Here is a 72,089-nt window from a genome sequence, read left to right as displayed (position 1 = left end):
ATGATGTAACAAGGAATAAAAACACTGATGTCTCACTGACCACACTCTTTCTGTTCAATTGTCTCATTGTATCTGGCCTGAAGCTGATCAAACTGGGTCTGAAGCTGATCTTTCTGTTCAGTTGTTTGATCAAACTTGGTCTGAAGCTGATGGTAACTGGACTCCAAGTCACCATAGCGTTCAGTCATGTTGGCCAGGTCGTCTTTCACCAATTCATAGTCTGTAAGAAGGAGAAGCAATCATAAACCATCCAGCATTTTGAAGTGTTTCCATAAAAAGATTATTGCAAATAAGCCTTAAATGCGCTTTAAGAGGCTTTATGGAAACGCCACTTATAACTCTATATCTACATATAACACATTATAGACTCTATAACTCTATATCTACATATAACACATTATAGACTCTATAACTCTATATCTACATATAACACATTATAGACTCTATAACTCTATATCAACATATAACACATTATAGACTCTATAACTCTATATCTACATATAACACATTATAGACTCTATAACTCTATATCTACATATAACACATTATAGACTCTATAACTCTATATCTACATATAACACATTATAGACTCTATAACTCTATATCTACATATAACACATTATAGACTCTATAACTCTATATCTACATATAACACATTATAGACTCTATAACTCTATATCTACATATAACACATTATATACTCTATATCTACACTAGTAAGACACCTGAGGGTGGAATGCGACCTCAGGGTGACATGCGACCTCGCCCTAAAGGGCGAGGTCGCGCCAATTCTTGACTATCTGGCCAACCACAGCGTTTCTCTGACGATTCTAGTTGTTATCATTCTGGGGGGAGTTTGTTCATGTTTTTGTGAGGGTATCAACCCTAGGAGACACGGGGAGAACATGCAAACTCCACACAGAAAGGCCCTATCGCCAACCCCACCTAGGGTGTGAGCGATAGGGCCTAAACATGGAGATGTGGAGAACACTATATATGGAGATAGTCCAGTCCATCATGTCATATGGGACTACCGTCATAGACAGTAGCCATTGTTAGGCCGGAGTCAATGGCTGTCTGTCTGACTGTCTGTACAGGAAGTGATGTCACATGACATACTTTTTATGCCCATATATGAGTCATTCTGTACCACATCTCCATGTTTAGGCCAAACAGGTTCGCTCCATTTCTCCATGTATAGGTCCAAATGACCAACGTCGAGCTTGACAAGGAGGATACCGCACATTGTACCTCATCCACCCTTTCTTCTCTCTCCTTTTGGTATCTTTATCCTCCTCCTCCTTTTTTTCTTTTTTATTCTTCTCTTTTTTTCACAGCCGCCCCCATATTTACTTTAGAAAATATATATTAAATTCTAAGAACGTTTCGAGTACCAGTTTGATACAAGAGCGTATAAGCGCTACGCTTCTGGAATCCTGTGCGTCGACTTAAAGTCGGATCCAGGCCTAATAACTTTATCTAGCCGCCCCCGTTGCCACCTCCTTTTCTTTTCTGAGACACATTGTACCTCATCCACCCTTCTCTCTCCTTTTGGTATCTTTATCCTCCTCATCCTTTTTTTGTCTTTCTTAGTCTTGTGTATCCTTCTCTTTTGGCTACTATGACGGTAGTCCCATATGACATGATGGACTGGACTATCTCCATATATAGTGTTATACGATACATGACCGATATTGGTTCATTCATGGCGACACGATACGATTCGATTCAATGATTTAAAATCGATATAGTAACTATTTATCAAAGAAATTAAATCTGTGTGAAAGGTGTGGATAGTGCAGGTTTTTAAGGTAAACATGTATTATTATGGACATACCCAGAGATTACACACATTTATCAATAGACCAGTGTAGCTATATGGAAAGGAAAAGTAATTAAACCCCTCCTTTTTATTTTTTCTTCTTAAAAATGCTAAATACAATGCACAAAAAGGTAGTATCGATACAATCGATTCTTTGCACTGCCGATTCGATACGATACAAAATAAAACGATACGATTCGATTTTAGCTGTTTTCATTTCGATATACTTCGGTTTTTTAAGTTGAAAACGATATTTCGATACAGTTACTATATCGTTACACCCCTAGGTATAACCCAAGCCCTGTTTGAGCTACAGCCATGAAAACACAATACACATATGCATATCCTCATGCTGAACAACTTTAGTTTTTTTTACTTTTGACCTCAGACCTATAGATCTCCCACTATTTTGAATTATATGAAAAACAGCTGCAATGACGTACAGCTTGTAAGCATCAGGCATTCGGGGAAAGAGCAACACTAATGCTATCCTCCAGGATGACAAGGCTCGCCCCCACAGAGCCAGGATCATCAGAGAGAACCTCCAGAATGTGGGAGTGGAGAGGATGGAATGGCCTGCCGTGAGTCCAGACCTCAACCCAATTGAACACTTGTGGGATCAGCTTGGGCAAACTGTACGTGCAGTGACCAACAGAACCACGTTGGCTGACTTGTGACAAATCCTGTTTGAGGAATGGGATGCCATCCCACAGCAAAATGTGGCTAGGTTAGTGACCAGCATGAGGAGGAGTGCCAAGCTGTTGGGACCCTGACACTTGAGTGTAGAATTTATTAAGTACATGGCCAATACTGTATGTGTTGTTTTTATTTTCCTTATTACTGTGGGAGAGTGCAATGTTCAATGCTCCAAGCAACAAAGGTGAATACAGTATTACAGGCCATTTCGGCAAATTTTGGGTCGGTGCTATACCCACACGTTTGGCTGTATTGCTCATTCCACGAATGCCCGATGCTTACAAGCTGTACCTTGTTGCAAAGGTGACTAGTCAACGTCAACGATAACAATGATATAAAACACAATACCGATTGGTATTATTAAAGAAGAGATATAATGGACCGAAGTCAAGTTTCCTTGCTTCTTGTGCACGGTTTTATGTGTATCTGAGGAATGTCAGTCTTGACAGCATCAGTTCAGACTTTCTTTTTTTTGTTCCTCAATACCTTTGTGTTTCTGCAGCCTCTCAAAAACTTCTCCCATCTTGGCTTCAATAACTTCTCCCATCTTGGCTTCAATAACTTCTCCCATCTTGGCTTCACTCGCAGACAATTTGGAAGACATATCTGAAAAAGAAAAAAGTTTTCTTGTACATCTTTAAGTGATAGTTCACCTATTTTTGACATAAAGCTGTGTGAAATACTTGCCATTAAAACAGTGGTTAAAAATGTATTAATTGATTACCAGAGTCCCGTGGTCAGAGTTCTGGTCCGTTTCAAATGAATATTAAGTAGTTCCAATGGGGTGGGGGCCATTTGGCGTGGCCCAATCATTGAAAATAGATTAATCCACAAAACTAGCGTCATTTGTGTTGTTGGCCTATTTCTACCATATAGAGCGAGGTTTCGTTCTGATCTGTGGCCTGCAAAGCACCTTGTTTTGGGGAAATACGTTGCAGCGGCGTAGTGATACTGGACACAAAAAATAGTACCATGTGACAGTGGGGTCAAAGTTGAACGAAAGTTGGTCTATTTGGTAGAAATAGGTCAACAATACAAATGAAGCTAGTTTTGTGGATTCATCTATTTTTAATGATTGGGCCATGAGCCCCTGCCAAATCACCGGAACTACTTTATATTCATCTAAAACTGACCAGACCACGGGACTCTGGTAATGGATTAATACATTTGTAACCACTATTTTAAAGGCAAGTATTTCACACAGCTTCATGTCAAAAATAGGTGAACTATCACTTTAAATTAGTAGAGAAGTAATACTGTGGAGGATATATTGTCAACACGACTGACTGTGTACTGTATATTGCCAAAGATCAAAGTTGTCTCCGGACAACATCAACGCTGATTGGCTGAGAGAGAGAGAGAGAGAGAGAGAGAGAGAGAGAGAGAGAGAGAGAGAGAGAGAGAGAGCATGTCCCCCTCTCTCCTGCTAAACTGACTGCAGATAACATAGAATCAATGTAAGACAGTGATAAACTAAATAATGATTGATTATTTCATTCTTAGTTTTTCGTTTCTCAAAAATGTATAGAAAATCCACTCACTGGATTGGAGAGCATCCAGCTGCTTCTGGGAGGCACACCTGGCAGCCATTACTGAGGAGAGAGAATGAATGGATGAATGAATGAATGAATGAATGAATGAATGAATGGATGGATGGATGGATGGATGGATGGATGGATGGATGGATGGATGGATGGATGAATGAATGAATGAATGGATGGATGGATGGATGGATGGATGGATGGATGGATGAATGAATGAATGAATGAATGAATGGATGGATGGATGGATGGATGTATGGATGTATGGATGGATGGATGGATGAATGGATGAATGGATGGATGGATGGATGGATGGATGGATGTATGGATGTATGGATGTATGGATGAATGGATGAATGGATGAATGGATGCATGAATGGATGAATGGATGAATGAATGAATGGATGAATGAATGAATGAATGAATGAATGGATGAATGGATGGATGGATGGATGGATGGATGAATGAATGCATGAATGCATGAATGGATGAATGAATGCATGAATGGATGAATGAATGGATGGATGGATGGATGGATGAATGGATGAATGAATGAATGGATGGATGGATGGACGGACGGACGGACGGACGGACGGACGGACGGACGGACGGACGGACGGACGTGTGAGTGAATGAGTGAATCTCCCAGAGAAACAGCATTGAACCAACCTGCGTTGTCCCCCCTCAGGTCCGCCACCATGCCTCTCAGCACCTTGACCTCCTTCATCACATCGCTCAGGGAGGGGGGGCTGTCCTGAGCCCCCCCCACCCCCACCTCACACACACACAACAGCAGCAGCACAAGCAGCGCTGGAGCAGCCGTCATTCTGGAAACATCTGGAGCAGCCGTCATTCTGGAAACATCTGGACTGTTAGGTGTCGTTCAGCTCAATTTATTCGTTGTTGCTGCTAGGCTGTCTAGTTCTGATTGGACGCTGGTGTAAGGCGGTGTGTTTACGGCTGACATGGATTGGTCTCTCGCCCCCTCAGGTCTGCATGGTGATGCCAACCTCCGGGAATTCACCCATGAAGCAAACAAACACACCAGCGGTGCCAACAGCACCCATGAACCCTCTGGACCTCACATCACCTCACCTCACATCACCTCACCTCACCTCACCTCACATCACCTCACCTCAGAGCCCCCACCCTTGCCATGTTCTAAAACCTCCCTCTATGCCAATCAGACAAATTGAACACCTGTGTTGGTCCTCAACATGGCCGGGTTAGGACTACAAATGCAACCCATCAATACGGTCATCCATCCAGATGTCGTGGAGATCCTGGTGGTGGAAATGTACTTGTGGCTTTATTCATGCATCTAATTCAAGGACTTGAACACAGAGGTTTCATTACAGGAGAATCAGTTCATAATCAGAGAATTGAACGCCTTTGGCGTGATGTATTTTTGCATGCGTTAACTCTCAAATACCTGGAACGCGCCCGAGTCGCGTTAGATTTGAACCACTTTAACCATTATTTTATGCTTTAACTATTGAAAAATAGCAGATATACAAGCTCACAGCGCGGCACCGAGTGCCGCGCTGCGAGCTTGTAGATCTGCTATTTTTGAAAAATCTTGAAAATGTGTGCAAGTGACCCGATCTTTGACCCGACTTCTAAATCCCTTCTTCTAAATCATGTTGTTCTCAAACTTTTTCATGTCAAGGACCCCCAAAATTACAGGTATTTGGCCGCGGACCCCCATCTCAAAATATGTTGTTCCAGGGACCACCCGGAAGCAAATATTTGAGTTACAAATGTTCGCTTTTAAATAGATATATTTCAAAGACTTTTTCAAAAAATAGCAGATCTACAAGCTCGCAGCGCGGCACTCGGTGCCGCGCTGTGAGCTTGTATATCTGCTATTTTTCAATAGCTAAAGCGGTCAATAATCCTAGGCCTAAATGGGTTAAAGCAATATTACTTTCTGTTCTACTCCTTTGAAGATTCACATGATCTAAACCCAGATAATGAAGATTCACATGATCTAAACCCAGATAATGAAGATTCACATGATCTAAACCCAGATAATGAAGATTCACATGATCTAAACCCAGATAATGAAGATTCACATGATCTAAACCCAGATAATGAAGATTCACATGTTCTAAACCCAGATAATGAAGATTCACATGTTCTAAACCCAGATAATGAAGATTCACGTGATCTAAACCCAGATAATGAAGATTCACGTGATCTAAACCCAGATAATGAAGATTCACATGATCTAAACCCAGATAATGAAGATTCACATGATCTAAACCCAGATAATGAAGATTCACATGATCTAAACCCAGATAATGAAGATTCACATGATCAAACCCAGATAATGAAGATTCACATGATCTAAACCCAGATAATGAAGATTCACATGATCTAAACCCAGATAATGAAGATTCACATGATCTAAACCCAGATAATGAAGATTCACATGATCTAAACCCAGATAATGAAGATTCACATGATCTAAACCCAGATAATGAAGATTCACATGATCTAAACCCAGATAATGAAGATTCACATGATCTAAACCCAGATAATGAAGATTCGCGTGATCTAAACCCAGATAATGAAGATTCGCGTGATCTAAACCCAGATAATGAAGATTCGCGTGATCTAAACCCAGATAATGAAGATTCACGTGATCTAAACCCAGATAATGAAGATTCACGTGATCTAAACCCAGATAATGAAGATTCACGTGATCTAAACCCAGATAATGAAGATTCACGTGATCTAAACCCAGATAATGAAGATTCACGTGATCTAAACCCAGATAATGAAGATTCACGTGATCTAAACCCAGATAATGAAGATTCACGTGATCTAAACCCAGATAATGAAGATTCACGTGATCTAAACCCAGATAATGAAGATTCACGTGATCTAAACCCAGATAATGAAGATTCACGTGATCTAAACCCAGATAATGAAGATTCACGTGATCTAAACCCAGATAATGAAGATTCACGTGATCTAAACCCAGATAATGAAGATTCACGTGATCTAAACCCAGATAATGAAGATTCACGTGATCTAAACCCAGATAATGAAGATTCACGTGATCTAAACCCAGATAATGAAGATTCACGTGATCTAAACCCAGATAATGAAGATTCACGTGATCTAAACCCAGATAATGAAGATTCACGTGATCTAAACCCAGATAATGAAGATTCACATGATCTAAACCCAGATAATGAAGATTCACATGATCTAAACCCAGATAATGAAGATTCACATGATCTAAACCCAGATAATGAAGATTCACATGATCTAAACCCAGATAATGAAGATTCACATGATCTAAACCCAGATAATGAAGATTCACATGATCTAAACCCAGATAATGAAGATTCACATGATCTAAACCCAGATAATGAAGATTCACATGATCTAAACCCAGATAATGAAGATTCACATGATCTAAACCCAGATAATGAAGATTCACATGATCTAAACCCAGATAATGAAGATTCACATGATCTAAACCCAGATAATGAAGATTCACATGATCTAAACCCAGATAATGAAGATTCACATGATCTAAACCCAGATAATGATGTCCACTGGCTTTCACTGCATATTGTTTTTCTTCCTGAGATTCACAACAGACTGGAGCAGTTTAGACAGGCCTGGAACCACCATGCGTTGCCAACAGTAAATAATCACACACCAACTCAACTTTGGACTGAGGGCATGCTCACAAATATTGAAACAGACAGCAAAGCAGTCAACAATATGTTTGGGGACCAGGGACGTGCTGGGCCCCTGATTCAGCCGGGGGAAAAAGAGTTGGAGAGGCCCTCATTTTTTTATTTTTTTAAATATTTCGTCGTTGTCGGGTGGAAACCTTATATGTCCAAAACCGTTTGTTTTGTATTTATCATTTTAAAAATGATTTAAACTAGTGAAAACAGCCGATCTACAAGCACACAACGCCTCGCACCGCGAGGCGTTGTGTGCTTGTAGATCTGCTGTTTTCACTACTTTTGTGCAACGGCCTTGTATGATGAAACAGGGCTTTGCTTTGCGAAAAAATGTATACATTTGAAACTTGGAGATACAATGTTTCTGCTCGACAGTGACGATTTACTTTGTTGGCCGCACAGCTCCCAAAATGGAACGAAGGCCGAAATTTTATTTATTTCTTTTTCCTAATGGCCAGCCTGGACCGGCCGGGAATGAACCGGCCGTTCGGGAGTTGTCCCGCTTTTCCCAATGGCCAGCACGTCCCTGTTGTGGACAATACCAATAGCAACGAAAACATTGATGACGAGCTATTCTAGTGCTGCCTATTATGGAGTGGCTCTCTGTCAACAGACTGCAGATCTCTTGCATCAAGTCGCGTCTCTTAAAAGACCTCCAAGACTCATGAGGTTTTAAAATGAATACTTTAATGCCCTGTTAATGCCTATACTCACTTGTTATCTGCTGTTCCCTGAATGTGCGATCACTGACCTCATTAACACAACACTCAAAAGTGGACACTTGGACACTACCCACTGCGCCAAACAAATGCTTGCAATCAAGGTTCAAGGTTCGTTTATTTAGTGTCCCCGAAGGGCAAATTGGGTTGCAACGGCATAGACATCAAACAATACAATAAAAACAGCAAAATACAGAACACATGTAGCGGACAGATACCTGAAAATAAAATGAAGTGCACATTGACCATAAAGTGCATGCATTAAAGTGCCATGCAACAAAGTGCACATTGTCCGTGAAAGTGCATCTCCTGGACCTACCCAGAGCAGCGTTCAGTAGAACAAATTCATATTTGTGCCTGTTTGTTGTGGCACAAGCGGCCCGCAAACGATGGCTAGATGGAAGGAGTTTGTATTCTCTAGTAGCCGGGGAGCCACTGTGCCAAAATGAGAGAAGACCTGTGATGTCATGACATACTCCAATTTTTAGTTTTTCCTATTAATTTGGTCAATAAGGTACACAGAATGAGAGGCCTGCTCTGCCGGAAACACTGCAAAAGAAAGTTTCCCATTGACTTCACTATTCTGGAAAAAACACACCAAAAAAAGTAGCATGTGAGGGGTCAAACTAAGGATTCTTCATGATTCTGAATCCATTGCAAGCATTTGTTTTGCATGAAAAACATTCCTTGGGCTAGATTTCAGCCTCTCAAACCTGTGAAAAGTGATGAGTCATCACTTTTCACCGTTATTTAGGTCCGTTTCTAGCCCAAGGAATGTTTTTCATGCAAAACAAATGCTTGCAATGGATTCAGAATCATCAAGAACCCCTAGTTTGACCCCTCACATGCTACTTAAAGCATATTTTTTTGGTTTGTTTCTTTCCTGTATATTGAAGGCGATGGAGTGAATATACAAATGGCCATAACTTTTTTTCGCAGAGTTTCCGGCAGAGCAGGCCTCTCATTCTGTGTACCTTAATGACCAAATGAATAGAAACTAGACCAGGTCAACCTGGTTGTGCCAGACCCCGGTTCTGCCAACCCCCTGTCTGTCATCATCATTTATGACATCATGCCTTTTGTAGGCATGTCATCATCATGTCATCATCATATATACCCTTTATATAGAAAAGGGACAGACCGACATTTGCTTATGTAGGCCTACCCATTTCATGGGTCTGGCAAAAACAAAAATAAAAGGTATGTCATGACGTCACAGGTAAAACCCTATTCTTTGAGCTTTTGGGCCTGTGGCTCCCCGGCTATAGTGGGTGAGCAGCATTGGAACGGATAGACAGAGCTTGCAATGGATTCAGAATCATGACAAACTCCTAGTTGGACCCCTCACATCCTACTTAAAGCAGCATCTTACTTTTTCTGGGTATTTCCCTCCTGTATCTAGAAAGTGGATGGGAGCCCAACTTGATTTGGCCGCTGTGCATGGCGACCCTGAAGGTCGCCGACTCGGATGCCCTAGCTAAATCATTAGAGCATGCCCTGGGCTACATCTGTGCACAATTTGCCGCTTTTAGACTGATTCGCACAACATGGGCATTTTCTCTCCTTAAAGGAGTAGTTCACCCCCAAAATGACTTTTTTTCTGTTGATTAGTCATGCCATGGAGAGTAGAGTTCAATAATATTTTTTGGTTTTGGTCACATTCTAAGACAAAAATTTGATTCGAGTAAATTTACCCCCATTGATTCCGGTTGGTGACCCGTTTCGAAACGGGTCACCATCCGGAACGAATGGGGGTAAATGTATTGTTATCACATTTTTGTCTTTAATGCGACAAAAACCCAAAAATATTATTGAACTCTAGTCTCCATGGCATGACTAATCAATAGAAAAAAAGTCATTTTGGGGGTGAATTACTCCTTTAAGGCCCCGCACTAAGTGCAGTCTACAAGCTTTTAGGCGTTGACGCTTAAACCAGAACAAAGACTGGACATCCTCTATGTTGATCAGGAGGGAGACATCTGTAAATGATGTCAGTGATCACACATTCAGGGAACAGCTTATGTAAATATTAATGGGTAAACTAATTAAAGTACCGGTATTCAAATCAAATCTTCATGGTAGCACTGGATACTCATTGATTTATTGGGTAAAAGCAAGTAATAGCTCTTTTTCGTCCTGTAATGTAATCTGAATGTACCTAATCCATGAGAGGCGCTGCTTAGCCTAACCCTGACCCTAACCCAGTGGACGGCAGTCGTTCATAATTTGAACCTTGAAGCAGGTACGGTCTTGCCCGCCAAAGGGAATGTGACGGCCTCCCAGTCCCTGCAGCTCCTAAGAAACACAGAATGCATGTCTTGTAAATGCAGTTCAGTTAAATGCGGTGCAGGATTACCAAATTATCCTTTATTGCAATCATAAGCATTTAGAGAAAGAGACTGCAAAAGCCTGCAACACTCCTACGTAAATAAAGTATTTTAAGTCACCAGCAGACAAGGAAATCATTTTCACATGTTTTATTCACCTCTCTGGACAGAGACAACATACTCTACGTGGTCTCTGTCCAGATAGGTGAATAAATCCTGTGAAAAGGATTTCCCTGTGTGGGGAAAATAAAAGTTACTTTTAAATATAAATCCATGAATGTCTCTTTGTCTATCTGTGCTGGTTATTATGTTGTTGAATTACAGTAAAATAGCTACAAATGATAAGCATTTACCTATATGTGATTGCATTTAGTTTGGCCATGCGAGTCTGCTCTGGAAATAGCAGATTACCTGATTGACCCACATATCATATCACAAACCCCCAGGAGTGGAGCTTAAAAACAATACCTTGAATGCATGAATTAAAGTGGCACATATCATATACATTTACATACACAATCCAGAATTGACAGAAAAGGGAACAGATGACTACTTAAACAGTCTCAGATATTGTAGGTATGAGAGGGCTTGAGTGAGTTAGCTTCCGTGAATGTGGAGATACTGAATTGGCTTGGCTTTTAAATATACAAGTTCAGCTTTCTTTTCTCATTTTCTTATTCCAAGTCATCAACTGGAGAAGGTTAATTAAACTCGTTCACAAATATCAAAATGTGTGCTAAATATGAAAAAGGTACTCCCGTGGGGTTATCAGATATTCATTTAATTATACCCTCTAAAAAATGTATAGGTATGGTTTTGCACACTCATTTAGTAATGAAATGAATGGCTATAAAGACTGCTGCCATGGTGATTATGTAAACAACTGCTGTAGGAGGAAGGAGGGCGGACATGATGTCACACACTTCCAGATGGCGCTGCCTTGCCAGCCTGCCACCTAGCGACCAGGTGTGACTGTGAATTCTCTCTACTGCCACCTAGCGACCAGGTGTGACTGTGCATTCTCTCTGCAGAGTTGTCAAGTAAATGTGGCCCAAGTCATCCTAATAATTGTAACCCCCGTTTAGGCTATAAACTTCTTCACAACAAATGCTGGTGCAAGTGTAGCCGGATAGTTTAAGTCGAGACCAGTTTAACTCGAGACGGCATCAGTTAAGTCGTCGTCCTAGTAACAGGCTGAGCCATCGCTGAAAAATATGGATTTACACATTCCGGAGAGCTTCCTGATATATATTACAATTGGAGCAAGAAGGGAGCGCCTTATATTGTGCATTTGTGCATGTTTAGAGCAGTAAGGGGATCCAACGGGCTCACCGACCAGCCATGGGCTATGTTGATAAATAAATAAATAAATACAACATGCACAAATGCAAAATATAATATATAGTGTAATCTATCCATCAGGAAGCTCTCCGGAATGTGTAAATCCATATTTTTCAGCGATGGCACGGTCTCCTCAGCCTGTTACTAGGACGACGACTGATGCCGTCTCGAGTTAAGCTGGTCTCGACTTAAACTATAACACCGGTCTGAGCCCACTTTCTAGCAGACCCTCGCTACTGCTCTGCCTTGTGTTGTGCTTAGATGATGATGAGGAAACTCAGTGCTTCACTTTAGCCAAAACTGTGGCATAATTTATTTCTGAACATAAATAAAAGTAATAATGTCTGCGTCTTGAGTTGAGCCCGTATACTTTATGGTCACCCTTTTGTCTTGAACTTGCAGCTTACAGGTAGCCTACTGTACATGGTGAAAGTTATGTAAAAACAGCATGTTATGTTATGTCATGAATCTTGCTACCTTTTTAAAAATATATTTTTTACTTTTCCATGTGTTTACATAACACCCCCCCCCCCCCACCCCATCCCACCCCTTTTTTTAACTAATACTTTCCCTCTACACTAGCAGTTATCAGCCACTATGTGGTGCTGTTTACCTGTAGAAAGAGCTGGTATTGCTATTTAACTGTTCATTTGATTGACTCCCAGCATCCCTATATTCTGGGGGGAACATTCACCAAAAATAGACGATCTACAAGCTCACAACGCACCACGTTTGTTACCCACGTTGTGACATCAGCGTAACATCCACTCTAAACTGGTCTATTCTTTGAGCGGTGCTAACTGCTCCTACGTCTGACTTTGTGTGTATGTATGAGCGTCCGTAAGAGCACGGAACTCTGTGTATGGAGATAACTGACGTCACAGACATATGAGTGGCCCTATGAGCATGAAACTCCATGTAGCCTAGGCCGGTGCCATGGCATTGGTCAGAAAGCTCATTAGTCAGAAAGCTCATTATTCAGAATCCGGTGAAGTTAAAACCTAACCCTAACTAAATTCTGACTAATGAGCTTTCTGACTTATGAGCTTTCTGACCAATGCCATGGCACCGGCCTAGGAGATTTGTGGAGATTTGATGTCACAGATAGAACGACCTATACACAGCGGCGTCAATTGGGTATGGCAGGGGTATGCAGCTGCCATACCTTGGGTCCAGGGGGGAAAATAAAAGTTACTTTTAAATATAAATCCATTAATGTCTCTTTGTCTATCTGTGCTGGTTATTATGTTGTTAAATTACAGTAAAAAATAACTACAAATGCAAAATTTTACAAAATGGTCACTTTAACAATTTGTATTCTCCACACTTGTATTCTCGCCATCTTGACAGAATGGTATATTACCAGGTTCAGCAGGTCAGCTGGACAGGTGCAATGCATTATGGTTAATTGTGGCATATTTACTAACACTCCAAGTTTAGCTGCACTTGAACAACTCTTCCAGGCTGCCATATCCAGCCCAAGAAACCGTAGAAACCTGTGTAAAAAACTGTCAAGACCTGTTTGTTTTTTCAGACATTGTGAAAATAGCTGATCTACATGCATGTAGATCAGCTATTTTCACCATAGAACCGTGTTATACAAAATGTAATGCCTCTTTGCCATACCCTAGGTTTTGCTGAACTGACGCCACTGATGGAAGAGTGGTGCTAGCTTGAGGATTGGTCAAGATTCACGTGACAATAATAAACAGGCAACCACACTTGCAATTTCCAATTGCATCTTTGTATTTAATTTTTTTTATCGTTATCATTATTGTTTCGCGCCCAGTGGGAAAGGGCCTTTAGTCCTAAATGGGCTAAATTAGGGGTCTTCAATGTTTTCAGGCCAAGGACCGCTTATTTGAGAGAGAGAGATGAAGCAGGGACCCCCACAACCTTTTCATAGATTCCATATGGTTTCATTGTTTGACAGCACAATCATCAGTCTATTTTGGATTCATGTCAATTTGTGTTTTCAGATAGCCTATTTAACCACTTGAGCCGTCATTACCTGATAAACTTGACCCTTTACTCTGTACTTAGTCTGCTCTTTTTCCCCTCTACACCAAACCTCTTTGCCAAAAATAGCCGATCTACAAGCTCACAACGCCTCGCTTGTAGATCGGCTATTTTTGGCTACAGTTCTCAGAATATGGACCCAATTTAGGGTTCAAGTTGTTAATATAAAAAGCATTGGAAGATTTGGAGGACCCCCTGTAGTAACTCTGAGGACCCCCTAGGGGTCCTGGACCCCCTGTTGAAGACCCCTGGGCTAAATAATTGACTGGAGGGAACAGGGTGTTTTTTAAGTCAGAGGGGACATCATGTTCCCGCTGTCCTCACAGAGATCATCACCCTTATTGACAGCAGAGATGATCAGAGGAACGATGTTTGTCCAACCATCATTGAAGATGAATCCAGGGCTGAAGAATGGATAGAGTTTCTCAGTGAAGGAGCAGCCAGTGTAAGAGTAGAGACGAACTCTGGCCTCCACATCATAAAAGGAGACCAGACCCTCCTCATAATCCACAAACACTCCCACTGTCTGGACCTTCTCTATGGCGGGGAGGGGGGCTGTAATGTCCGCATGAGCCCAGTACCTGATGTTGCAACACCTGTTTCCATTCCTCAAACCTATAGTCCAGTAACCGTTGATGGGTGCAAGTTCGATTTCCCCCTTCCTGTTGCTGGACTCTCTGACCACTCCCAGATCCCACACAGTCCCTTTAACCTGAACCTCATAGTAAAACCTTCCTGAGGAGAAACCTGGACATCCTAAGACAGCAGGATAATGGGAGAACCCCTCCGTATTGTTTGGGAGGTCCTTGGATACGATCCTCGCATACGTCTGGTGTTTCACTTGTTTTCCGTCCTCAGACAGGACGAGGTGGGGATGAGCCGTGTCAGGGTCCAGAGTCACATCCACCGCATGCTTCTGGATCCTCCTCAGCTCAACGTCCCACAGCTTCTTCTCAGCTTCATGTTTTTCACATTCTTCTTCCCACCTGAGACGCCTGAACTTACCAGCCATCTCAGAAAGCACATTATTGACTAAGACTTCTGGTCTGTGGCAGAATTCTGTTCTACACAATGGACACATACACTCATCATCATCATCATCATCATCATCATCATCATCATCATCATCATCATCATCATAAGTGTCCCAGCACTGTGTGATGCAGGTTCTGCAGTAGTTGTGTCCACATGGAGTGGTGATTGGGTCGGTGAACACGTCCAGACAGATAGGACAGCGTAAGTCCTCTTCAGACAGGAGACTGCTGGCAGATGACATTTCTACACACTGGGAACACAAGTGAAAGTGTTAAACACTAGAAATATGAAGCAATATATTTGTCTTTCCCTTGTCCCTGGTCCCAATCTCTCTTTCAATCCTTCAGGCTGTTGCTCTCTCTGGCTAATGCCCCTCCCACTTTGTGTAATCAGCCTTTTAAGCAGAGCGGACTCAAATATCTATCATCACTCTCTGACATCATTCATCACTCTATGCCCAAATATGGACTTTGCGCACGCTTCCAGACTGGCCTTCCAAAGTGAATATCGGGGTAACCACGGCAACATGATAGGAATTTTGCGAGGGTAGCTACCCTAGGAGACACAGGGAGAACATGCAAACAGAAAGGCCCTTTCGCCATCCACACATAGGTCCCCCCAGTGGGAATCGAACCCTGGACCTTCTAGCTGTGAGGCCTATTGGTTTATTTCTAAAGAACACAGCACAGACTGTTTTTCAACATAGTGGCGTAAGAACCAGGTTTCATTCAAGGTAAAAGTACACTTAGGGGCGTGCATGTTAAATAAATTATTACGTTAAATAAATATGGATAAATCCATAACCAAAATAAGACAGAGACGAGCCAAAGGACAATCAATAAATCGCTGTATTGAAGAGAGTCAGACAAAGAGACAAAACAGAGAGCGTACCATCCTAGTGGCAGCTGCTAATTCTCTCTTCCAAAGATGGTGGAAGACATACAGTATATAAAGAGTACAGTTTATGACAGTTAGATCGTGGGACTCATTGATTCGTTCCCATTATCATAACAAGAAGACAGAGATACAGTATAACCAAAACATGATCTCGTAGTCAGGGTAACCACAGTCACCATGACCTGTAATCCACTAGCCTGAACTCACAGTACAACCAAAACATGGTCTCCTATACTGTAAGTTCAGACAGTAGTTCACATAATATAACCTAATAAATGAATCATATAATTATGTATCATAATTCATATCTAACAATCAATATGAATTGATAAAAGGATGATATTAACCAAAACAAAATACCTAACAGTGCATCATAGACGAGAGAGAGTGTTCCAAGTAACCACTCCACTGATTGACTTCCAGCAGTGCTTTTAGCTTCGCTCAGAGAATAAATGGCTTTCCAGGGGTCTTTTGCAGAAGTGTCTTTTGCCTGTGTGTTGTGAACAGGGGTGTCACACCAAATTCTGGGCCCTGTGTACAAGGATTCACTGCGGGCCCCCCATGAATGTTCTTCATTCATGGGGGGCACTCGGGGCACTCATTCATGGCACTCGGTGCCGCGCTGTGAGCTTGTATATCTGCTATTTTTCTATAGTAAAAAAAAGTATAAAATAATTAAGGCCCCTCCACCTTGGGCCCTGGTAACTCAGTCCCACTACCCCCCCCCCCCCCCCCCTGTACTTCCCCTGGTTGTGACATATTTAAACATCCTGTCATCCTGTCTGTCATGAAGCCACAGCTTCTGTAAAACCTGTCTGCAGAAATGTGGTGGACGCATGAATAATTAAAGCAATGCCCGGTTCCCAGGAAAAGAAAAGGTCTTAAAGGACCACCTCACCTCTGGGACAACCACATCTTATTTTATTGTTGTTTGGGACACGATCAACACAATCCTGAGTAATCTTTGAAGCGGTGAAAGCCGCTTCCGATGAGTGGCTTTGTGTGTCCCATGTCCATATATGGTCATTTCAGTCCAGAATAAACAGGTTTTTTCAAAAACAAAATGTGTGTCCCATGTCCATGGTCATTTCAGTCCAGAATGAACAGGTTTTATCTGTCCCGTACAGGGGCGCTGGAAGTGGGGTGCTGAGGGAGCTGCAGCTCCCCTGGTGGTGGGGGGAAAAAAAAGTTTTTTTATTTTTTTATTTAAATAAGCCTATATATACACACACACACAGAGCTATAATAATGTATTTGACTTTGGGGAATAAAATATGTTGAAAAAAGGTATTTGATTATCACATGGTGACCTAATCACATGGTCACCTTGCCATTTCCGGTCAGAAGGGAAGTCAAATTTAAATCCCGCTTTGATGGCACACCAAAGTCTGTTTATTTGAGAACTAGAAACTGTCTATAGGCTCATTGTTGCAAACTAACACCGTTGTATATGGGGAATAAAAAACAGTAGAAAACTGTTACAAAAATAATACCCGATTTTGTAGTGTGTGCGTGAGTGACTGTGTGTGTGCATGCGTGCTGTGTGTTGCACTGTGTGCTAAAATAACTAGTAACTATAGCTCCTTGTTACACCGTTGTGTGGGGAATAAGCACCCAAAACCGTAATAAAAAGAACCCAAAACCAGATAAGAAACGTGAATTTTTCCTCCAGGCTCAGCTCCCCTTGGGATTTGGGAGTTCCAGCGCCCCTGGTCCCGTACGTCGAGAATATGTGTGTAGTGTCCGTCCCAGTCTGATGATTGGATACTTTGAGGATTGGTCAAGCTTCACATGACAATTCGGCCCTCCAGATAAAATCATTCATTCATTCATTCAGAATATAAAGAATGTACAGATCACAGAGTTCATAACTCTAGAACACATAGAATAACAGTTCACCGCTTCACTTCGTACCGAGGTTTGATTTTTTGTGTTCAATCTGTGTTTTTAGATATTTTAGTATTTCAGCATGCTTAACTGGTCATATGATGCATTTTGGCATCATATGATGCAATAGATGATGCAATATCATGCTACAAAGCATCATATGACCAGTTGTAGCATGCTGAAATACTTAAATATCTAAAAACACAGATTGAAAAAAAAATAAAAAATACTCAGTCAGGATTGTGTTGATCGTGTCCCAAACAACAATAAAATAAGATCTGGTTGTCCCAGAGGTGAGGTGGTCCTTTAACACAGATGATCCGTGCTGTAACCTGCCTCTGAAGAACCTTTGTGAGAACTTAAACATGTAATAAATAATTATGTACAGTAAACTGTTGGGGGGCATTGATTTCTGGTGAAAGGTGTGGACTTTTTACAGGGTCCAGTAAGGCTACGATTTGCAGCTACCTGTAAGTGAAGTCATTCACACACTAGTCTGACTGACTGCTATATTTCATTAAAGGACAACTTTTGCAGTGATTTACAGTAACACTACCAGACCCCATAAGTCACATCTGCCCATGAAAGATTGTGGTGCATAAAAAAGACACAATTAGCTATACTCTGCATGCTCTGGAGTCCGCTCAGAGAGTGCACGGGTCTATGGGCTGGAGCCAGGCAAACATTTAGCCACTTGTACTCATTGAGTAGAATGTGCCATTTAAAGTTTTCAAACGTATCCACCTCTTTCCGCGGGAATTTACTGGAGATGTTTTTGCACCACACTTCCGGTTAACAGCAGACATACAAGCTCACGTCGCGTCGCAGATGCAACTGTTGTGAGCTTGTAGATCACACTCGGCTGCGGCACCGGAAGCTCCGTGCAACTTCTGCGCACTGCACGATGGGATGTTAAGTTGTGGATAAAAAATCTTTTGAAAATAGCAAATCTACAAAGTAACTAGTAACTCAAGTTTTCAAATAAATGCAGTGGAGTAAAAAGTATAGACTACAATATTTGGATATGAGATGTAGGCCTAATACAGTGGAGTAGAAGTAAAACTTGAAAATTGGAAACACTCAGGTAAAATACAAATACTTCAAAATTGTAGTTAAAGGGATATTCCACTTTCAACAGGGAAACACCATGTGCTTTTCTCCACATACACACCCATTGTAACTTCAAACTTCATTTTTAACCATGATAGATTCATTAAAAACACCCATTATTTTTTCTGGTGACTCATACTGCCCTCCCAATACATGAGCAGGCCGTGTCTTTTCAATAACTTTTTTCATTTATTTTTAATAATTATTTGGGAAAATGGAAAAAATTAAATACAAAAAATAATTATTAAAAATAAATGAAAAACGTTATCGAAAAAACACAGCCTGCTCACGTATTAGGAGGGTAGTATGAGTCACCAGAAAAAATAATGGGTGTTTTTAATGAATCTATCATGGTTAAAATGACGTTTGAAGTTACTTACAATGGGTGTGTGTGGGGAGAGGCCCTGGGCCTGGAGGGCCTGGTAACATTTACATCAAATATCTAAATATTGAATCATCAAGCAAATTAAAATCTGTTCAGGGTGTTCATATAAAGCCTGATTAGACGATAAAATTACCAAAAGTTTTTTTGAAAGTGAAATATCCCTTTAAGTATAGGCTACAGTACTTGAGTAAATGTACTTACTTAGTTACTTTCCACCACTATTCTATTGTAGATCAGATCATAGTGTAAAGTGGTTCTGTTTGGTCCATTCGGTCCATTCAGGTTTCCAGATGAGTTTCATGAATGATGCGCGCCCCCCTCCCTCTACCGTGAACGCGCCCATCGTGCCCGACAGCGCCGTGCACGCGCTCCCACACAGCCGCCACACCGACATTGGTGAGCTATCGAATATTGTGTCCCTGCCAGAGAGGTCTAATGTTGAGGTTTGGTTTTAATATTTTATCGTCAAATAAATCAGTGGACACGTGATGAGACTGAGTTGTGATGTGTTTTCCTGTCAAACAGGTTGCAATGTGTGTCATCATAGCCTAGGCTTAAAGAAAAGAAGAAAAATAAAAGCAAGATTGATTGAAGAATTTATTAGAAGTTTGCAATAGAAAAAAAAGTACAGTTTCATGACAGCGCATCACTGGTAGGCCTACAAGGTCAACTAAAAGGAGATCCTAGAAAGCTTTCGGCTTAGGCTATTTCCACAGGAATTAAAGGACAACTAAAAGGAGATCCTAGAAAGCTTTCGGTATATTTCCACAGGAATTAAAGGAGTAGTTTACCCCCAAATTCCCAAAATGTATTTTTTTTCTTTTGTTCCTGTCAATAACTCACTCCATGGAGACTTGAGTTCAATAATATGTTTTGCAAACTTCCAATAAATACTTAATAATACTAAAAAAATATATATATATTTAAAAAAATCAAGTAGTGAGCCATGTATGGCCACGAAGAAACCCCAAAAACAGCGCCTCCTCGAGTCACATAATTATATGGGTCACCGCTGTGGGTGCAACATCAGAGAGACGGGCTGACTCAACAGACAGACTCAGGCGTTCTATAAACACTAAAATGACCATGGAATATTTACACCAACGGCCTGCTTGAAGGGAGGTGAGTTGGAATATTCATTATTAACGTGCATTATTGCTGTTTATAACACACCATTCCCATGTACTGACCTATTAGTTGGTTGGTTGGTTTAGTAGCCTATCCAGGACTGCAGAAAAGTTCACGACTTAAACTAACTATCTGTCTATGGTTAACTGGTGTAACTAATGTCGTTATAACCATGACTTAAAGTCTACAACCCAACAACAACAGCAGCCACTGTGTGTGTCACCTATTAATACCTGGGGTTAATAGATGTTTGGGTGTATTAACTTTTCACAACTGTTTTTAAGGAGGTGGCAAAAAAGGCTCTTAAAGTTTCATACTCCCATATACTCATCTGATAAGGGTTAATGTAAATAAAGTAGTTAAATAATGTTGGGTAGATAATAGATATGGGTTTGCTGTGGTTTAGGTTAATTAGGTGAGGGATCAGGATATAGTGAGGGGTTTACAAGAATCTATAATCTATGTTTTCACAGCAGTAAAAAAAAAACAATCAATTGATTGATTGTTGAATACTTTTATTAACAGTTTGCAACAGAAAGTACAGTTCAAAAGGATGCTAAAAGGATTAAACCCATGAAAGCACTATAGATGGCTTGTTTACATTGGGGTCCTGTGTATTAAATTCATTGAAACATTTAATGATTGATGTCAGAAGTTTGGATTGATAACCAAATTTCAACTAGAACAGTGGTTCTCAACCTGTGGGTCAGGACCCCAGGGGGGTCCCCAAATTATTTTGGGGGGTTGATTAACTGAATGTGCAACATTGTTTTCTCACTCAACAGTAAACAAACCAACAAAGTTTTAAGTGTATAGAGGGCATCTGCACATTTCTAAAGTGACAATTTAAGGAATTTTCTAACACCTCTAAAATGACAAATTAAACCATGGCCAAATTGTCAAATATTAGAGGCAGAAATTGTGAAAATAGCAGATCTACATGCTCACAACGGCGTTGTTGTGAGCAAGGTTTAGAACCACTGGACTAGAAAATGGTGAAGCTCTTTATCTGGCTACTAGATTGAGTCAGTCTCTTTTATATTTAGTTTTATATTTTAGTTTTATATTTAGTGACATGAGATCCTATATAAGCTTTTCTTTTATTTAATTTTTTGACACAGGAACCACTTTATATATATCATATAAATGTAACATTGAAAGACAGACGGATAGAACACAGTACTTTGCATAGGATAACATCGATTATAAATATATATGTGTCTGTTATGTGTCTGTTCTGTGTGGGCATGAAGATAAATACATCAGAGGGAAAAGATTAGGACATCATCTAACTTGAAATAGGAAGAAAAAGTTAGATTGAATTGCCAGCCACAATTTGACCAGTATACTATGAGCGATGATGTCAAATCCTATTTAATATTAATGCAATATTTGTGATAATGATCATGCAGTCATCAAAGCATTCAGTAAATCAAGGTGTCCATATTATAATACTAGTGTATTGTTTTATTGTGGCTACAGAGGCTGATACACTGTAGCTACCAGCTAGCTGTTGCATTATTAAACGTGTGACATTGTTTCCATCCATCCCAGTAGTGAGTGCTGTAATGGGATCCAGCCCCACTGACCTGATATATACTGGGAACCAGTGATTGACCCACTTAACAACACATCAGATGACCCGCTTGTTTTTCTGCCAAACGCTCTATATTTGTTTTGTCAATCTTGTCTGTTTGGTTGGACTGCATGCCTATAGGCTATGTACTGTAGTATAGGGACAGGATGTAATAATCAAGTTTATTTAACAATTAGATTTTCCTTACATGAGTGATTTTGTACTTCGTTATCGAGATAAGTCTTAGTTTAGATAGACAGTTGTGAGCTTGTAGATCGGCTATTTTCAGAGAGCCGGTGTAGAGGGAAGAATAGCAAACCAAGTACAGGCTTTCAAGTTTGACTATGAATTCATGAATTCAGCTCTGAAAACGTTGAATCTGCAGCACAGTTTTATACAATACTGTATGTAGTGGGAGGGAGGTCCCTGCTTCATCTCTCTCTCAGCTGGTGGCTAAAAAACATTGAAGAAGTTGGTTTAGAACAGTGATGGTTCTCAACCTTGAAGGCTGTGACCCCCAAAATAATCACATTTTAACTTTGGACCCCACACCCTACAAGCACTAAGAGCTGAGGCATTACATTTTCTATAGCATGGTTGGTTCTATTGTGAAAATAGCTGATCTACACGCTCACAACACCTTGCGTTGCGTGGCAGTGAGCATGTAGATCTGCTATTTTTCACAATGTCTGTCTATTTGACAATTTGGCCAGTTTAATTTGCCTTTTTCTGAGGTATTAAAAAGTCCTTAAATTGACACATTAGAAATGTGCATAGTTAATCATCTGGGGACTGGGGACCCCCCAAAATAATCTGACCCACAGGTTGAGAACCACTAGTTTAGAGTTCTAATCTCAACTATTGTTTGTGACTTTCTCTCTATAAATGTGAAGGCCTTTATACTGTTGTTCCCCTCAGTAAACAACAGTGTGATAATAAAGCAGTTATTTATCTTCCTCTGCCATGCAGGATAGAAACAGGGATGTGTGGCTGTGCGCGTGAGTTTCATTTCCTCCACTGTGTTTGTGTGTTACTGGCAGCTTCAACACAGCAGTGATACGAGGTCGGTGTGGGAGTTGTGAGACAAACTAGATCAGTGGTTCACACAACCAGTGGTCCTTGAGGGGGTCCCAGGTGGTCCCCAGCTAAATGATGGAGACGTGCACTGGGCAAAAAGACCAAGAATCCCTAGATATCGTTGCCCGAATATTACCAGATACAAGTCATGTATGATGATATCCGGATTGGATACTCTCCGAACAGCAAGTGAAATACATTTCATGTTCGGAGCATATCGAACCCCCATTATGGGACCACTTTATTCTTGCTAGAATATGGAGTTAATCTTTATCCCGGATACTGTATACGACCACATGCCATATTCGGAAAATAACTCTAATCCCTGTCTAAAATATCTCATCAGAAATGGACAGCTGTCATTTCTGGAAATGATTCTTAACTCATATCCAATGTCAAGATATTGTACATATATGACCACTATCCATATTTCAAGTCCAAACACCAGAAGTATCTTAAATCCATATATTGTATTGATATGACCTGTAACTATATATGTGCTGATATCCAGATTGGATACTCTCCGAACAGCAAGTGAAATACATTTCATGTTCGGAGCATATCGAACCCCCGATATGGGACCACTTTATTCTTGCTAGAATATGGAGTTAATCTTTTCCCAGATACTGTATACGACCACATGCCATATTCTGAAAATAACTCCAGGCAGTGTCTAAAATATCTCATCAGAAATGGACAGTTGTCATTTCTGGAGATGAGTCATAACTCATATCCAATGTATTGATACAACCTCTAACCATATTTTAAGTTCAAACGCCAGGTGTATTTTAGCTCAGGATACTGTATTGATACGACCTGTGACCATGTTTCAAGTCCAAACACTGGGTGTATTTTAGCTCAGGATACTGTCTTGATACGACCTGTGACCATATTTCAAGTCCAAACACCAGATATATTTTAGCTCAGGATACTGTATTGATATGACCTGTGACCATATTTCAAATCCAAACACTTGGTGTATTTTAGCTCAGGATTCTGTATTGATACAACCTGTAACCATATATGAAGTCCAAACACAGGGTGTATTTTAGCTCAGGATACTTTATTGATACGGCCTGTAACCATATATGAAGTCCAAACACAGGGTGTATTTTAGCTCAGGATTCTGTACTGATACGACCTATAACCATATATGACGTCCAAACACAGGGTGTATTTTAGCTCAGGATACTTTATTGATACGGCCAGTAACCATATATGAAGTCCAAACACAGGGTGTATTTTAGCTCAGGATTCTGTACTGATACGACCTATAACCATATATGAAGTACAAACACAGGGTGTATTTTAGCTCAGGATACTTTATTGATACGGCTTGTAACCATATATGAAGTCCAAACACAGGGTGTATTTTAGCTCAGGATTCTGTACTGATACGACCTATAACCATATATGAAGTCCAAACACGGGGTGTATTTTAGCTCAGGATTCTGTACTGATACGGCCTATAACCATACATGAAGTCCAAACACGGGGTGTATTTTAGCTCAGGATTCTGTACTGATACGGCCTATAACCATACATGAAGTCCAAACACGGGGTGTATTTTAGCTCAGGATTCTGTACTGATACGGCCTGTGACCATATATGAAGTCCAAACACGGGGTGTATTTATCTCAGGATTCTGTACTGATACGACCTGTAACCATATATTAAGTCCTCTTCAAATATAAAATAGGGGCTAAAACCCTCCTAAGAGCACCTAAATTATGGAAAAACAAGTGTACAAATGGTAAAAGTAAAATGAGCTAAAACCTCCTTAAAAGAAACATTTCTCAATTACTGAAAAACAAGGGTGCATGTGGTAAAACTTTTGAACACTGGTGGTTGAAAGAGTGGAAAAAAGAAAAAGGACGAGGAGAACAAAAAATAAAATAATAAAAATAAAAAACACCAGAACACCCTTGATTGGCTGTGTTCAAAACTGCAATCCCAGGTTTTTCATTTACTCTGGCAGCCAAATCCAGCATGAATCAGATCTGGGCCACATCCAGATTGGAATCCAATTGGTTTTAATGGTCACATGATGTTAATACCGATTGGATTCCAATCTGGATGTGGCACAGATCTGATTAAGGACAGTGTAAAACAAAAGGGTACAGGTGGTAAATACTGTAAAATAAATAGAACACATCCAATTCTTACTTAACACACTCCAGGTAGGTAAGAACACTATTTGAAACAGGTCAGTGTTGGACAGAATAAACATATCAGAACCAAAAGCATGAACAGAACACCACCGTTAATTGGCACTGTGCAAACTATAATCCCATGTTTCCAGAAGATGGCATGAATGGTTCCCGTTCTTCCATAGCTTGTTCTGGTTATTCTGGTTCAAATCTGCTGCTGAGCCAATGAAACAAAGCCATGGGAATCTGAACAGGAAACATTTATGCCCCTTCTAAAAACCCAAGAGTACAGTTGTACACAGAGCCTATAACAAGCCTTACTAAGTCCCAGAGGTGTCCTCCTCACTCTGCTGCAGGTAGATCTGCTTGCCCTCGGCAGGAGGGGGGGCTCTTCTTGTGAACTGTCCACGATAGGTGTGAACATGGGTGGACCTGGGCTGCACAACCTTCTTCCCATTGTCATCCAGGACCTTCTGACAGTCCGCCATTTTTGGACAGCCGTGATGAGCGCCACTTTTGTGATTTGATTTTGAAAACAGTTTTGTCCTTGTCACTGACGAAACTGACGAAATTGGCGACCAGCTATGAGGTATAGCTGGTCCTCTTTGGACAGTATCTTCTGTCCAACACCGACCTGTTTCTTGAAGAGCTGTGTAACAGATGGGAAGAGGAGGTTAGACTCAACATGTTCTATTCACCCATTCTGGTCAAAAGGAAAACCTTTGATATGGGGCCCCCAGTTTTGCCTTGTCTGCTTATGATAAGCAATTTTAGGCTTGTTGCCTCAACCAGGCCGAAGGCATAGGGAGACAATGTTTTTGCTACTGGTTGTCCGTTTTCACTATAACTCCACTGAATAAACATTGTTCAAACATACTACCTAGAGGCCAAGGAAAAACCCTTGCCCTGGATTGTGTAAAATATTTGCCATTGATTTCTGTCTAGACCAGAGCTCCATTCTAAAGTTAGTTGGTGTTACAAAAAACATTGTGCAGCAGGTTGTACATGTAAAGACAAAACAGACCTACAATGAAAATAATTTAACTTGGCAAAAACAATATATATTTTTTTAATTTGCATACTGTGTGTGTTTGCGCCATCGTGTGACCTTCATGCGTGACAGCATATTGGGTTGTGCATATATTTTACAGTAGTCTCTGAACATCAAAACCACTGAGGACATCCCTAAAGCCCCTTTTCCCACCAAACATATTTTAAAACGCAGCGTTGGAACAAGTGGAAAAGCGCCAAAAAGCTGCCTTTGGGAGCCTTTCAGCAATGAGGAAGTATATACTCTAGTTCTGTGGACCTCTAGTCTGCAACAGAAACAAGCCTAAATAAGCCAGGGACATTTTCCCATTGCACATTTGAACCAATACCATATTACTGTATCTATTTCAACATAAATCGATCAATTCCTAAGCAAAGCTTGAATAATAAAATGTGGGTTTGATTGTTTGGTGTTGCCACATATATTCTGTGAGTGAAACATGGGGAACAGGTCTATGTACTTAAAAGCAAGCCCGAATAAGCAACCACACTTAAGAAAACAAGTCCAAACTAAGCAACCCGCAACTATGAATATTTACAAGCGACTATACAGGAAAACAAGTCCAAAGTCTCTTATTATGAGCAGACCTGGCAACACACATCAGTACAAAAACATGTTCTTTCAGACGACTAAAGTTTGTGCTTAGTCTGTGCAAACTAAAGCGACAGACTGCCAGTCTGAAGGAGCTGGAAAGAGTCTCTTGTAGTCTGTTTGGTGGAAAGTTACCTTAATGATGTGACTTGGTCTACATCATTGAGCACCATGTCGGCCAGATAAAGAGGGGAATGCTGCCTTTCCATCCTCATTTGTTAAAATCAACTTAATATATATCAAACAGCTAACCATATTTTGAGCACACTCTGAGCAACAGCTGTGGGCCAGCATAGATAGGAGGAGACGTGACCAGGTTAACTGCACACATAGATGGTTAACAAACCTTATAGATCTGCCATTTTCAAATAGCCGGTGTACTTTAGAGTGGTCAAACTTAGCCTAGTTCTTTTGTGCTTGTTTTACTTATACCAAGTCCCTTGTTTCTCTTGTCAAACCTGGCAATAAAGCGATTACCTGCATTAAACTTGCTGCCCACTAAGGAGGAAGTTGAATGAAACAGATAAGGGCAATAATCAATGCTGGCGACTAGAGAAGGACCAGGAACAAGTTAATGTCAACCCTTTCCAAACTCCAAACCAACTAGGATCTTAAAGAATAGGGATTATTCTGGTCCAGATGAAACACTTATTCAAGGTCACAAAATGAATCTGACCCTGTTCTTGGCAACACAATGTAACAATGAAATAGGCATTAAAGCCCTGGAAAACCAGAGATTACTTTCATCCAATATGAACTGTATGACAATACTCTACATGTTACAGATGGGAAGAAAAAGTAGTTATTAGTTACTACTTCAATTGGTTTACAGATGCATTAACTTCAGCTCAACAGCTTGTCACAGGCATCATCCAACTCACTGCTACAAGCAGCCCTTACTGCCAGCTTCCATCAAAAATGACTGTATGGGGGCTATATTAGGTCTAGAAAAAAAATAACAATCATACTTGAACTGGGGATGCCCACCCTGACAAGGACTTGGACTTGCAGGAGTTGATTTATTACATTTAGTTGACTGTTCCACTGATAACTATTGTTAAAATCTACAAGCTCACAATGAAAGCAGTTAAAAAAATATGCTGTATGTTGATATGTTTACAGTTGGGTGAGAAAACAATGTTGCATTAGTTACTCATCAGTGGACCCCCATTTGGGAATCATCAACACTTGAGTAAACAGTTTGATATTTACTGACTCGAAGGCAGTTTCATGATACCATCATGAAAGCCTGTGGTAGGAAGCCTCTCAGAACCCCACCTTTTGGGTAAAATCCACCTTTGGCCAGGAAATAGAATATGCCCACCAGACAGAATCTTTGATTCACTCAAGTGTGCCACCTATTAATGCTATTGCCCAGACCTGTAGAATAAACTTAAGATCATAAACCTGCCTTTGTTTTTGTGAGTAGTGAAACCATTTCTCAGCAATGACCACCTCACTGTTATATCCCTTACATAAGGTAATTGAAGTTACATGATCAAACAAATGCAACCATAATACAACAGGGCAATACCTCACCCGATCTCTCTTGCTGGTAATCATCTTCCTCCTCTTCACGTCCTCTATGGGCCCATCCAGCTCCATCTTCTTGCTGGCCTTTAGGTTTTCATAGCTCTATTGCAAACTTCTAGTGAATTAAACAACAAATACAACTAAATTAACTCTAAATATGAAATAAATGCATCTAAAAAGGATGATAACTCGAAGAAATAAGCAGACCAAATGTACAAATCTGCAATCTATTCTAGAGCTGCACCACTAACCATTGACAGCCCGTACATCCAAACAAACAGTCCTAACTGACAGTATAACTCACCTTTTGTTTTCTGATTTCTGTTTAGATGTATGGGCTGCCAAAGGTTTTTGTTGCAGCTCTAGATTCAACATATTTAAAAAGAATCAAGTTGCAGTGATGGGAGACCCCTGTTATTTAATTTAGCAAACATTATAGAAATCACTAATGTTTGAATAGAAAACAAACCTTTTCAAACAAATCACTTGCACCAATATTACATTTTTCTTCTACTGTGTAAAATCATATTTACAATTTAGGTATTTAGCTGAAGCTTTTAATTCAGAGCAACTTACAGTGAGCAAAGTTAACACATACATAGCATGCAGAGAGACAGTGTAGTAACTCAGTAAACTAGGATCACAAGTATGCCAGGACAGCCTATAGTTAAAATTACAACCAATGTAAGGGCATATGTCCCCAAATTAATGCAATATCATACTTACTTCTGATGAGGCAGGTGGACCATTGGGAGTCGCCGTCTTTTATGGCCTGCACCTCAGCCTGCGTCACAGACTCATTGTGTGCGGTACGGAATCTATGGGGGGAAAAAAACACTTTTAAGATAGCACTCATTCAGCATAGCATTATACAAATTGACATCTCACCAAGCAAGGCATTTTCAGAAGGAAAAATAATAAAAATGTAAAAATGCCATCTAAGATCCTCTCCAAGGCCTCTGTAGATTTGCTTGACTGAGGACTGCAGGGACATTAAAACAGTGGTGTCAAATCATGTGCCATGGAGAAGGCAGAGTGCCAGAACACAGCTGTGGAGACCACCACATGCAGCTCAGCTGGTCCAGTGAAATTACTGATAGCAGAAAGGATAGAGTTGAATGCGTACTGGGGATGCAGTGATACTTAATTTATTGTGTCCTTTATTAAACATATGTGTCAGGGACGCATGATGCAGGGCTAGCAGCATCATTGGGAGTTATCACTTTGCACAGAATGCAGCAGACATTTGACTATGTACCTGTTTCAACACTAGAGGGCACTGTTTACCAATATATGGAGTCAACATCATGCAATTTTAGTACACAATTGTACACAATTGTATACACTACACACAATTGTATACACTATATGTAATGGGGGGTTCCTGCTTGATATTTCTCAGATAAGGGGTCCTTGGCCTGAACAATGTTAAAGTACTTACAGAAAACTCTGATGGGATTTTGGATGAGGAAGTCCTTGTGTCCACCCCATCAATATTCTCCATGATGGCATCCCATTTTGAATGTAGGTTTTCTGCCAGGTCACCAACCCTGCCTGTTATTGAGCAATTATAGTTCTCTAAAAATGTGGGAGAAAATAATATATAGTTGTGAATTTAGAATTACTGTCTTACTTGTTGGTGAACTCACTTAAGTAGCCTAATACTAGTACATTTTCTGTTGAAATGATTTTGACTGGGCAGAAGCATAATTGCCTTGATGCAGATTCAAACTAGTGTCAGCTGGTGGCTGGACAAACACACCTGCCCTCTGCAGTGGTCTAATTTGAATGTATCTTTCTCAAAAGCCCTTGAATATGATGGAATATTATTAAGGATTACTGAGATTATGGTAAGATCACATTTCATGACACACACACACACACACACACACACACACACACACACACACACACACACACACACACACACGCAGTATGAACTCCTGTAAATCAGCTCCCACTCCCACTTTGAGAACCATGGCAAATCTGTGTTTGTCAACCTTTTTGATATCAATTATTTATGCATTTGAGCCATGGACCACCATTTAGTGACATTTAGCCTCTCAGTCTCATACCCAATACTTAAGGAATACAGATCATGTGTAACAATAATTTAGCTTGTCCATTTGGTTTGATTTTACAATAATTAAAAGATCTATAGGGGTCCATTTGGTTATCAACTCCCCATCATTTAGCTGGGGACCACCTGGAAGGCTGGAACCACCTCACGGACCACTTGTGCAGTGGTTCTCAACCTAACATGTTACTAAACAAATACTCTATAGCAATGATTACTGTCACAATAACGCTATTTAACTGCTGAATAAATAATTGACCTTGGAAACATTATATAATGGAAACATTTTAACAGGAATGAGGGTTCCTGTCACATATTAAAAGGGGTCTGCAGCCATAGTCTACATTTTGGATTTTGGGGTCCTTGACATGAAAAGGGCTGAAAACACTGAAGCATGAATTCTAAATAGTGAAGTTGTAAAATAAATAAAATAATAATAATGGAAGCAAAAGCAATCAATTGAAATAGCTTTACATACCATCTCCCTGCTCCAAAACTCCTTCTCTGTGTGCCAAAAGTCTCCATAATGTAGATTTTATCCCACAAATAGATTGGCAGCAACCTATCTTCCTGTTCAACAATCAACAGTGATTTTATTTAGTTTAGCTTTATCCTAAATCACTTTTACACAAGCAGCTCTCATGCTTGCTGTTGGTGACAAATGTAACTGCTGCTGGCTGTTTGGATTTCAAAGTGGGGGTGTGCTCTCAGCAGAGCCAATGGTAGCTGGCCACGTCACAGTCACATGACACACAGCTAATCAGGCATTTGCAATTGCATTGTGGGCAGTGTAGTTGACTTTCAAACTGTTTTCCATAAACACACATATACTCTGTTCCTCCCTTCATATTTCATATGTTTCCTCCAAACTATAATATCCCAAAAGATAGGCATTAAAATGTGTTTTAATCAGATTTAATTACAGATGATAATTTGCTTGTATAACCTTGTATGTTGTGTCTGTTGTATGATGATGTTTTTATTGTATTATACTCATTTCAAGCAGGATAGTTTTATATTAAGCTTCTGAAGCATTGAGGAATACAGTATGGTAGTGGAAGAAGAAACATTTCCATTAGAGAAGATTTTGAGTCTAGCAGTGATTCTCAACTATTTTAATTGCAAGAACCCCAGTTTGACATGCATTGGTCTAAGTACGGACCCCCATTTTATGGCATTCTATCTGAGACCCCAATTTATTGTAAAATCAATGTTAATGGGTCCATTTTGGTTCCATTTGTACACTCTATGAGTTACCCATAAGGGTCCATTTCATTCCTTTAGCCGGGGACTCCCTGGAACTCCCTCAAGGACCCCACTTCGAGAAATAATGCAGTTAATATCAGGTTGCCATTCCATATATCTTTACTGTTTTTTTTTAACCCATTAAGACCTAAGGTCGATACCTTCTAAAGCCTGACCTAAGTTTTCAGAAAAACAACACAAAAATGTTTTCCCCACCTGAGGGATAAAACAGGGGTTCCCGTCCACAATGGGTTGTGTACATGTATGTTGGGCTGAGTTGTACACTTTGTAACAAGTTCTATGTCAAATCTATAATGTTTTACATTGATAAACCTCATAGTTAATAGTATGCAGTATTAAACTGTGGATATACCCCAGGCAGGGTTCATCGTCATGCTGGCTTGGGGTGGACATTTTTGTCTGAACGATATTTTTGCCATGGAGTGAACAATAATGTTACCAGAAGCACACAAAGTGCCAGTCTCAAATGTATACTAGCACAGTGGTTCTCAAAGCGGGTTGAGAGGGACCTCAAAGTTCCTTGAATGTGGTCCAAATCGAACATTACAGGTATGTAACTCTGAGAGTGTATGGAACCAAATGGACCCATAAACACTCTCAGAGTTATGGGTCCTTAACAATAATAATAATAATACAAATAAATTGAGAACCACTGTACTAGTGGACTATAGTGTCATACATATCCTGAAGAAACCCTGGAGACTTGGACAGAAATTTAGTCTCATGATCAAAATGTCAACATTGTTAAGTAAAATCTAAAATCTACCATGGACAAAGACAAGTCTCGCCACGTGTCAATGTACAGACATTGATGATCCCTGTGCCAGGAGATATGATGGGATATGTTGTTTTTGTGTGAGTTTTATTTTTTATTTATTTTTTTATCTTTAAATGGGTATACCCCATTTGATGGTGTCCCATAGATGTTCAACAATGACCTATGACAGCTGAGGTCAAGACCTTTCCATTAACAGTTAGCCATTTCTAGCCTATGTACTGTAAGCCCTTCTGTGGCTGAATGATATGCCTTTAATCATGGACTCTAGGGTTCAAGATTCAGAGGTCATTATCAAAGCAGTGCTGCTGTGTACTGTTAGATAAGCATCATTGTGTGTGTGCCTGTCTGTCTGTCTGTCTGTCTGTCTGTCTGTCTGTCTGTCTGTCTGTCTGTCTGTCTGTCTGTCTGTCTGTCTGTCTGTCTGTCTGTTTGTCTGTCTGTCTGTCTGTCTGTCTGTCTGTCTGTCTCTCTTTATCGCCCGAGTTCAGGCCACAATGCATTTTGTTATACCCTCACTGAAGAAATATAGGCCTACTTGTCCTCTAAGTTCCTGTCATTTCAGATTAGATAGACTAGCTCTTATTTAGGATTCAAAACATTGAAATTTAAATGGTCTTGGACTTTAAGGACAACCCACATTCGTTTATAATCGGCATTGTTGCGGCCTATCTTTAGTTTTTTTGTTGAGCCAATGTAATGGTATGCTGGACCAATGAAGTGGCTAGTGTCCTCAGGGGTTGCTTATCAAGGAACTTTGACATTCTTGCTAGATACCTTGTTCACTATGTCAATGCCAATAAACTCCCCAGTTATACTCGTCTTGTTCACTTCCAAGATTAACGTAATGCTCATGCTTACCTGTAACTACCATTACATTCAAGAGAGACGCTGATAGTCCAATGAATGCTATGATCCTAATTAATTTAATTTCATAAACATTCAGATGTCCCTAACTGTAATGACACCTTACTGTCCCTTAAACTGCATACTTTATGTGGTCTTTACCCAGACATGTTCTGTTTTTATCCCCAGCAAAGCATAATCCTTTGCAATGCATACAGAAATAAGGACATTTACAAGCTGACTCAATTTGTTTATTAAAGGTATAAAAACAGACTGATTATGCTTAGCTTCTCTGGTAAGGTCTTTGGAATCTATAGGCCCAATCCCATTTTGACCTGTGAGACAGTCTGTATCCACTTAAAGCTCTTGAGCTCGACCCATTTCTTTTGTAACTTGCATCAGTTAGATATTTTACATAATATGAACCCAAGATAGACTGTAATTGTGACACACAAAGATATGCCATAGATGTAATCTGTATTATACAATACTGATACATATGAGCACTCTTTGGGTTATGCACTCACTGTGTGCACAGTATATGATTAGTTAAACTTCAGGAGTGGAGGCTGATCATTTGATCATGGCTGTGTGTCATTTACCTGATGTTGAGTAAGTCGTTACCACAACCATGAATAGTGCATGATTTTGCTCTATAAATTCACAGTTCAGAATGAAAGAGAGGAGCAGAGAAGTCAGTTTGGGAAATATATAATAGTTTATCAATTGCTTGTACTAGACAAAGTTTAAAATCTATTTAGCATGAACACCTGCAGATCATGTCTGTCTGTCTGTCTGTCTGTCTGTCTGTCTGTCTGTCCGTCTGTGCGTGTGTCAGTTATGCCTTATATCAATCTCCATATATTGCCAAGATCCCTGTTGTCATAAATATTGTGTCAGTCTCACGATAACCAGTGTGGTCGATCCCTGAGTGATCAATATTAAGCCCATATCTGGGAATGCCAATATGGACATGAACTTGTGACCGGGGAAATCACGCTCTTTCGAACGACCATCATTTCGACCGAAGGGTTAGCGACTCACTCCACGGAGGTTAGCGTTAGGGTGAGGGTTAGAGTCGGGTGTCGAAAAGATGACATGTAGTAACAGCGACACGCTCCCCCTGTGACCTAACATACCACCAGATAAACCCAAGCCAGCCATCTACTATGATGGCCTGGTGTGTTTCATTTTTATTAAACTAGCAGTCATCTGTGTCTCACCTGTCTTGATTAGGGGTGATTAGGGAGCATCACATAATTAAGGATTGCCTACAGGAAAGGTCAACCCACTACACTTACATTGTTTTGGGCTGCTAGGTTATACCGGTATGTGCAAACAACAATGTGCAAATAACAAGGTTTAACATTGCTCCTGTGAATAAACATTGTTCTATGGACATGCTATCCAAAGCTATGCTCATAAATGCGGTCTTGTGTGGACACAGCTCCACAAGTCCTTTATAAGACCTTTTAGTAGCTGTCGCTACTGCTTTCTTGTCTGTTTCTTGTCTGTGTGACAGGGTCGAGTGTGTGTACTGCATCCTGTAGCTATAATTCCATCCACTGCATGGGACTGTATCTGTGACAACAGAGCTGATCCCATAACCTGGGGGACATAACCTTGATAACAGAACCTGTGGCCGCATTTGCTAATAACTTCCAAACTTCACAAAACGCTAATACAGTGAAAAATGACATATGTCACTGTCTTCCAAGGTTCCAAGGTAATAGAAAACTAAGAATAAGAAATGGTCCGTATTCCATAGAAACGTTGAGGAATTCACCCAGTAAAAATGACCAGATTCAGTCACTTTTCATGAAATATCAGTTTGGACTGTCACCCAAAACTCTCACCCTAAACAGGCCCAATATATGGCAAAAGGTGATCATATGCTACATACAGTATAGGCCCTATTGTCATCTTCTCAAAATAGGTTATCAACATTCCAGACAGTATACTGCATTAAGCCATATTCATACTTCATCCATATTTGATTAGATATGGGTTATGCCAAGAAAATCGAACCATCGAAAATGGGACACCTTCAGATATGCCATAGATTTGATCTGTATTCTAGAAAAGGATAGTGCTCGTCAGAATGTCCAGATAGGACATACGGTCATATTTGAAATACACATGACAAAAATAAGATATAAAGTGATATTTAGAACACACACAACAAAGATAAGATGTAACTGGTTTCCGTATATAATATCCTCATGATGTATATTGGGTTCATATTTGACCAAATATGAAACACCAATGACACTGGTCTGTTTTGCCCAGTATAAATCACCCAATTCTGTGAATTTCCATGACCTATTAATATCATTTAAATGCCTCACCCAAAACAGGCCCAATGGCAAAATCTGTAGTAGCAATACTCCAATACCTCATATTCATACTTCTTATATGAGAAGGAGATGAATACTTCCATATTCCATATTTGATTAGATATGGGATGGGCCAAGTGAATATTGAATATCGGAATTGGTAGTAATTCTAGTGTCAATTCCAGAGTAAATATATGACTTTAAGTGATATATGAATGTAATATAGGCTGTATTTGTGACACATTCATATACATACCATAGATTTGATGCGTATTCTAGAAAAGTTGTTGAGCTCAGATATGTCCAGATAGGACATAAGGTGATATTTGGAACATACACATGACAGAAGAAAGATGTAACTGTATCCTTCTATAAAATATGTCCTCATGATGTATATTAGGTTCATATTTGACCAGATATGACATATCAATGAAATGTAGGATATATATCAGAAATGTTCTGTTTCGTGACCTATCAATATCAGTTAAAAATCTCACCCAAAACAGGCCCAATGGCAAAATATGTAGTTAGTATATTTCATATGAGAATATTTGATGATATATGCTACAGATATTATCATTATTCTACCCAAAATAGGTGTCAGTATATTCCTATATACTGCAATAGGTCATATTTATATGTTGTAAATGACAAGGAGATGAATACTTCATCCATATTTGATAAGATATGGTTGATGTCAACAAAACCTTAAATATGCATTAGAAATGGTCTGTATTCGGAAGTGGTTATGCTGTAAATATATGACTTTAAGTGATATATGAAGTCAAAGTCTGATACATCAAGATTTACCAGAGACTTAAAGGTATTCTAGACAAAATAATGTGATCAGATATTTTCAGATATGACCAAAGGTCATTTACGGAACACATACATGAAAAAATTAAACTGCTGCTTGTATTCATGAACATTCATGATGTATATTGGGTTCACATTTGGCAATATATGGTGCATATCAACAAAACTCAGGATATTTATCAGAAATGTCGGTATTCCAGAGAGAATCCAAAATCAGATATTTGGGGATTCTGGATATTTTAGCCCAAAGGTAATTTACGGACCACGTACATGACACATTTTAAATTTTGCTTGTATCCTAGTATGATATATTGTTTTCATGATGTATATTGGGTTCATGTTTGACCAGATATGTTGCATATCAACACAACTCAGGATATGCATCAGAAATGTCCGTATCTATAGGGAATCCAAAATCTGATATTTGGGGATTCTAGATCTTTTCGTCCATTGAATATGCCTCAGAAATGGTCAATATTCTCTAGCAGATCCACTGCAAAGATATGACTTGAGGTCATATATGAACTCACTATCTGACATATGAAGTATTCTAACAAAATATTGTGATCAGATATTTCCAGATATGACCTAAAGCCATTTACAGAACATATACATGACAAAAATAAAATGTTGCTTGTATCCTAGTACAACATATCGTCTTTATGATGTATATTGGGTTCATATTTGACCAGATCTAGCATTTCCATGGAACTCAGAATATGCATAAAAATGTACTGTTTCATGACCTATCAATATCAGTTAAATATCTTGTCCAAAACAGGCATAATGGTAAAATCTGTAGTACGTATATTTGATGTGTAAATCGTTGATGATATATGCTACAGATATTCTCATTATTTTAATCAAAATAGGGTGTCAGTATATTCATATATACTGCATTACGTATATTCATACTTTGTATATGGCAAGGAAATGTATACTCTGTCCATATTTGATAAGATATGGTTGATGTCAACAAAACCTTAAATATGCCTCAGAAATGGTCAGTATTCTCTAGCAGATCCACTGTAAAGATATGACTTGAGGTCATATATGAACTCACTACTTGACACAACAAATATTTTAGAAAAAATATTATGATCAGATATTTCCAGATATGACATGAGGTAATTTATGGAACATATACTTGACAAAATTAAAATTACGCCTGTATCCTAGTACAACATTTGTCTCCATGATATATATTTGGTTCATATTTGACCAGATATGGCATTTCCATGAAAGTCAGGATATGCATCAGAAATGTTCTGTTTCATGAACTATCAATATCAGTTAAATATCTCACCCAAAAAATGCCAAATGGCAAAATCTGTAGTAAGTATATTTGATATGAAAACCGTTGATGATATATGCTACAGATATTGCCATTATTCTTAACAAAATATGCTGTCAGTATATTCATATATACTGCATTACGTATATTCATACTTTGTAAATGACAAGGCGATGTATACTTTGTCCATATTTGATAAGATATGGTTGATGTCAACAAAACCTTAAACATGCCCCAGAAATGGTCATTATTCTCTAGCAGATCCACTGTAAAGATATGACTTTAGGTCATATATGAACTCAGTATTTGATACATCAAGTATTCTAGAAAAAATATTATGATCAGATATTTCCAGATATGACCTGAGGTAATTTATGGAACATATACTTGACAAAATTAAAATTACGCCTGTATCCTAGTACAACATTTGTCTCCATGATATATATTGGGTTCATATTTGACCAGATCTAGCATTTCCATGAAAGTCAGGATATGCATTAGAAATGTTCTGTTTCATGACCTATCAATATCAGTTAAATATCTCACCCAAAACATGCCAAATGGCTAAATCTGTAGTAAGTATATTTGATATGAAAATCGTTGATGATATATTGCCATTATTCTTATCAAAATATGCTGTCAGTATATTCATATACACTGCATTGCGTATATTCATACTTTGTATATGGCAAGGAGATGTATACTTCATCCATATTTGATGAGATATGGTTGATGTCAACAAATACTTAAATATGCCTCAGAAATGGTCAGTATTCTCTAGCAGATCCACTGTAAAGATATGACTTTAGGTCATATATGAACTCACTATTTGACACATCAAGTATTCTAGAAAAAATATTATGATCAGATATTTCTAGATATGACCTGAGGTAATTTACAGGACATATACTTGACAAAATTAAAATTACGCCTGTATCTTAGTACAACATTTGTCTCCATGATATATATTTGGTTCATATTTGACCAGATATGGCATTTTTATGGAACTCATATATGCATCAGAAACGTTCTGTTTCATGACCAATCAATATCAGTTAAATATCTCACCCAAAACATGCCAAATGGCAAAATCTGTGGTAAGCATATTTGATATGAAAATCGTTGATGATATATGTGCTACAGATATTGTCATTATTCTTGTCAAAATATGACAAGGAGATGTATACTTTGTCCATATTTGATAAGATATGGTTGATGTCAACAAAACCTTAAATATGCCTCATAAATGGTCAGTATTCTCTAGCAGATCCACTGTAAAGATATGCCTTTAGGTCATATATGAATCAATATTTGACACATCAAGTATTCTAGAAAGAATATTGTGATCAGATATTTACAGATATGACCTAAGGTCATTTACGGAACATATATATGACAAAAATAAAATATTTGCTTGTATCCTAGTACACCATATTGTCTTCATGATGTATATTTGGTTCATATTTGACCAGATATGGTGCATATCAAAAAAAGTCAGGATATGTGACGGAAATGTCCGTATTCCAGAAAGAATCAAAATTCGATATTTTGGGATTCTTGCTCTTTTCGCCCAGTGGTGGTAACCAAATGGACCCTTATAGATCTTTAAAGGAGTAGTTCACCCCCAAAATGATTTTTTTTCTATTGATTACTTGTGCCATGGAGGGGGTTAAGGTCCATTTGGTTTGTTCCTAACTATACGTGCTATAGCTATACTGTGGTTAATTTGATCAGGAACTGACGTGGAAATTAAGGCTGGGCGATATTAGGAAAACCTTCGATATTCGATATAACGTTGTTGAATACCTTGATATCACTCACGATATTAGTAAAATGTAAAATGTTTTTCTGCTTTAGGTCCTCTGCCTGTCTAACCCAGATAATGAATAGCATATCCATGCATGCACACTGCACAGTACACATAGAATAAAGCAATTAAATGCCTTATTTCCATTTTTCAACAATGGTTTTATTGAAATAACCACACCTGATTACAGTTACAGATGGACAGCCTTTTTGCTACGTGCCGTGCATGCATAATGTGTCTGTTAATACCTTGATATCCATACATTTTCAATATTGCCCAGCCTTAGTGGAAATCCTACTTAATTTATGGACTTCACGTCTAAAGCCCAGTGGAATTGAAGACTCTCAAAAGATCGGTTCACTTCGATTCAGATGCAATATGAAATTATATGAAAAGATGTATTTACAGCGCTGTAACATTCACACATCAGACAAGTTGCTTCAGCAAGGCACAAAGATGGACTGACTTGCCCTTCCCCTAACAGTTCATGTTAACTGGCTAAAACAAAACATCACACGTTCTTCTCGTTAAAAGCCAAGAACCTTATCTCTTTCTCACAGCTATAAAACAAAGAGGCCACTATGTGGCATCTGTGACCTCCTTACCTATCCTCCCTTGTCCCTCTCAGCAGCCGTGTCACGCAGCACATAGCAATAATAATATTTAATTCACCTCAGAATCTCCCCAGTATTTGCATTACACCACAGACTCCATACCGTAACAGTGTACGAAAGGAACCAACATTACTAACACGACTGCACTGTCAAAATGGATGAAAACAGCCGATCTACAAGCACACAACGCCTCGCACCACGAGGCGTTGTGTGCTTGTAGATCGGCTGTTTTCACTAGTTTAAATCATTTTTAAAATGATAAATACAAAACAAACGGTTTTGGACATACAAGGTTTCATACTCGAAATATAACTCATGTAATTGGCCCACTGGTTTGTCACTTGTCATGATCTGAAATGGCAAATCTTTGAGTAGCAGCAGCACTATAGAGAGAGATCTCTCTCTATAGCGCGCAATGAGGGCCTCTACAACTCTTTTTCCCGGGCTGAATCAGGGGCCCAGCACGTCCCTGCTCCCACCAGCAGCCTGCAGCAGTCCCCATGTCTGTGGCTCTGCCTCCTCCACCTGCAGCCTGCAGCAGCCCCCATGTCTGTGGCTCTGCCTCCTCCACCTGCAGCCTGCAGCAGCCTCCATGTCTGTGGCTCTGCCTCCTCCACCTGCAGCCTGCAGCAGCCTCCATGTCTGTGGCTCTGCCTCCTCCACCTGCAGCCTGCAGCAGCCCCCATGTCTGTGGCTCTGCCTCCTCCACCTTCAGCCTGCAGCAGCCCCCATGTCTGTGGCTCTGCCTCCTCCACCTGCAGCCTGCAGCAGCCCCCATGTCTGTGGCTCTGCCTCCTCCACCTGCAGCCTGCAGCAGCCTCCATGTCTGTGGCTCTGCCTCCTCCACCTTCAGCCTGCAGCAGCCCCCATGTCTGTGGCTCTGCCTCCTCCACCTTCAGCCTGCAGCAGCCCCCATGTCTGTGGCTCTGCCTCCTCCACCTTCAGCCTGCAGCAGCCCCCATGTCTGTGGCTCTGCCTCCTCCACCTGCAGCCTGCAGCAGCCCCCATGTCTGTGGCTCTGCCTCCTCCACCTTCAGCCTGCAGCAGCCTCCATGTCTGTGGCTCTGCCTCCTCCACCTTCAGCCTGCAGCAGCCCCCATGTCTGTGGCTCTGCCTCCTCCACCTTCAGCCTGCAGCAGCCCCCATGTCTGTGGCTCTGCCTCCTCCACCTTCAGCCTGCAGCAGCCCCCATGTCTGTGGCTCTGCCTCCTCCACCTTCAGCCTGCAGCAGCCCCCATGTCTGTGGCTCTGCCTCCTCCACCTTCAGCCTGCAGCAGCCCCCATGTCTGTGGCTCTGCCTCCTCCACCTTCAGCCTGCAGCAGCCCCCATGTCTGTGGCTCTGCCTCCTCCACCTTCAGCCTGCAGCAGCCCCCATGTCTGTGGCTCTGCCTCCTCCACCTTCAGCCTGCAGCAGCCCCCATGTCTGTGGCTCTGCCTCCTCCACCTTCAGCCTGCAGCAGCCCCCATGTCTGTAGCTCTGCCTCCTCCACCTTCAGCCTGCAGCAGCCCCCATGTCTGTGGCTCTGCCTCCTCCACCTTCAGCCTGCAGCAGCCCCCATGTCTGTGGCTCTGCCTCCTCCACCTTCAGCCTGCAGCAGCCCCCATGTCTGTGGCTCTGCCTCCTCCACCTTCAGCCTGCAGCAGCCCCCATGTCTGTGGCTCTGCCTCCTCCACCTTCAGCCTGCAGCAGCCCCCATGTCTGTAGCTCTGCCTCCTCCACCTTCAGCCTGCAGCAGCCCCCATGTCTGTGGCTCTGCCTCCTCCACCTTCAGCCTGCAGCAGCCCCCATGTCTGTGGCTCTGCCTCCTCCACCTTCAGCCTGCAGCAGCCCCCATGTCTGTGGCTCTGCCGCCCAGGCTGCTCCTCCACTCCCAGGCCAACCACACTAGCTTTTATTTAAAGGACAACTTTGTTTTTTTTACAACAAGGGTTCATATTTTAGAGTGTAATTAGAGAAAAGAAAAAGTGAGTGTTAAAATGTTTTCATTTGCTTCGTTCTATTGTTTTATCGCGTTTACCGTGCTAAAATGTGGGGCATGCGTAAAAGTGGCTAAATATGTCTTTTTAGACACAATGAGCCAGCAGTGTCTTTATTGCTATTTACAGTAACACTTCTAGCCCCCATAAGTCACATCCAACCATGAAAGGTTGCGTTGTATCTTGGGAATGGGCTTATTCTGTGTAAAATGACATATTTAGCCACTTACAGTTCACAACAATCTAATAACAAATGGCAAGACAGAATTAATTTCCCAGTGGGTTTCTCCCGTCTCGTGTCACTTGCAATTTTTCAGAATTTCACCTTTTAATAAATAAATGGGTTGAGTATTAACACATCGGATGCCCACGTTAATTCAGGGTTTACCCTCACAGGGGCCCATCGTCTCCATGGCAACACGTCATTTACGTAACTTCGCTTCGTGGAAAAAGTATCCGTAATACGTTGAGTAAATGTAATCCAAGTATGTCCAGTTTATTTTCACGATGATCTTTTCTTTCAGTCAGGACAGCTTTTTACCAATCTTGGGCCACAGCGTGTGTATCACGGGCGGTAGAAAGGGTCGCGTTTTGAACATGGTGATTGAAAAAGCTAGACCAGGAGAGGAATCCGCCATGTTACGTTACCTCCGCAGCGTCACTGGGAAAATATGCATGATACGAGTAAATGTAATCCACGGATGTCCTGTTTATTTTTACGATAAAGTTTTCTTTCAGTCAGGACATCTTTTTATCAAACCTGGGCCACAGCGTTTGTGTCACGGTAGGTAGAAAGGACCGCGCATTGAACATGGTGATTGAAAAAGCTAGACTAGGAGAAGAATCCGCCATGTTACGTGTATCTCCGCCGAGACTCCGTTACTGGGAAAATACTAGTATCCAGTGCAGGATAGGAACAGAAGCTTGTGATTGGCTGCAGGGAGACTGCACATCCTGGTCACATGTACCGCGCTGCATTTTGGGAAATGTAGTGTTTTTCCCATATTGTTGGCGTTTGATCACCGTGGTAGAGCCTTCATTGCGGTAGCAATGTACAGTAACTACAGTATTGTAAAACGCGTCAAACGCGTCGTGGGCACTGGGACGCCAATCCAAGAGATTGGCGTGTAGACACCACGTGGGCACCCGATGTGTTAAACTCCAATTTAACCAGAGCATTGGCCAATGCTCCATGGGTCAGCGGTTCAAATCCCAGCTTCTCCTGTCTACATGTCGAAGTGTCCTTGGGCAAGACACTGAACCCCAAGTTGCCTCCGGTGAGCTGGTTGGTGCCTTGTATGGTTTCCACCGCCACCGGTGTATGAATGTGTGTGTGAATGGGTGAATGTAATGCACATTGTAAAGCGCTTTGGATAAAAGCGCTATATAAATGCACCATTTACCATTTATTTTACCATTTAGTGTGAGATCTGCTATTTTTGAAAAGTCGTGAAAATGTGCGCAAATCTACAAATATATGCATTTTTTTAAGCAAACATTTGTAACTCAAATTTTTGCTTCTGGTGAGGTCCCTGGAACTGAATATTTTGAGATGGGGGTCCGTGGGCTAAATACATATCATTTTGGGGGTCCTTCACATGAAAAGGTTTGAGAACCACTGACAGAAACTTATAGAAGGATTTGAAATATTCAAAGACACATTTTCACAATTTTTCATAAATAGCAGATCTACAAGCTCGCAGCGCGGCACTCTGTGCCACGCTGTGAGCTTGTATATCTGCTATTCTTCAATAGTTAAAGCACACAGAATTTGGTGCGACAACCCTGCTCATACGGACACTCTACACACACACACACACACACACACACACACACACACACACACACACACACACACACACACACACACACACACACACACACACACACACACACACACACACACACACACGTTTTTAAGTTAAAAACGATATTTCGATACAGTTACTATATCGTTACACCCCTAGTCAGCTCCATATATGGGCACCAAAGGGTACGGTGCAACGTTGACCTGTCAAGATGGTTTTAAGCTTGTAGATCTGTTATGTTATCAACCAACCATTTGACAGGATGGTCTTCCTCAGCTTGTAGATCTGTTATGTTATCAACCAACCATTTGACAGGATGGTCTTCCTCAGAAAGACTGTCCTGTCCAAACCTTGGCTTCTGCATTTTAATAAATCTAATTTGCATCGCGGCCACAAGCACATTTGCCTCCTCCTTTTTATCAGCTATATTTTACTACTTTGACATGTTACATAACTGTATGGTAGCAGCAACATTCAATGAAAGCACCCTGTTGAAAGCTTACGTCCGTCCACTCTGCTGTTGTATTATGTGTTTTAAAATGGACAACAGAGCAAACAAGCTTCTATATTGTGATTAATCAATGTTGGCGCTTTTTCATTGTGGTATCATGGTTTTAAATGTTTTTTTTTTCTTCCAAATTCTATACTTTTTTGTGATTTTAGTCTTAAAATATTCAATGTCCTTGAACTTGTATCCTGATGGCTAAGATAATTAATTCCGTTTTGGTTAATAAAAGGTGTTGGTACTGTAAATTCCAAATATTAATAGGTTTTGTTAAATTCCAAAAAAGTGAAAACAATGTGATGCCTTATGAGCTTGTACATCTGCTGTTTTAACTATTGTTACGTGGCACCATTGTGTGACAAAGTGTAAAATACAGCATGAGTGGTTAATCTGAGTGAAAATCTGAACCTGATTCTCGATTATTCGATGAATCATATTTTTTTAGTCAATATAACAACTGCTAAGAAAATAATCCATAGTTGCAGCAGATTTTGATCTCTTTTCCTCTGGTCTCTCTGCAGCCCCACCTGGTGGCCGGGTAGGAGGCCTGCATGGCATCTCGGCTGCTGGACCGACTCAAACGCTCGCTGTTCAGAGACGGCCAGGGGGCGGGGCCTGAGGAGGAGGGGGCGGGGCCAACAACCCACCAACCAGAAAGTGACCCGGATGGCTGCGGAGGAGGAGGAGGTAGGGGTGGGCAACGTGGAGAAATACAACATCTCGATATTTTTCCAAGCTGTATCACGATACACCATCTTATCACGATTCTTTTTCATGTTGGTTTTTATGTTTTTTTTTTTTTCAAGTTACTTAACAGTACAACCACCTAAAAGGTAACAAAAACTAAAAGAAAAAGGAGTAACAGACCATTTAGACCAGTGGTCCTCAAAGTGGGGTCCAGGGACTCTCTGGGTTCCTTTTGGGAGGTCTAAATTTGACCCTTACGAGTATGTAACTCTGACAGTGTACAAATGTATACTGTCAGAGTTAAAGGGAGACCTTATCATTTTAAAGTTTGAGAACTACTGATCTAGACCAAAATCCAGGTTTTTTAACAATTAACAATTTTATAAGGCTCCCTCATTGTATCACGATACATACGATATCTCTGAAAAGGCATATCGTGGAGACATTGTATCATCTCTCAACGATATTTCTCACCCCTAGGAGGCGGAGACTTGGTGGAGGACGTCTCGGGCCAGTGGGAGGCGGAGCTTGAGGCGGAGGAGGAGTGTGTGACGGACAGGCTGGTGGGAACGCTGTGCTTCAACGACGGGGGCGGAGCCGGAGAGGAGGAAGGGGAGGGGTCAGGGCTGGACAGCGACTCTGACTTCCTGGGAGAATCCATGGAGGAGACGATGAGCAGCTCAGGTGAGAGCAAAGATTTTTAATATACAAGATATGGCATACTGGGTGGAGCCACTAGAGTGCAACATTGTATACAAACTAAGCCTACAAATAGAGCATCACAGTGGGCGTGGTTTACTGGTCCCACTAAAAATATCCTGTTCATTTTCCTCATAGACTTGTGTTCGCCTGGACCGCGCGGAGGTGCCGAGAGCTCACTGGTGTATAGGTTATAGGTAATATAATAGGCCGACATGCGATGTTTCATAACATATAACGCAATAAATAATCATCATAACACATTATAAACATCCTATATTTATAAGTTCAAGTATTCTACTTAATAATTGGGACTTACAAGAACCATTATCATAGTTATAATAGACCAACATTTACAGTCGTTTAGGCATTTTGGTTTGATAAGGTTGTGGGCAGAACAATTTGTCCTTGTTTGTTATTTGACTATTTTTACTTTAATTATAATTAAAGACACTTCATAGTGAATAGAGGGTATGCACGTCCACTGGGACCCGCCCCCCTAATCTAGACTGAGTGGCAAAACATTGAGCAGCTTGGAGCATTGGAGTTTGGAAGCCCTCGTTGCAAATCACTCAACGGCATACCACCTGTTTCTAAATTGCACATAATGCAGGAGGGAGCAAGATGTTCTGTTGTTGAAAATGAGTGCTTCCAAACTCTGACACTTGGAAAAATAATCACCTGCACAGAATGTCTTCTCAGAAAGTAGCTCATAGTCATAACAAGCTTTCAGTACTGCTGCAATTTTGGTGAGTTTAACATTATTTAATACAATCAGAAAGGACTTTTCTGTTTGGATGTATAGGCTGTCAATGGCAGAAATTAGTTTTTTGCCACTCAGTAGGTGTTCCCACATAACTTCCAGCAACAGTGATGTCATGCGCATACCCTCTATTAGTGATTATAATAAATAGCCTATGTCGTGATTGCTATTATAGCTAGATCAGATTGGGTTTATAATAGAACGCCGGCGCGCCTCCGTCATCTCCACCGAAAACAAGCGCTCCGCCCTTGTTCCATTGTTGGAACAGGGATGTTGTTTTGATACACGTGGCTGGTAGGGACGGGGCGATTATTGTGACCAAGGGAATTGCAATTTACAATATTAACACGATAATCAAAATATCCCCAATCATCCATTATCCTGGGGCAGATCGTTTGCCAAAAAATAGCTAGGTCTTCTCAATCAAAACAAAAAAGAGCACATGACTGATCATGGATCACATGACAGGATCATGTTTAGAGGCGGCTCTCTGTGTGTGTGTGTGTGTGTGTGTGTGTGTGTGTGTGTGTGTGTGTGTGTGTGTGTGTGTGTGTGTGTGTGTGTGTGTGTGTGTGTGTGTGTGTGTGTGTGTGTGTGTGTGTGTGTGTGTGTGTGTGTGTGTGTGTGTGTGTGTGTGTGTGTGTGTGTGTGTGTGCGCGCGTGTGTGCGTTTGTGTGTGTGCGTGTGCGCGCACGTGTGTGTGTGTGCGTTCTGGGAGCTCTCAATTATGCAGGAAGAAAACAAAAGACTTGCATGAAACCAACACCACAGCTTCTGTGATTGTCAGACAGACCGGTCATTTGATTGATTGATAGACATACAATACCAATACACACACATTTCAAGTATATACTTCCATTCCACAGTAAAATGAGGAACACTTAAAGGACAGTGACGACATTGATTGGAGATCCAAGCTAATAGAAACCGCAGGATTTCTGTTCCTGAAAAGTCAGCGTGCTATAATGCTTGTTTGAAAAAAAAGGGGGTCCTTCACATTAAAATGTTTGAGCACCACTGACATACAGTAGAAACATGGGTTTTTCAAAAAACCTTAGAAGGGTTTGAAATATTCAAAGACACATCTTCAACATTTTTCAAAAATAGCAGATCTACAAGCTCGCAGCGCGGCACTCGGTGCCGCGCTGTGAGCTTGTAGATCTGCTACTTTTCAATAATTAAAGCACCCAGAATTTGGTGCGACACCCCTGCTCATACGGACACTCATACACACACACACACACACACACACACACACACACACACACACACACACACACTCATACACACACACAAGCCATGCACCGCTCACAAATTGCCATATGAAAAGACCTAAGAAATTCCATACATTAGAAAACAAAGGTATAGGCCATTCATTTATTAAAAAAAAGAAGAAAAAAAAATACATGATTGTGGAGATTCAAAGTTTCTGCCCGACTGCTACGATGTAGTATGAAACAGGTAAGATGTGGCCCTGGCTTTGGCATCATGTTTGGGCAGGTTTTATGGGAGGTAACTATGACTGCCTACTGGCCTGCTGTGTCCCTGCATTCTAAAAAGCCCCTATTAGAGTCTGCGGTGAAGAGCCTTCTAAAGCAAATTTATAATCCACCTGAAGTGAGAAAACAAGTGGAGGCCATCATAGTCAGTCACGGTGAAGACCTATCACTGTGACTGACTGGTCTAGATCGACCAATCAGTGAACGGGGTGATGGGCCGATCTGTCTGATAGTAAAAACAGAGAGATGTGTCGGAGTTCGCGGTGGAAAGCTCTTCACCGCGAGTGATGACGTAATGTTTTATGACTTAATTTAAAGGCCCGCTGTCAGCCCCGAAATTATAATAGTATGATACAGTAGGTCACGTGGTCTATTTGAAAACACTTTGAATCAAACTGTCCCATCGCCCGCAGCGTAGCCCCCTCCACTGCCCGCCTACCAATACCAGCCGGGGAGCTTATTGAATCCATAGGAGGAGGCGTGTTGCTGGGGAGAAGGAAGAGAAAGAAGACAGACAGCCTCTTTACTAGTCTGGAGAAATGCAGATAAACACGGCGTTTCCATTTCCATTTGTGAGGACAGCTAGCGGGGGCTATGGGCAGCGGGGGGAAATGTGGCAAGCCCCCCGCATTTAGAGCCCCGCCTCCCAGCGAGAGGGAACATCCCCTCTCACTGAATGTTAGCGAATCCACCAATTCAACAATTAAACATAAACAAGCACATTCACATGAACAATGGCGAAGTAACAACCAGATTTGGGAGGAAATATAATTTTTCTATGCACAGATTTATATATACATTTGTGTCTTTAGCTTTAGCTTTAGTGCTAGCCCAGCTAGCCCTGTAGGAGCAGAGCATAGGAGCAGAGAAGTGGTTCCTGAGGGCTGATACTTGGCCCTGCGGGCGATGGGAAGGGAATGTACATCGTACAGACATACAGTAAGTAACAGTCAATTCATTCATTTGATTGGCTTATCGTGCATTCCCATTTCCCACAATGACATAAAAAAATTACTTGTTTTTTAAGATGATTTCTTAAGGTGACAGTACCCCTTTAGGTGACATAGCCACTTTAAGGTTTTAAGACTACACCGTGGTGGATAGCTTAACTGCCTCAGATCACATTCCCACTCTCTGTATCCTCTGTTTCTTTATCATATCAAATGATTGAGTTGTGAACTTGTGATGCTTAGTTTAACAGATCATGATCCAATCAGTGTGAGAGCGTTTGATCAGCCTTTTGACCTGTTCAGGACAGAAGCGCTAGACACACGCTAGACACACACGCACGCACGCACGCACGCACACACACACACACACACACACACACACACACACACACACACACAGGGTATTATAAAGGACTCTCTTTCACAGGGTGACTTTGAACTCTTAAGTTAGTCAAATTAGTGGTAATAAAATACTTTGAAGCAAATCTATTTAGTGTTTTCCTTTTCCCCACTAACTAGTAACTACACATCGTTCTGAAGCCGTTTCTGTGAGACTAAACTCCTTCCTCATTCTGTAAGACTAAATAAACTCCATCATCTTAGAGATTCTAGAGTCCTCATGTTTTCTACAGCACCATTCCATGGATCAGCTCTCTTCATCCTCGCTACAAATGTAGCCATTTCACCACACAGTAAGTAAAGCCAGACCCATGTATCGCTTTTTGGCCGATATATCGTCTGTTAAAGGACAACTTTGTTTTTTTACATCAAGGGTTCATATTTTAGATAGTAATTAGAGAAGAAGAAAAGATAAGTGTTAAAATGTTTTTATTTACTTCTTTCTATCGTTTTAGTGATTGTAACGATTTTGATTTGCATGCATGCAAATCAAAATCGTTGTGTGGCTAAATATGTATTGTTAGACACAATATGCCCATTCCCAAGATGCACTGCAAAACGTATGGGGGCTGGTGTAAATAGTAACACAGAAATTGCCGGCTTATTCAGTCTAAAAGACACATATAGCCACTTGTACTCATGCCCCCACCCACTGAAATCATATCAAACTACTAAAATCACTAAAACAATAGAAAGCAGTAAATGAAAACATGTTAACGTTCATCTTTTCTCTAATTACAATCTAAAATATGAACCCTTGTTGTAAAAAAACAAAGTTGTCCTTTAAGCTATTCAACCTTTTTGAGTGTTGCTAACCTGCTCCTACACCTGGCTGTGTGTGTGTGTGTGTGTGTGTGTGTGTGTGTGTGTGTGTGTGTGTGTGTGTGTGTGTGTGTGTGTGTGTGTGTGTGTGTGTGTGTGTGTGTGTGTGTGTGCGTGTGCGTGTGCGTGCGTGTGCACAGCCAAACCCTATTTTGGTACTGATTTCAAATAATCAAATAGCAGATCTACAAGCTCACAACGCCTCGCAGCGCGGTGGTGTAGAGGGGAAAAAAGAGCAGACTAAGTACAGAGTGAAAGGTCAAGTTAATATTAAGTATTGACGGTTCAAGTGGTTAAATATCTGAAAACACAAATTGACATGAATCCAAAATACACTGATGATTGTGCTGTGAAATGATGAAACTATATGGAATCTGGGGGTCCCTGCTTCATCTCTCTCTCAGCTAAGGGGTCCTTGGCCTGAAAAATGTTCCGCCCCAGGATAATGGTTGTTGGGGATATTTTGATTATCGCGATAATATCGTATATCGCATTTCTTTTTTGTCACAATAATCGTGACATGAAAGTTCTATATCGTCCCATCCCTAAATGACGCCCCTCTCTCTTCCTCCTCTCAGAGACCAGTCCAGGGGGCGTGTCTCCCTCCGGCTCCTCCTCCCTGTTTGCTCGCCACGTCCAGGAGAGCTGGCGGAGCCTGCGAGGCCCCGCCCCTTCCTGTCAGAGAGGGCAGAGTGACAGCAACGTGTCCTGCCGGTCGCAGACGGACAGCTTGCTGTTCGAGGTGACGGACGCCAGCGTGGTGCAAGACGGAACCTCCAAGTATGTGGTGAGTCACCCCCCCATAACCCCCCGGCTCCACCGGGCGTGTCGAGCGCCGCGTCAACGTTAACGCTGGGAACGCTCCTGTTTTAATTAATGAAGGGTGCTCCACTGCCGACGGCAACGTCAGTGTCGCCCCGGTTTTTTTACGCCGTCCGACGCCGGCACGACTACGTTATTTTGGTGGAGCCCTAGCCCGGTTCATATCTAGGGGCTCTTAAGTCTGACATCATTTTGTAGGCAGAGGAGAACTTTTGGGGCCAAAAGGCCCCAGCACCCATGAATCTTTTTACTATTTTTTTTACTATTTACTAATTTGTCTTCTCTTTCTTGTTGACAGGAAAGTGGTAGAATTATACTTTAGTCGTTATTTTTGTCTCGGATCTGTTGAAATAGCGAGGGACAGATATTGACAATAAATCTCTTGGCGGTCTGACTACAAAATGATGTCACGGCTTAAAAGCCCCTATTGGCATGAGAAAACATACGTTTACATTGCCAAAGCAAGTGTCACAAATACAAAATAAAAACAGTTGAAAATGAGGAACATACAGTTAGAGGGGTACAGCATTGTATAAACAGAGCTATGTCGCATTGTGACATTGTATATATATATACAGGGTATAAAGCTTTTCGAACAAATAACAGCATTATTTCTTCTCAAAATGCATTTAAAGGTAGCAGTCTGTTCCATACTGTATAGTGGGTCTAGATGTCAAGCCAGGTTTGTAGTCCTACATCAGTAAACTGAGGAAACGTATTACTGCCCTAGTCGAGGCAACCAGACTATTGTTCTTGTCCATTTCTATTTTGGTTTACATTTGAAGAAAACACTATAGCCTCCATCTCATGAATACCTGAACGGATTTCCAAGCGGATTGTTTTTGTTTGAAAAGCTGTGAATGGCGCGCACACGTGTGGTGCATGATCCGTGCATGACCCGTTCACCATTGTGCACATTAAAAGGTAAGAAAATGGTGGCATGTAATATTAAAGTCGCTTTTTTTTATCCTGGCAACAAGATTGTGTTAAAGTACCTTTTTTACTGTTAAATGAAGCGTCAGCGTTAGTTTATGCAGGACATGGGAGTCAAGTTGCTGCTCAGCTGTAGTCAGATGTCAGTCAGCTCTGTTCTCATACCTCATTAACATATCTGCTGGTCATTATGTCACATGACTGCCATACTCCATTCAAAGCAAGGTTAGGGTTAGGGTTAGGGCCAGAATTAATTTGCAAGTGTGGTTGCCGTGACGTGAGTCACACTTGAAATGAATTCTCTCTTGGTCATAAATAGAGCGTGACATGAGGTGTGACTGACTGACTGACGTACATGAGCTGCAGGTTTTCGAGGTAAATGCATATATAGTATATATATATAATGTCCAATATGTAATGTCCAATCAGACAGGATTCTGCTGCCCAAAAAGTGTACTTTACAGAGAAGGTGGGGGACTGAGAGGCTTCCCACCCAGGAGAATAGTTTATATTTTGTATTTGTATTTATGGGCATCCCTCCCATCTCGGTTGTGGTGGCACAAAGACCCCGTTTTGCAGGACGCTGTCACAGAGCAAAGGACCAGGTCATGAGAACAAAGCATGCGTTTGGCACTAGGATGTCCATACAGGACCAGAATTATGTACAGTATATTATGCATGAAAATCTGACCTGGCTAATGGTTGACCAGAAATTATCTGTGAGTCTCTTAATGCTACTACGTAACATTGTTAGCACCAATAAGCCATCTAGCTTGGCTCAACAGTTTGAAATGACTTCTGAGCATGGGTACAACACCAGAGGAGCAGTTTCTGGTAAACCAAGAACAAAAGTAGCACCAAAATCAAATTGTCTTAAGCTTACTGGTATATATAGATCAATAGAACTCTGGAATGCTCTGCCGAAAAACATCTTGTCTATAATCCATAACAAAATAACTTTCAGAAAACAGAAGAAATATCTTGCCAAGTAACATATAACTATGCAACTTTATCTGTGTATTTTAAAATTTGACTTGACTGTTTAATTTGATTTGTTAATTATAATGTTTTTGTATTCATTTATATATTTTTATTTCATTTTTACTTTAATTTGTATTTTTTAATTGTATATTTGTATTGTATTTGCCTGATTCAGGACCCCAGGAAGACTAGAGGCTTATTCGTGAGTCTCTAATGGGGATCCTTTAATAAACATAAACATCTGAGATATTCTTCTGTGGAGAGACTAGCCTGTCCATCAAGAGGAACCAGACCACTCACATTTAGGGACACAGAACCGACTGTGAGTGAACTTGGTTTGTCAACGCAGTGGAAGCAGCTTGTGTCGCAGATCTCCAGGGCACTCGAATGACGATGAGTTTATTTTTTTACTAAAGCTGGAGGGCAGTGGAATTCCTTTGTCCATGATCTGAGGCGACTTCCTGGCAGGACGTTGGAGAGAACTCGCTATCGCTCCGGACCGGGGCTGTGGGGCAGGGACGTGCAGAGAATAGGCTATTTAAGCTTAGTAAGGCGACGGCAGATGACAACGGCAACCGGAAATGATCAGCGCTCGATAGATCAACCTGCCGCCGTAGCAGCCGTCTGCACTATGCCAGAATGTCCCTTTCCACGTTGCGCCTACTACGCCTGCTACGTTGACGCGTCGCCATGGGAACCAAAGCGTTCAGTGAAAGAGGTGGGACCCCGTCGCCGACGGCTCTTTGCTTAACAATTTGGACCGCAACGGCGATTGCGTCATAGCAGCCGTAGTCCCGCCTCACGTTGCCGTCGTAAAAACGGGTCCCTTAAATTTCCCAATGTTAGAGAGGCAGGGGCCGACATTTCTAAAACGGCCTTTTGGTGAAAATATCGAAAATAGCAGACCGCCAAGCTTGCGTTGTGAGCTTGGCGGTCTGGAGGTCTGCTATTTTCGGTGCTTGATACCACGCTGAACTAAGCATTATCAAGTCAATACTGAAGACTTCTACACAGAGAGGGCAATTCTTTCAACATAAGATGCTGCATTCAAGTTCAGGAGAGTTTGGACAAGGCAATTCTCTTGAATGCTGCCTTCAGGTATGGCATGGAAAGAGGGGGCATTTGTATTTCTTACACCACAGTAAAAACTACATTCATGGTGTGGAGAAGGCACTTTTTACATACGGATAAAAGGTCAGGGGCTCAAGCCCCCTTCTTTGATGTCTACGTGTCCACCTGCCTGCTGTGGGTGGGGTCATCAGAAGGCGGGAGGCTGAGGGTCAAAGTCAAAGTTGGACAGACGTCTCGCGAGCCAAACGCCGGCAGCGAACAAACCCAGGTTGACCAGCACGTTCCTGCTGGAATCATTCCTGTCTGCAGAAAAGTGGCAAGCAGAGACGACCCATCCCACCGCCGCTCGTAAGGAACCCTTCTTCTTCTCTGGTCCTAAGGAACCCTTCTTCTTCTCTGGTCCTGGAGAACCGTTCTTCTCGTCAGCTGGTCTCGAGGCACCGTTCCTCTCATCTTCTGATCCTGAAGAACTGCTGCTCTCGTCATCTGGTCTTGAAGAACCCTTCCTTTCATCGGCTTCGCTCATCTTGATTTAGCAGACGTGGTCAGTTGTGGCGGTTTCGTTTCTCTGCCCTCTGTGCACGTCATTATATACTGTATCCTCCGCTTCAGTGCCTAAATATGGACATCCACTTACACCATGTGACCTCAGTCTCATGTGGTCTATGACGTCAGACATCTATGATGTCAGTCATCTCCATATTTGGGAAAAGTTCATTTTTTGCATTTTCCCATTCAAGTCGATGGAGAAGATTACAATTAATGTTCTGCCCTTGTGCATGTCATTATATACCGTATCCTCCACTTCAGTGCCTAAATATGGACATCCACTTAACACGAGGTGACCTCAACGTGATGACAAGAACTAGCAGGATTCAATTCTGGGAAATTGCAAGTATGGTTGCCGTGATGCAAGTTACACTTGCAAATGAATTCCGTCTTACCATTTGAATTTAACCCATTCAGTTCAATGGGGGAAACATTCACAAATAAATTAATGTCCATATAATATGGATATCCTTGTCCCTTCCATGCCCATATATGGAGATCCCTGATGTCATCAATATATTAAGCCCATATCTTGGAATGCCCATATATGGACATACTGTGTCAGTCTCATGTGGTCTATGACGTCAGACATCTATTATGTCAGTCATCTCCATATTTTGGAAAAGGTACATTTGTAAGTATATGCATGCTGCCCATATATGGAGATATCTTTACATGTGTCCGTGTACAGATCCGTCCCATGTACAAACACACACACACACACACACACACACACACACACACACACACACACACACACACACACACACACACACACACACACACACACACACAGACACAGACACACACATATTAGTTTGATCTGTATATTGATGACCCCTGTACATGTTACGTCTGTCTCTCTGTCTGTGTGTGTGTGTGTGTGTGTGTGTGTGTGTGTGTGTGTGTGTGTGTGTGTGTGTGTGTGTGTGTGTGTGTGTGTGTGTGTGTGTGTGTGTGTGTGTGTGTGTGTGTGTGTGTGTGTGTGTGTGTGTGTGTGTGTGTGTGTGTGTGTGTGTGTGTGTGCGTGCGTGTAGCTCTACACCATCCAGGTGAGCCAGGCGGGAGGAGCAGACAAGACGCCGGCCGTCATCACCCGTCGATACTCTGACTTCCAGAGGCTGCACGCTACGCTGCGCCGTCACCATGGAGACCACATGGAGAGAGTCTGCTTCCCACGTAAGACACACTCTCCATTACCTCCATGATTTACCTTCTGTGTATCTAGAGGTCTTCAGTTAGAGCTGACAGGAACGCTGCTTTCTTTACCTCTGAGCATTTAGAGCAGGGGTTTTCAAAGTGGGTGACGGGGCACCCTGGGGTGCCGTCACGTCAGTCCAGGGGTGCCGCGAGATCATTTGATAATATTTGGAATTTATTTGGACGCTTCAAAAAATATTTGGTATCATTTTAAACTTGAAATACAAAGTTATTTTCAGTCAGTTCTAACCAAAATGGCTATTATCTCAACGTTTTCCTCGCAACATAATCACTAAAATATCGTCACTGTCGGGCAGAAACCTTGTATCTCCAAGTTTCAAATGTGTACGTCTTTTGGTAAAGCAAAGCCCTGCTTCATCATACAAGACTGTCGCACAAAACTAGTGAAAACAGCAGATCTACAAGGTGTGTGCTTGTAGGTCGGCTGTTTTCACTAGTTTAGTACATTTTGTAGATGATAAATACAAAGCGGTTCTGGACATACAAGGTTTCCACCCGACAACGACGATATGCTATAAATATAAGGTGCTGGGAGTGAAAATTAAAATGTACGGGTGCCTCGGATTAAAACAATATTTATGGGGTGCCCTGAGACAAAGACGTTTGGGAACCCCTGATTTAGAGGTCTTCAGTGGATCCTGGCTGTTTAGCATTATGTAATACTACCTGAGTGGGTCTCCAGAAGACCTGTACTCAAGGTTGATAAGGAGATTAAAAGCATGAAGTGCTGCATGATGATTAGACTGACCTAGGATCAGATTACTGCAGTGCAATATGCTGCACATGCTGTACCAAACATGATGATTAGACTGACCTAGGATCAGATTACTGCAGTGCAATATGCTGCACATGCTGTACCAAACATGCATACCAGGCTGACAGCCGAGTTGTGAGTTATGAGTTACGAGAACATATCAAACTGTACATCCATGTGCAGTGGTGGAAAAAGTAAAAGTGTGGAATTAAAAATGTATAAGGGTGCATTTCTGGGAGATTGCAAGTGTGGTTGAACTGACGTGAGTGGCGAGGAATCCGCTGGGAAATGAACTCTGTCTTACCATACCATATGTAGTGAATAGTGATGCCAAGTGAAGCATCACCAAGCCTGTCTGATTATTATGGGTGCGTTCGGAAATGCGCACCGGGTGTGTTCTCAGTGTAGTGAGTGCAGTGGGCGGTGACGTTGAGAGTGCATTCAGTGTGGCTTATTTACCAACGACCAGATAAGAGGCAGCTGTGTGCTTTTTCAGTCGGAAAACTTTCTGAAAAGCAGCAGTTGCTAACATAACGTTGCTATTGATAGGTAATTTAATTCATAACATTGGCCTACCTGCTGTTAGTTTACACGTTGATGCGTGTGTAACAATAAAGCCCAAAGGACCAATAAAGCAGAAAATTGTGCATTTTGTTATCATTTCCTACGCCATTGTTCACAGCTGAGAAGCGCTCCAGACATGGCCATGAAAACCAACCAATCAGAACACCGCACTGACGCACCACACTGCCAAACCCCATCTTCTGAGTAGGGTCGGTCAGTGCGTGCACTCACGCGCACTGGATTTCCGAACGACAACGCACCAAGTGCTCCGAATAAACGAACGACAACATGGCACACCAGTGCGTTGAGTGTGCATTTCCGACCGCACCCTATATTGTCCAAGAGATCTGGCCTTACAACCCAGATAACTTCAGTCAAAAGGTTAACATTTAGTGAAACATGACCAAAATCTTCACTTGAGCAAAGGTTGTCATGTTGGATCCGTTCAGAGCTCTACTTTACATTATCGTCAATACAGTCCTGCCTGCATAATGTATCACTCTCCCCATAGCAACCGTTGTTGTCCTGTGTCGCTAGGGAAGAAGCTCCACCGGAACTTCACGGCGGAGACCATCGCCAAGCGGTCACGAGCCTTCGAGCAGTACCTGTACCACCTGTGTTCTCTGACCGTCCTGCGGGAGGCGCTGTCCGTACGACTCTTCTTCTACCTGACAGACCTGCACACAGGACAGCTGCTGATCAGGTGACTGACAAGTGACAGGTTGTTTTTTAACCCATTTAGGGTTAGGATTATTGACTGCTTTAACTATTGAAAAACAGCAGATATACAAGCTCACAGCGCGGCTGCGAGCTTGTAGATCTGCTATTTTTGAAAAATCGTGAAAATTATAATTTTGACCCGATTCTATGAGTGTCTTTTGAATCCTTCTAAGGTTTTTGTAAAACCTATGTTTCTATGTCAGCAATCTGGCCAGCCATCGTCAAAGAAAAGGTCCTTTTCACTTAACTGGAGCTCAGTTAGTCTGTTCTTGAGAGACTACTATGTCAGTGGTTCTCAAACCTTTGCATGTGAAGGACCCCCAAAATGATATGTATTTGGCCACGGACCCCCATCTCAAAATATTTAGTTCCAGGGACCCCCCAGAAGCAAAATTTGTGTTACAAACGTTTGCTTTGAAAATACATATATTCAAAGATTTGCACCATCCCTAATAATTGCTCTTTTTGCTTTGATGCATGTAACAATAACGAGCGTCAATACACTGGACACACACACGCACCTAAAATAAATAAAAAATCACACTCGTGTGAACTGAGCGGTGGAGGCTGCATGTGTGTGTGTGTGTGTGTGTGTGTGTGTGTGTGTGTGTGTGTGTGTGTGTGTGTGTGTGTGTGTGTGTGTGTGTGTGTGTGTGTGTGTGTGTGTGTGTGTGTGTGTGTGTGTGTGTGTGTGTGTGTGTGTGTGTGTGTGTGAGTCTGAACAACAGCGCCCCTCCCTTAACTCACCCACCGCTATTTTTAAGACCCTTCTAATGGTCCACACCGCCAGGATTTTGCCTACCTTTAACGTGGGCGCGCGCGCGAATCCATTGCGCGATGGTTCACCGATTGCATTCACAATACGATCCAGGCACGGTAAGCAACAAAGCACTACAGCCTTCCATCGCTCAAAGCGAAACCGACGGAGTGCCACGCTGGTGTTGCACAACATTGAACCGGATGACATTTCGGCAGACAGGATACAGGCGTCGTTGTCCCGCCCCCCCATTTCCGTTCTGGAACATCCAGATCCGTTTTTTGTGAATAGGGCGGGTCCATAGAGCGCTATGGACGGCGAATCGGCGATCATACTTTTTTGTTTTATAGTTATTAAAGCTAATTGATAACTCGTCATATTCGTCATAAGCAGAGTGGACCCATAACTATAGCTCGTCAAACTCGACTATGCAGTGGGTGAGTTAACATGTGTGGTCAGAAAAGGTACTGCAGGCTACATACAGACACGGACGGACGGCCACGTATAGGAGACGGTGTGACCACCGCTCAAAAATGGTACAAGTCGAGGGCCGGACTGGTCAATGTTTAAAAATGTATTGAAATGATTGCACATATTGAACCTGGTCCTAACACAGCCTATATTATTCCACTAACATTAATCATTAAATGTAAGTAAACATACAATCAGTTGCAATATTTTCTTATGGTTCTGTCAGTAATTTCAAGTGAAAACGTTTTTCAAAAGGCAAACAGCAAAATGGTAATTTTCCTTCAAAAATCAAATATGACCCTTAATAAAAGCAAAAATGAAACTGCACGGATTAAAAAAGTGAAAATGGATTATTATTAAAGCTCAGTTTGCTGCTCTATGATCCTCTCCAATCACTGCTTTAGAATGAGAATGAGAAAGTAAATCAAATCCACACAGAAGACACAAAGGTTTGCCCTTTACATCCGTAATGCCTCAACTCTTAGTCCTCGTCAGTGTGGGGGGTCCCCAGTTGAGGACCACTGTTCTAACGGTCCAGTGTTGTGTTGTGTTGTCAGGGTGGGCCGATACCAGGAGGCTCTAGGACCGCTCTTCAACGCCAAGTCGCTGCAGCTCAAACTGGGCTGGGCCTGTTACTACGGCAACCAGGGAGGACAGTCCCCGCCCCCGCCGGGCTCCCATTGGTTCTACACGCTGGTCGCCTTGGCGACGTGCTTCCAGGAAGTGGAGCAGCTGGAGGAGGCTCAGGAGCACTGTGACCACGCCCTCCAGACCTTAGCCCCGCCCCCCTGCACAGCCTCGGACACGCCCCCAGGGGGCGGCGACCAGGACGACAACGACCAGGACACTAAGCCCCGCCTCCACATGAACAAGCCCCACCCCCTGCTGGTGCCGCTGCTGCGCGCGGCGGTCCGCCTCTCCTGGCAGACTGGGCGGGACAAGCGGAGGTGGGAGGAGCTTCTGCAGCAGCTGGAGGAGGAGTGGGCGGGGCTCGTTGACAATCAGTCCGGCGTCAAGGAGTTCCTGGTGAAACACGACCTGCGGGGGGCGCCAGAGGGGGAAGGCTAGAGCCAGCGCACGTGGAAATGCACATGTACATGCACACACATACAGTACACTGACTCAAACACACACACACGCGCACACACACACTAGGGCATTCACCAAATATTCGAATATTCGAATATCAAAGTCACAGAGTCACTATTCGACCTTGTTCACCGAAGTCGAATATTCGCTTATTTTTGTTTTTTTATTGTTTTCTCTTTTAAAAATATATAGTTTATAAAGCTTGGCGAGAGTCATAAGAATGAGTTGTCAATGCCCCTGGTGGATGAATTTGTTAATGCTCTATACCAGGGGTTCTCAAACCTTTTTAGGCCGTGACCCCCAGAATAAACATATTTGAACTGGGGACCCCCCACCCTGACAAGCACTTGGAATTGTAGGTATTACATTTAATGTGACTCGGTTCCGCAGATAAATATTGTGAAAATAGCTGATCTACATGCTCACAACGTCTCGTGTTGCGAGGCGTTGTGAGCATGTAGATCGGCTATTTTCACAATGTTCGCCTCTTGCTTGCTTTACTTATTTGACAGTTTGGCCAGTCCTGTCGAATATTCGACTATTCGAATACCTTGAGGTCGAATAATTGGAATACTAAAAATTACTATTCGTGAATGTCCTAGCGCACACACACACTCGTAGGGCTGTCACGATTATGACATTTTTACATGCCGATTAATTGTCGCTCAAAGTTAACAGCGATTAACGATTTAATTGTGTTTTTGTCGTTGACAATGACATTTCTGTTTGGCTTTTAGGCTTTGAAGATGCACATGGCAGATATGACACATAACCTAAATATACAAAGAAATTACAGACACATTTGACAAATTTATACGTAAAAAAGAACATTGATAGTGGAAATAGACGATATACAAGCTCACAAGGTCTCATCCAGTATATTGGACATTTTTTTTTAAATATATGAAAATGTTTCAACATGGAAACGATTATGACAAAATAATTGCGATTAAACAATTATGTAATAATTGTGACAGGCCTATGCGTGCACGCACACACACACACACACACGCACGCACGCACGCACACGCACACCCGCACACACGCACACAGAGTACAATCACTATCTATCCTATTGTAGTCTTATCATGTTATCATTGATACATAATTAATAACATCAGGTTTACTGTCATGGACTTAAAGGACAACCTTTGTTTTTTAAAAACAAGGGTTCATATTTTAGATTGTGATTAGAGAAAAGAAAAGCTGCGTGTTAAAATGTGGGGCATGCGTACAAGTGGATAAATATGTATTTTTAGACACAATAATTAGTCAACGATTTATTTATTATTATTTACAGTAGCCTCCATAAGTCACATCTGACCGTGAAAGATTGCGGAGTAACTTGGGAATGCGCTTATTGTGTCTAAAAATACATAATTTATCCACTTGTCCCCATGCCCCCACCCACTGGAATAAAAGTCGTTAAAATGGCTAAAACGATAGAAAGCAGTAAATGAAAACATTTTAACACTCATCTTTTCTTTTCTCTCATTACAATCTAAAATATGAACCCTTGTTGTAAAAAAAACAAAGTTGTCCTTTAACGGTTTACACTTCACACTTCTTTCTGCCCGCTAAAAGGTCAAGCTATGCTTTGTGTGTGTCAAGTGTCGTCGACCGCCCACGCAGAGAGAGAGAGAGAGAGAGTGACGTCCGAGCGATAACGATGCGTCACAGAGGACCTTGACGGACGGTGTGTCACGCACACACCTCTGTCACACTTCATTAAATCACACACTCTGATTGGCTGGGGAGATGACATAAGCGCCGTTACCACGGTGATGCACAAAGAGCATTATGAACTTCACCGTTCATTCATGGTTTTCTGGTGACTCAGTCTCTGTGAGAGTCACACAGACTGTATGAACGCTCTAACCAGGGGCGTGACTAGGGGGGGAAAAGTGGGACTGAGTTACCAGGGCCCAAGGTTGGAGGGGCCTTAATTATCTTATACTTTAGCTATTGAAAAATAGAAGCTCACAGCGCGGCACCGAGTGCCGCGCTGCGAGCTTGTAGATCTGCTGTTTTTTAAAAGTCGTGGAAATGTGTGCAAATCTTTGTTTTTTTTTTAAGCAAACATTTGTAACTCAAATTTTGCTTCTGGGGGGGGGGGTCCCTGAAACTAAATATTTTGAGCTGGGGGGCCGTGGCCAAATACATATCATTTTGGGGGTCCTTCACATGAAAAGGTTTGCGCACTGCTGACATAGAAACATAGGTTTTTCCAAAAAACCTTAGAAGGATTTGAAATATTCAAAGACTTGCACACATTTTCACGATTCGAGTGCCGCGCTGTGAGCTTTTATATCTGCTATTTTTCAATAGTTAAAGCACAAAATAATACGTTCCCAGTCTAAATGGGTTAAACCCCCTCCTCCCCCTATGAAGAACATTCATGGGGGGCCCGCAGTGAATCCTTGTACCCAGGGCCCATGATTTGGTGTGACGCCCCTGGCTCTTGCTGGGGCCCTCATTCAGTCCCTCTGTGACGTATGCTAGCACCTCCTGCTACTCCAACATCAACATGACACTAAAGACTAAGCTCCAAACCTCCCAAAACAAACCTATTCCACTACTTCTCCACCTGGGGCCCATCATGACCCATCTGGGGCCCATCATGACCCATCTGGGGCCCATATATGACCCATGTTCCCCCCACACATTTTGCCAGCCTAGGATGGCAGGGTAGAAAACGGGGGTTAAACAACTAAAAATGGGATTGGCTTTCAAAATAGCCAATCCCACTCTGTTAGGTGGTAGTTTAGTTATCACTTCTCCCCTAGCACTCGCATGATTGAACCTGATTTTGAGATTTTGAGGTGGTTTGGGTTTGCTCAGGGAAGACATTTTCCCTTTCTTGATTTTTCCTTATCATGCAAGCAAAGTCTTGTTTTTTTCTACCATTTGAGACGTTTTGTAAATATGAAATAAAATGTTTTGAGTGTTTCCTAAGCATTCTAATTCCATTTCTAAATATCAAAAACAGGTCAAAATGACCTGTTAGTCATGCGAGTGCTAGACAGGTTGATAATATTTGAAATGTATCAATATCACTTCAGTTTAACCCCCGATATACTTAGTAACCCGGCAAGCACGGTCAGGACCTGGACCAATCAGTGACGTCTCCATTGGGTCCAGATCAAGTCAATCCATGACTAGTCAGATCTGGCCTAGAATATCACCTGATTTCAACCAACATAAATCCTGCCCACCAAAACGGACGTCCTGGATTAGGGTCCGATCGAGGCCAGATAAATATCATAAGTAGTCAGATATGTGTCCCAGAATGTAACCTTACATGCTCATATTTCAACAAACATTACAAACAATAACAATAATCCTATAGTCCATATGACGTCCTGGTAATGATGTCAAGATCCTCCCCATATGGGCTGTGATCTGGCCTCGTTCTGAACGTCACCAGAGGACGTTATCATAACGTCATTTGGCTTGCAGGGAAAACAGAGTTGCACTGTACTTGGTGCGTTCTTCTTCAGTCTACACCAAATCTCTTCACCAGAAATAGCTGATCTACAAGTTTGTGACTTGAGAACGTGTGTCTGCTGTAGTGCAACGTGTCTTCCTTCCACACTTGTTGCTCAAAGCATGAATTGACCTTAATTTAAGCCAGGCTTTCTCAACCTGGGGAGTGTGGGGGGAAAAAAATCACTTTTTACATAAAGGAGTAGTTCACCACTTTTCAACCTGTCTTCATATAATAGGTCCTCACTAATGTTCATGATAAAATATCACAATTTTTTTCTACTCAGTCCAAGTCTCCTAGGAGAGCTGTGGGAAGTTCAGAATCCATCGTCTTGTGATATCATCATTTTCCCAAAAAAAATGTAATCAATATTTTTGAAAAAAATATTTAGATTTTTAATATCGCGAGAACAGTGGCTTCCACTTTAAAATTGCAACTTTTCAGGAATAGAAAGCCTGCAGTTTCTATAAGCTGGATTGGTAATCGATGATGTCACAAGACGATGGGTTTCTGACCAGCCCACAGCCCTCCTCTGAGAAAAAAAAAGAAAAGCTATTTTTGAGTGAGGACCAATTATATGAACATAGGTTGAAAAGTGGTGGAGTGCCCCTTTAAGTAATTTTTTTTAAATGTAAATAGTAAATGTACTTAATTACTTTACACCACTGGGGTTGGGACGTGACATCTGGTCATGATGTGATGTCATCATGACAGAGCAATAATTGTATCGTTTATTTCATATATATATACTGGTGGTCAGTGGTGGTGGTGACAGACTGTTACAGCATTTCTCATATTTTTTACTAGATATTTTAGCCAAAGGCACATTTTAATCAGTCAGTCAGTCAGTCAGTCACTATCTGTTTAAAAAGGGAAGTGCTTACATGCACATTATATATTGAATAACAGGATAAAGCTTTGATGTTTGAAGGATTTTTAGGGGAATGGACCAGAGTTTGAACTAGAGGTAACTAACTACTGTATATACCTATACCTAGAGATGAGGGACATGAGGAGACATTGTAGGTGTGATTTTACAACACAGAACAATGTCTTGTTTAATTGTTTTAGCAGTGGGTTCTGTGCACAACTGTATTCCTGTTCAGGTTCATTTTCCCATAGCTTTGATTCATTGATAGAAAACTTTATTATACGTTTGCATCGGAAAAGGTACAGTTTCATGACAGTACAGTACACTGGTACAAGGTCAACTAAAAGCATACACCCCAGAAAAACGTGTTAATCGAATGAAGCCATGATTAAAATAAACCAGAATAGGAAAACGGCTACGCCACCTTCTGGGAATACAGTTATCTTTGTGTATTGAGGGTCGATATCGCTCCTGAGAGCAGAGTGAGTTCCACACGTGGATCTACTTGAAGCGGTGTGTGAAAGATATGCAAGCGTTCCACACAGGCCTTAACCAAATCTCAGATTCCCATGTATGCTGAGCGTCAGCCGTGGGTGTGGGGGTGTTGAGCTCTTCCTCTGTGATGTCAACCTGTGGAGAGAACACATCTGGAGACCCTCACTGCTGTTTAACAACCACCTGGGGGTTTATCCACTCACTACACACATGTTTCACACCAGGGCCGGATCTAGCCATTAGCACTAGGTGGGGCAGGAAGAAATGATAGGGCGGTCACCTCCAGCCCATGCCACGAAGCGGCGTGGCCAGAAAAAAGAATGTGGGGGGACTGGGGAGGGACTGGGGGGGGGACAAACCCCCTAAATCACCCGAAATGCATAGAAATACCATTTGGGCACTCTTATACCCATAACACGCAATATAAACAACAGGTCTTACACCTATCAATCTATCTCTCTCTCTAATATCTTATCAGTTTATCTATCCATCTACCTAGTTGTAGCATAACATTTCAAATAGTTTAATATTTTTTAAATGTTAGATTTTTGCATGCCATCATGTTTGGTGGCAATCAGGGCATTTAGGGGGGCATTGCCCCCCCCCCCCCCCCCCCCTTGCCTATGCCTAGATCCGGCCCTGTTGCACACAAGCATATGTTTTGGTAATCAGTGGTGCACTCTCACAGTTATGAGATCACCTGGTCTAATGCATTTGGCTATTCAAAAAATAGCAGATATACAAGCTCATAGCATGGCACCAGCTTGTAGGTCTGCTATTTTTGAAGGAGAAAAAAAATGAAAATGTTGCAAATCTTTGAATATGCATTAGTTTAAAGCGAACGTTTTTAACTCAAATATTTGCTTCTGGGGGGTCCCTGGAACAAGATATTATGAGATGTGGGGGTCCACAGTCAAATACATATAATTCTTGGGGTCCTTGGCATTAAAAACTTTGAGCACCACCACAGATAAAGAAGATTTTCCAGAAAACCATTAGTATTTAGAAGATCATTTGTAGATATTTTTCAGTTCTTAATGGGATTTAAAAGGTTAATTCAGAACCACATGTAAATGAATGGAATATTCAGTATGCTATCACACAGACTGGTTGTGTTGCACTCTTGCACTTTTCCTGTTTAGAGTCTGTGTTTTGCCTTCAGGCTCTCTGTTGGTCTCGTCTCAACTCCCTGACAGAGACATAACAGAATGGAGGTCAAACGTTCAGTTAGTTTCAGTAGGCTGACATCTTTTAATGAAAGGCAGTGAAGAGAAGTTTTTATCTGGGTTTTAAAAGTAGTCGTTGCAAGTCTCACATCACATCCTCCGGAGGTTTGGTGCAACTTTGTATGGCATAATAATTTATATACTGTAGATCAGGGGTCTTCAACAGGGGGTCCGGGACCCCTAGAGGGTCCTCAGAGTTACAACAGGGGGTCCTTCAAATCTTTGTGTGATAGAAACCTTTTTTCTCCTTTTTTATATGAATTACTTGAACCCTAGCGTTCATATTCGATCTACAAGCTCACAACGCCTCGCGCTGCGAGGCGTTGTGAGCTTGTAGATCGGCTATTTTCGGCAAAGAGGTTTGGTGTAGAGGGGGAAAAAGAGCAGACTAAGTACAGCGTTAAAGGTCAAGTTTATGAAGTATTGACGTTTCAAGTGGTTAAATATCTGAAAACACAAATTGACATGAATCCAAAATACACTGATGAGTGTGCTGTCAAACAATGAAACTATATGGAATCTGGGGGTTCCTGCTTCATCTCTCTCTCAGCTAAGGGGTCCCTGGCCTGAAACATTGAAGACCCCTGGTGTAGATAGTAACTGATATGGGAACAACTCCGAGTGAGGAGGATATCCTGGTATCTCTGGGGTACAGAAATATTATTTTCTCGCCATCAGCCAAAACTTAGTTTGTGTCCAGAATGACAAAATACTGCGAAGCTAATCCACTTACTGTGAAGAAACCAAACTATTCACATCATTTTAACGTGATCTGGATCATTTAAATATGATCATTTAAATACAATATGAATACGATTTAGTAGAATTTTTATGTTTTTTTTATGTAAAATGCTGATGTATTGACTTGCAGTGATGGAGCACAGAATAGATCTGAGTGCATAGATTAACATACTTTTCAGATGGTTGACATTTCTGTATTTTACAATGTCCTTTTATTATCATTTCCCCCCAGTGTTCTCATGTAATATTTTAAGGTATGGATTTTAGATTTCCATGAGCTGAATGCCATAATCATCAAGATTAAAACAAAAAATAGTTTTGAAATTTTCAATTGATGTGCAATGAGTGCAGAATATATGAAAGTTTCACTTTTTGAATTATATTACGAGAGATGCTTTTTCTTGCGATATTCTATATTTTGTACATCAACAAATTGACTACATCGATTTGTCGCTTGAGACCTATTTTATTTTTTGTTGCAGGATTCAACAGTGTAACGCTAAAAAAGGGAATCAACAAGCTCACAACACGTTATGCTGTGAGCTTGCTGTTTTAGCTATTTTTGTAATATTAAAAATATATTTTATTAAAAATAGTTTTACACTTGATTAAATGGATTAGTTTGATTAACTGTTCCACCCCAATGCATTCTATATACAATACTGAGTACAACATAAGACCATACAAAGTGACCTCCACACACTCCAAAGTGCCTGTTTCCATCATGAGTGACGTTTAGATGTGAGCAGTGTTGGGGAAGTTAAAGTTACATGTAACTGAGTTACGTAACTAAGTTATATTTTGCTGTAACTTGCTGGTAACTGAGTTACATTCATATTTCTGTAACTTGTCAAGTAACTGAGATACTTTTTGGGTCATTTTTGGCTCAAGTTACAAGTTACAAGCGAAGTTATAATTTTACATTTAAGTTTTACTTTATATTAGGAACACAGATGTTTACTAAAGAAAATGTCAACCTTTTTGAAATAAAACATAAAACTCAATTGAGAGGCATATTTCTGCTGGCATGTGACTTTTTTATAGGATATTATATTTTGTTTCATGTACACCACATGTACATTCTCAATTTAACGCTGAAAAATAAAAAGTAACTCAGGTTACTCAAGTTAAAATTTGTATTTAACTTGAAACTTTATAAGTTACATTTCTCCAGGGGTATAACTTTAACTTGATCAAGTTACTGCCATGGTGAGTTACTTGTAACTGTACAAGTTACGCTTTCAAAGTAACTTCCCCAAGATGTAAGCATTTGTTTAATAAAGTGCATCATATGCTGACTGAACTTCTGCTGTATTTCTGCTCCTTTGAGTTTTTTGAGAGATCAAGTTAAAAGCTCCAAGAAATGCTCTGCTAATCTAGCTGGTTGAAATAACCAGATAATCTGAAAACATCATCATAGCATGGTCACATTGTTTTCTACTGTTTCCAGACTGTTTCCTCCAATATTGAGCGTTGTGTATTTTCTATTGCATGTATTAAATGAATCACTGATGTAATAATCAGGTGGTTTATATATTAGTAGAGCATTATGTCGTATTGGCACGATATTCCTTTGAAGAAAAAAGCGGGGTCATTACATAAAGTAGGTCGGGAGTGGCTTATTGTCGGTATCAGCCGGTAACACGCGGGAGTCTGTCGCCGTTACAATGCGCTAGACCCCTGGGAGATGGACTGCTGAGGTGGAGCGCCACACCTACCATCAGCTCCCAGTACTTGCCGCACAGCTTGCCAAGCCGTGCTACTCATACGCTGAGTTGGCGGTGCCCGGAATCGAACCCATGACCTTGCGGTACAAAGGCGAGAGCTCTACCGACTGAGCTACCCGGGCCAAACATACATAGATGTGGTCTAAAGGTCCACACGTCAGATAGATAGATAGATAGATAGATGTTTACAGTGAAGAAACAAAGCAACAAAAAGACAAATCAATACAGAGCAATTGTAAACGTAGGTTATATATATATATATATATATATATATATATATATATATATAGATATATATAGATATATATAGATATATTAGGGCTGGGATGCGATTAAAAAAAAAATCTAATTAATTACAGTCTTTGTAATTAATTATTCGCAATTAATCACATTTTAATCGCATACTAATATTTGACCCGAAAAGCATTTTTTTCAAGTAAAACACACTTTGTTGTACGAGTGAATCAACAAGTGAGTTTTTTAAATCTAAATTTCGCATCCACTGGGCCAAGCAAAGCGCTCTGATCGGCTACTTCTCCCTTTGCGTTTGTTGTCTCTTCTTGGTTGGTGCATCGCTATGATCGGTATGCCCGAAACTGAAGGTTCTGTGGTGCAAAAACTAAGTGCGATTAAAATGCGTTAATTCATCTTTAATATATATATATATATATATATATATATATATATATATTAGGGGTGCAACATATCGAACCGAATATCGAAAATCGAATCGAACCGAGAAATATCGAACCGAATGACCCTGTACCGAACAATACAATACCACTCCACATCTACATTCCCCTGGAACCCCCTCAAGGACCCCTAGGGGTCCGCAGAGCCCACTTAGAGAACCACTACCCTATAGGTTGGGTACCGTATTGTTCAAAGTTAAAACAAAGAAATACATAGTTATCAAAATAAATGTATAAATCAAGGACATTTCTGTTTATTTTTTGGATCGAAAAAGTATATCGAACCGTGACACCAAAATATCGAACCGAAACGAACCGTGAATTTTGTGTATCGTTGCACCCCTATATATATATCCTATTAACCAAATAAAGTGTCCAACAGTCATTGCTACGCAAGTGTCTCGTCATTACACAAGTAATAACACTTAAATACTACTTAACAGTGCCATGTCTGTCCATTGGTCAGTGCAAAGAGCATGAGAAGTGACATGAACCCCACAGTGCCCAGGAGGTCAGAGGTCAGAGCATAGTTATAATAAGTAGAGGTCAGAGTCTAGAAACAACCTTTATACCAGTCAGACGCAATACACATGTTTGCCAACAGATGGCACCAGATCTCAGTAAAAGGAGTGTCATGGCTGAAGTGAGTCTCCATCTGTCACAAGATGGATGGACGACGTTAGTCTCAAACTGAGGCTCACAGGTAACTCATTACTGAGGATTAATGCTTAATGCTGCAGTCATTAAACAACTGTCAACTGGCCACACATTAAGCTGTCCAGTTCTACAATTATTTGAAAACTTTGTAGATTGATTATCATTACAAAACATTATCCACTTCAACCCATATCATTCAATTCAATTCAATCTTTATTTCAGACCCAGGGAGATCCATGTCAATTATTACAGTACGATAAAACAATACAAAAAAGGGATATAATTCATTTCGGCCATTTGAAAATAGCCCATCTGCTATATTCAAACAATTTTTATACAATTGAAAACCTGAAATGGGACATCTTACAATTAATCGACCGAATGTCTGTTTGTCTGTCTGTCTGTCTGTCTGTCTGTCTGTCTGTCTGTCTGTCTGTCTGTCTGTCTGTCTGTCTGTCTGTCTGTCCGTCCGTCTGTCCGGATCACTGATACTAAACAGTGCCCAAATTGGGAGATAACTGACATCACTGATACCACCGCCTGTACTGTGCAGCATAGACATAGAAAGGTAGACGCCTCCTTCGGCTAGGGGGCGTATGCATTGAGCAACTAAGGGAATCTTCATCGCCTCCGTGTTCATTGCTTCCGCGTGCGTCACACATACGGAAGTCGGTAAGCCAATCAGAGGCAAGTGGGGGCTGGTCTTTACGTATGCAGCCTGTAAGAACAGCTGAGCAGCGCAACATCAGAACTGGCTCTCTCTGTTGAATTGAATTGTGGTCCCTTGGATAAGTCTCGGAAAAGACACGCTGTGATTGGCCAGTAGTCACTTTGACTGACAGCGTTCCCTTAGTTTTTCCAGGAAGTCCGGACTAGAACTTGTGCACATCACTCCAATTAACTGCAGAGGCGAACGAGGCATCTAGCTCTTTATATCTGTGCTGCGCAGTGCGCATGCGTCGCTGCCATGGTAACAGCCACATGCCATGGTAACAGCCACATGCATGTAAAGGCCCGTTCCCACTGGGCCAGATAACAGATAAAAAAAATCTCTTTCTCCAGATATTTTTCCATTCAAAGTGGATGGTAGATACAGATAAAAAAAACTATTTGCCACAGATAAAAGTATCTGTGGCAAATATTTGTGGTAGATATATATATATTTTTTATCTGTATCTACCATCCACTTTGAATGGAAAAATATCTGGAGAAAGAGATTTTTTAATCTGTTATCTGGCCCAGTGGGAATGGGGCTTAACAGCCGAATGCTGAAACTGTGCCCAAATTTGGAGATGACTGACATCGCTGATACGTCTGGGTTCTCCAACATTACTTCGGAGACTCCTACATTCAACCCCTCATACACTGTGCACTGGTCTGGGATCACTTCACTTTACAGGGTTTGATCCGGTCGGGAGCGGAAACCACTTTACGCCATGTTGTAGTCCTAGACGGACTACACTTTGGCCGGAACTATCAACCTGATTCAGTTTTAACCCAAAATATTCCCCTGCACCCAAGGACATCGTTTTAGGGCCTACCTAATAAACACCTTGATGCGGCGTAGTTTTGCTTTCGAAAAATTCGTTTGGTATGTGCATCTTTTAGTCCAACTCGTAGCGACTGGCAAGACTACACTAGGCTTCTCGAGCATTTTAATAGTGATTGGGGAAACAAACGAGGGGAACCAAATCAAAGCGACGCCGCTTCTTCTAGTGGTTT

At 41.3% G+C, this 72,089-nt stretch overlaps 3 protein-coding genes across 3 annotated transcripts in view; 1 reads left to right on the top strand and 2 right to left on the bottom strand.

The window, feature by feature from the left end:
• Positions 1–4,980, bottom strand: part of LOC308291394 (uncharacterized protein) — a 13,424-nt gene extending 8,444 nt beyond the window's left edge. The window contains exons 1-4 of the mRNA XM_080733399.1: positions 4,729–4,980; positions 4,060–4,110; positions 3,005–3,124; positions 41–220 (exon numbers count right to left, since the gene is read on the bottom strand). Of these exons, the coding sequence (XP_080589525.1) occupies positions 41–220; positions 3,005–3,124; positions 4,060–4,110; positions 4,729–4,912 (535 nt within the window). The 5' untranslated portion in view covers positions 4,913–4,980. The remainder of the gene's footprint in view (positions 1–40; positions 221–3,004; positions 3,125–4,059; positions 4,111–4,728) is intronic.
• Positions 4,981–45,271: 40,291 nt separating this feature from the next.
• Positions 45,272–66,897, top strand: snx21 (sorting nexin family member 21; the record flags this gene model as incomplete). Its single annotated transcript, XM_080733850.1, has 6 exons — positions 45,272–45,407; positions 45,888–46,091; positions 51,118–51,326; positions 55,933–56,074; positions 57,972–58,137; positions 59,940–66,897. The coding sequence occupies 6 exons, from the start codon at positions 45,272–45,274 to the stop codon at positions 60,448–60,450; spliced, it is 1,368 nt and encodes a 455-aa protein (XP_080589976.1). The 3' UTR covers positions 60,451–66,897.
• On the bottom strand, positions 52,681–55,586 carry LOC308292015 (uncharacterized protein). Its single transcript, XM_080734210.1, has one exon. The coding sequence runs from the start codon at positions 54,870–54,872 to the stop codon at positions 54,534–54,536; it is 339 nt and encodes a 112-aa protein (XP_080590336.1). The 5' UTR covers positions 54,873–55,586; the 3' UTR covers positions 52,681–54,533.
• Positions 66,898–72,089: the final 5,192 nt, after the last annotated feature.

Source organism: Nannobrachium achirus (genome assembly GCF_963921795.1).
Source record: "Nannobrachium achirus genome assembly, chromosome: 9".
NCBI lineage: Eukaryota > Metazoa > Chordata > Actinopteri > Myctophiformes > Myctophidae > Nannobrachium > Nannobrachium achirus.
The sequence above is the reverse complement of the archived record's forward strand: the minus strand, read 5'-3'. Positions and strand labels throughout refer to the sequence as shown.

Bases quoted from the DNA above. Each gene is read 5' to 3' on its own strand.
- LOC308292015 (XM_080734210.1), bottom strand. From the start codon at position 54,872: ATGAGCGAAGCCGATGAAAGGAAGGGTTCTTCAAGACCAGATGACGAG.